The 72,089-nt window shown below is 37.3% G+C and overlaps 1 protein-coding gene and 1 pseudogene across 2 annotated transcripts; one reads left to right on the top strand and one right to left on the bottom strand.

Moving 5' to 3' along the window:
* Positions 1 to 3,784: 3,784 nt before the first annotated feature.
* LOC126607359 (histone-lysine N-methyltransferase ASHR3) lies at positions 3,785 to 11,943 on the bottom strand. 2 transcript variants are annotated; one of them, XM_050274912.1, is made up of 11 exons: positions 11,370 to 11,943; positions 10,348 to 10,491; positions 9,527 to 9,691; positions 8,551 to 8,577; positions 7,723 to 7,837; positions 7,401 to 7,491; positions 6,780 to 6,873; positions 6,553 to 6,631; positions 5,903 to 6,074; positions 5,176 to 5,256; positions 3,785 to 4,158 (listed from the first exon to the last, which is right to left on the bottom strand). In XM_050274912.1, exons 1-11 carry the CDS (start codon positions 11,715 to 11,717, stop codon positions 4,002 to 4,004), a joined length of 1,473 nt encoding a protein of 490 aa, XP_050130869.1. In that variant the 5' UTR covers positions 11,718 to 11,943; the 3' UTR covers positions 3,785 to 4,001. The 2 variants fall into 2 exon arrangements, with proteins under 2 accessions (XP_050130869.1, XP_050130870.1); XM_050274913.1 differs by lacking the exon at positions 8,551 to 8,577.
* A 29,150-nt stretch (positions 11,944 to 41,093) lies between these two features.
* On the top strand, positions 41,094 to 55,360 carry LOC126609268 (beta-amyrin 28-monooxygenase-like; annotated as a pseudogene).
* The last annotated feature ends 16,729 nt before the right edge of the window (positions 55,361 to 72,089 follow it).

The following is a 72,089-nucleotide window of genomic DNA, read 5'->3' as shown; positions in this document are numbered from 1 at the left end:
AATCAACTAAGTTAGGTTTCCGCCTGGTTGATTCATTAGTTATGTTGGCTTTAGCCTCATTCCCCTCGATGATCAACTTACTCTCTAATCTAACCTTGAATAATTGGATCCACTTCTAACCTTGACTTAATGTTGTACACAATCCATCATATGAAATTATATTTCATATGAGAGTAGTTGTTTTCCAATGTTAAGTCCTCGAAACATAGGTTAGGACTTATTCAATAATTTGCTAACACTTGGAAATAGATTTCCCCCACTTTTAAGGTATTTGTAAGAAGGTCTCTAACCTTGCCATACCTTAAACAATTACTCATTACAAGAGATGACATCTTGAATGTTGTTCAATTAGCAAATTACTTTTAACCAAACCCCACAATTCTTTCATAATTGTGGTTGCTTTTAATGGTATCACTCAATTGATCATTTTTCATACTTTAAGAAGTAGGAGGCAATGAAGACTATATCTTCATACAATTAGGGCCTTAATGCCTTACTAGCCGTTTTTGGAAAAAGCACTAATTGGCCTTCATCCTTTAACTTATAAGCTGTCAAAATTGTCACGAGTCTCAAACCCCCCCCATACAAGAATGTTATCTCCCTTTTTGCCTCGGTCCCCCACAATTCAATCGTCATCTTTCCAAGACAATGTTAATTAATTCATCTCAAATGAATTCTGGATTTCTCAAGTAATTTATACTCTTGACTTATGGCACTCGGTTTGTAGTTGCCATGACATAACTTGTCTTGAAAGAAGCATAGGCTACAGTCATTCTTGGCACTACAAAGTTACATCTTTGTGATCTATGGCACCAAGTTCTATAGTGCCTTCTTAGTCAAATCATGCCAAGTGGTGCATCCTTTTAACAACCTCAAACACCATTTGGTAATTGTGAGAAACTATATCATTAGGTTCTTCAACCCCAATGTCCAAATAGATTACATTTTGCCTCTTTACGATCATTAGGTTTCCTCAATAAAAACTGATCATGAAACCTTCTTAGTGCAAAATCACAAAAATTAATTTTACTGCAAAAAACACATTGTTTACAGTATAAACAACCTTTCCACCAACTGGTATGAGAATACACTAGATAATTCATCATGAACTGTTTGTGGTTTTTGAATTCCTCAATGAGTGAAGATGTCTCACATATTTTCCAGGAATTCTTAAGATTGAAGAACAGATGTCATTCCTTTCTGCGAAAGGAACTTTATGCATGGACTGGTTATGAGAGTAGAAGTTTACATACCAGCCCATGAACACATATGAAAATGTCAATGACTAGTTGAAAGGTCATACCCTTTCACTGTCAAAAGTAGCACTTCAAATGGCATGCTTTTTCTTTGAATCTCACATGGGAGATTCCAGTTGTCTGTTCCACCACATTATGAAACCATTGATTTGTCAAATAGTTGCATCCTTTCGCAACTTAACCGCCACACGGCTCTAAATGATCCAAGGTTAACCTCCACATGGTTCTATATGATCCAAGATCCTTAACTCAAATGGATATCAAACCGTCAAGCAAGGAAGTCGCAGTCTCACCATTGCTCTTTTTTTGAAATTTCCAATTGGGCAGATGTTACGGGATGTATACTACATGTATTTTAAAGAACAACCAATGAATCCAATCCCAGGGCTCTTCACACATGAATGCAACAACCAAATCAAGGCATGCATCGTCCATGTCAATCTAAATATGAGTCTAGCAACTATTAACGTCAGTTAACAAAACATTCATATAATTAAATAAATAACATGGCAGTAAGTATTTTAGTAAAGTAACCGAATGCACCGCTTCAGGCATGCTTTCAGAAATAAGAACGATCACATCAATGTTCGCAAAAGACACATTACATTTTGCATTAGACATGACAAATTACAATTATAACAACCTAATGCCATGTTAAATATATATATAATATATATATATATATATATATATATATTTATATATAGACACACAAATGGACAGCATAATCATTCATCAAGAATGTGCAGTATAAGGCAGCGGTACTGCACTTTCAATATCAAATTTATACATGTCAACTGTCAAGTAATTCGACTTTTCCCAAATCTGTCACATAAATTGCGCACACACATTCATATTTCTAATTGTTCCATAGAGGTCAAAAAAAAATTATATCTTTAAATTGTTGGAGCAATATTAGAAAATATGAAAAATAACAATATAATTTCAATGATAATAATCATAAAGAAATTCACAACATCAATTATATATGAGATTAATATTAACAACTAGAGATAAAGTTAGAAAAACTGACAAACTTAGAGATTGAGGCTTGCATAAATGCAATGTCCTAAAGATAGAATTTCGTCCCTACTATTGTGCTTGTAGTTCGATAGGCGTCCATCTCCCAGGATTCAACAATCTATAATCCGAAGTCAAAGCACTTCAATCTTCGGACTCTGGCGAACTTTATACATTCCGTATTCTCAAGACACGACTCGGAATTTAACACACGAATCATTTGAGAAACAAAGTGGGGAAACCCTATTGCTCAAAAGTAAAATTTAACTCTAATTTTCTATTCTTAATGATAATGGTTTTGTGGGTTTATATAGAACCCAAGTACTTTTTGTTAAAGAGGTATAACTTTTCATCTATTTATGTATATATCATTTGACAAGGGAATGCACCTAAATAACATAACCTTTCTAAGAAATATGGTTAACACTATTTTTCATTCAATTATTAAAATTATATATTACAATATTTTATACTATAATATATAATTTCCAACACTGCTGCCCTTTACAGATTGATGTGGATGCCGTTAACGGGGTGGATTTTCTGGCAGGTTGGAAGAAGATTGAAGCACGGTTTAAGGATGAAGCGGTAAGAGACGAGCTGCTACAGGAAGTTTTTGGCCTTTGGAGAATATGGAAATGTTGGAATGAATTGGCTTTTGAAGGTAAGTATAAAACTCCAAAGGATGCAATCGATTTATCACGACGCCATATTCAAGAGTTTAGAGATGCCCAGCCGGAAAAGACAAGGGCGAAAAAGTGCTGCGGGAAACCTTCAACGTCGATTTTTGTTGGGCAAAAAGTTCGATGGCAACATCCTAGTTTTGGGACTTCGAAGATTAATTATGATGGGGCATGGCGGGGGATATCGATGTTAGGTGGCTATGGGTGGGTGGTGAGAGATTTTGCAGTTCTTTTGAAGTTGGCTGGTGGGGTGGGAGGCGAGTTTTTCAATGATGCAACTGCGGTGGAAGCGGCCGCAATTCGTGCAACTTTGGAGATGTGTAGGGACACGCATTATGAGATGGTAGAGATAGAGTCTGATGCTCTATCTATTATCAACATGATAGATAGGGAATGCTCAATTGATGCAACCTTGGAATGTTTCATTTTTTATATTAAGAATTTGGTGTCTCAGATTAGGGATGGTGAAGTTTATGTATGTTCAGTGTAGTGGCAACCTCGCTGCCCATGTAGTGGCTTCCTATGCTATCTCGTGTGGTGGTTTGTATTGATGGGATGCTTATGTTCCTGAATTTCCTTTTAATATTCTTAAAAGATGCGAACGTCTTTATTAGAATTTAATAAAATTTACTTTTTTTTTGGGTAAAACAATACCAATATCGAATTTGATATATGATTTTAGGGTTTAAGTTTGGTAATTGAACCGAACCTAGCCCTAACAAAAGCAATCCTAAACCAGATTTTGGCTTTTTTTGACATGTATTATACACTGGATAGTACTAATCTTCTATACCATACAAAGCAATAAATTTCCATAATCAGTGATTAAGTTTGGCGTGTGGAACAAACACGTCAACTCTCTTATTGTGGTCAAATGAAAGTACACATCCCAACAAGGGCAAAATTCAATTAGATGCAATCATACAGCAAATAAAAGTGCTGCTGCTGCTGCACAGGATTTTCTGTAATTTTTTCTCTATTTTGTTTTTCTTTTTGCCTTCTGCATTTCTATTAGCCCACATTTCTCTTAGTTTGATACTAATCATCCGGTAATGATAGCTATGCAGGCTGTTGATGTTCTCTTGCGTTTTGAACCCCAGCAAAGTTCCACCTTACCCATCTTTCTCTTGGTCCCAAGGAAGCGTTGACAATTTGGAGCACCGCAACGGCACTCCACCTCAGGTCCAAATTGCACAAATCTACAAAAGTCATTCAAATACAAAATATGAGGAACTAGTGTTCTACGTTATACTCAGTTAGATCATAATCTGCATCCATATATAAGTTTTTCCCCTTCCCCCATTTTTCAAAAAACTCAAAGCTTCAACGTCAAATGGAAAGACACCCAAAAAGAAGTCAAGTGATTTGAAAAATGAGTTAAACAGGAACTCAACCAAGTTTACAAGTAGCAGAATTATCGTTTTATGGAGCAATAGAAAATAAAAATTTCTCTTACAACAGTTGTACCCTTGCAAAGTGTTCAGCAGAAGGTTCCCAATAAAAGCTCAGACATTCTTTTAAGTTCATATATGACGACCAATCAATGACACAATAAATATTGGGGTACTTATCAAGACGAGAAGTTACCAAACGTGACCTAGTTTCTGGATTCCTGGAGGGATTTTTTGTTTAGTTAAGCAATCAGTAGGTTGATATGCGGATGATTATAAAGATACCCATACATAATTACACCCAAGAAACATTTGACGTACCTTAATAATGAAGAAATTGAGATTAAATAAAACTGTCTTGAAAAATAAAGACAACCGAAGGTGTTTTAGCACTTTATCAGTTAATTTGGTGAAAGCGAATATTACAACTAACATATAAGTTTTTTTTTTTTTTTATCATTATATAATAACCGACCATTTTTGGCACGCACACCTGTGTAGACAACAGACTTCCACGTACACTTCTTTTACTGCAAAAGTAAGCATTTCTATAGAAAACAAACCAGCAACCTAGCCTAGCTGATTTTGGATCAAGAGTTTTCATTTGCAACCCCTTTCATATTTTGACATGAGCTACCACTTCTGGTTCTAAGGTCACCCAGCCCCAACATAAAAATTTCCAATCTAATAAACATGGAAAAATAAAATATTGAGGTGTCATGTGGAATAGAGATTTCCAATCTAATAAACATGGAAAACAAAAATATTATGTCATGTGGAACATTAATTAAACTATAACTTGCTACAAGTTAGATTAGGAGGTACCTATAATCATATGTTAATGGCTCTCCAACTTGTATTGATCGTGCAGCAAACACCCCCACACGCGTTTCACCCTCAACTTGCCTGCAAAAGAACAACTTAAAATATTGATGGGAGCGGTTGAAAGGTATTCCTAATGAGAAGACAAGGAATTCAATTGTAATGCCAATAAATTCTATAACTGATAGAGACCGCTCTAACAACTAAAGAATTGCTCAACTGGATCATTTTTAATTCTTGAGTGCCCAGATAGCTAATATGTCTGCCACCCATAAATCAAGAACCACAAATTTGAACCCTATAGGCTATAATTGACAACTGAACACAAAAAATCTTATCAAAATCAACTAATAAAGCAACTCTTTACCAACAACTGTGCTACATAAAACACGTTGGCTCTTTTTCAAGTCCATAAATCTTGTTCAATGCATGTACAAGAATCTTATAGGACCCCTGTATATATATATTTGTGTAAAATTACCATGAGAGCTGGCTAATAACACAGTACTTTTGATGTATCCATATAAAATCACCAGATCCCAGGCTAAACAAGAGCCCTGTATCCCAAAAGCCAGGAAAGCATATAGGAAACGTAGTGAGTGTTTAACATGCAAAAGAATATTCAAAGAGAAACTGAACCATAATCCTAACAGAATGCACAAGTGAACTATGTCGGAAAACTCCAGAGCAATACAAATTTCAGAGCTAGTAATGTAAAACACATACTAACCACTTTTCAAGGACACAGTTGGGATCACAGCTGTGGTTTAAAAATCGTGATGGATTTCCTTTGAAGGTTGCATCAATTGTGAAGTCTTTTCGAATTTCACACATATAGAAATTGTTCACCTCTTTATACTTCATATCCCAAAGCCTTTTTTCACACAAAGCATCATCAATAACTGAAACAGAGAACAGTTTTTTATTTTGATGGCTTGTAGGACAAGGGGAAAACATCATTGAATTACCCAACTAGAGCCATTGAAATTTTAATTTAGAGCAAAATCAAGAGACACATTTTTTTTATATTATTTTTTATGTCCATATAATAGTCAATTAAGCTCGAGTACAGTAATATTTTAAAAAAATACAGTTTACTAGATTTTACTAGGGCCCAAAACTGGATATTTTAACTGCACATGGATACCATCGATTTCTCCTTCTTTGGTGGACTAGTGCCCTAATGAGGGAAAACAGAAAATTCCGTAGCTGCAAAACTACAGAAAACTCCGTTGTTGATTTCGTTCATTTATATTTTTTTATTTCCTAAAAATAGCATAGGAAACTTGAAAATCAAAGAAAAGAGAAAATGAACACAATCCAGGCTTCAAAGTTATTGTTACAATATAAGCTAAGATAATGTAAAGAGATGAGAACTACCTTCCCCAACATACTCAATTATAAAATCCCCTTTCTTAACAGATTCTGCTGCCTCTGCTCCCCAACCGCAGTGTTCAGTCTGAGACAAAATTAAGCATTACATTTGCAAAGAGCATTACAAAGGAAACAATCTGCTTAAACACAAGATTAAACCACAAATAAATAATAAACTCTACTTAAAGAAAATAGGGGGTTGAAATCATGCTCTTTTAAACTACTTTTATCACCTTGACGATTTTAATCCTCTTCTCCTTGCGAAATGGTCGGTTTGTACAATTTTCTGAGCAATGGCAATCCTTTGAGCAGCTTATGCATTGACCCCTATTAGATTATTCATAATGTCACAAATAGGGCTGAGGTATCCATGAAAATCTCAGTTTAAATGCATAGAATTTTCAAATGAACAGTGAACATTAACTGTGCAATACTCGATAGTACGACTCGATGAGGGACTTCCATTGACTTTAATTGGACTCAGTTGTTGAAAATGCACCTTATAGAGACTAGCGGTGAACTACACTCGCACTAGCTACTAATCAAGTACTAAAATGCACTACCAAAACACTAAACATAAGACTTTCAAATGACATATTTCCCTCAAATGTATTGCGTCAAGTCATTTGCATGTTCCGCTTTTTATTTTTGTAGTGCATTCCTAAGTTCAGATTCCTCATCCAAACACAGCATGGGTGAAATATCAGGTACTCCATTTCGAATATGCCAAAGGTTATGATGAATACTTTAAAAAAAGAGTACAATGTTGACAAATCATACACCAAACAGTTGTACCACGTCACAACTCAAAAGTCAACTTCATCAGTCACAATATGTAAGACAATTCATAATACCTGCAAACACAATCCTGAGAGCAGCTGGAAATGCATGTGCATCCAACATCATCACCAACATTATCGCGCTTTTTCTTGACTAGGTAAATATCTAACTACAGTCAAGAGAGGTGTCATGCTAGTTGTGATATAAATTGACAAGTAGTTTTAAATAAACAAAATTACAAGCCAAAACATAAAAACAGATGTTTCTCATCAAGAAACAAATACCCACTATTCATCATTTTTCCTTAGAAAATTGCATGTATATGTGTAAATGTGAAACTTTAACAACCTCAAGTAATTGACTAATGTAACAAAGAGTATTTATAACATAGGATACTACGCCTGATGTGCAAATATGGAGGTGGCTCTATTTTAATATCTGTGTCTTTCCAAGCTAAGTCAATCTTGAACTCCTCAGCAGTGTAAGGCAGAGGCAAGCGACAGAATACCTCCTATATTTTCAAGAGAAAGTCAATCAGTGGTGTATATCATGTTAGTAATCAAAATTATAGCAGTGGAACTGGCTAAGACCCTTTTTTGAGTTTCACTTAAACTTTATTCTAAGATGTAGATATAATTGCAAAGGGAGCTTTATAGTAAGGTTTACACAAGCTAGAACTACAGAAATTTCAGTTAATCCAATCAACAAAAACAAATTGTACAAGTAGGAAACACTTACGGAACTTTCTGAAGAACTGAATTTTTAAGATCTTATTCAGTCCCCAAGGATGACACTTAGATGGCTGAATCCCCCTTACCCACAGGCGTGGCCAGGGTCTTTTGAAAGCTTTAAAAGCCAAAAATAAAATAAAATGAAGATCCTTTGAAGGGGAAAAAGTTGATGGACCAAAACAATCTGAAAGCATTAAGTTGCAATTGGGTTCATGGGGTTGCTGATGGGCACTAGGTATTAGATTTAACCTCTACAGACAAAAAACAAAAAACAAAGAAAACAAGCTGTTTCAAGGTGACCCAACAATTTCTATCTGCTGTACTGATGCAACAACATATGTTAACCATTTTTTGTCACCAACCATGCTGGACATATTGCATAGAATAACTGCTGCAACGTAATGACTGACATGAGTACTTCACATATTTGTTCATGTGGATGTTACTTAACATGATATACAATAAAAATTAACAAGTTCTTCATAAGACTGACCTCTATACTGCTTATCGAAGCCGCATGCTGCTCATCAACAAACAGATTAGTCCTGTCAACCAGCCTAATCAATGAAAAATACAAATGACGAACTAAAGCCTCAACAAAAATATAAGATATTCTATGCTGGTCTAATAAACTCAAAACTGTATTAGCCAGCCCCAAAAACATTTGATTCCCTCTGAAAAACTGCACAATCACATACTAAATAAGAACAAAATCGGGCCGCATGTTCAAATTCAAGGAATCAATTAAGACAAGAAGTTCATACACCAAAATAAGGACGTGGTACAACAGCCAACTTCACAAGAATAAGGCTTACGTACAACTGCAAACTTAGAGGGTATACCATGTGCAACTGACATAGCTGACTTGTACTGTTCCTAGAGGGGGAGGAAGAGTTTTAGATGTTAAATTGAAAACTTAAGGAACTTCAGCGACACCTTAAGTACAACGGAAACATAATTCTTTCTTTTTCATTATTTTCCTTTTTATACTGGATGGCTACAATTGATGTAGCCTTAGTGCCTTCCATTACTGTAATTTCCTGTGTACGGGCACAAAGTTTAGCGAATACTTTAAAGAAAGATCAAGTCACCAGCATACGTTAAAATCTTCCCGTAATTGCTTACTTTAATCACACAATATCTGCATTTCATGGGAAACACCAGTGTCCATCACAATTATCGCTATTTCAGGTCCAGTTTTTCTTCAAATATACTTCACTGGCAACTCTTAATATGAAAGTGACAACTCATTTTAAACAAACAAGCAAACATGAAGCATGACCTCTGAACCTCTGACTGAGTTGCATTATGATACAAGTCATGAATAAAATCCTCATGTGGACCCCATAGATTTTGCAAGACATAAGAATCAAAAGATAAACTGTATGTCAGGTATGGTGAAGAACCCATCTACTTATCCAAGGGTAAACAAGAATAGAAATTACTGATGAAGGAAAGAAGAAATTGACCTTCCTATCCTCCCGCCAATCTGTAGGATGCCTCCAACAAACAGCTTTCCCTGGCCGGTCTTTCAAGTAAATCACTTCATCTGGCCATGCTGCACATTTATCATGTGAGGCAATACTGCATCGCACACACCTCCAATCTACCCTCTGTTTGCAAATGAAGCATGCCTGCTCCTTTGCAACTCATGTAAGAGATTGTGCAAGTTCAATTCAAAAGATATAGAGCATATTATGACATTTTTGTTTTATAAAAGTCCAACAGGATTTAGAAAGTTATGAAGAAGGATATAAGAAATAGACACAATCAGAATTTATTACAACTCCTTAAATTCTGCTTGAATAGTGCAAAAGTTAATCCATTATAAGCATAATTCCTAAAATGTTTTTATGCGATCACTACTAAATTCCAGCGTAACCTACAGCAAATTTAAATTTTAATGCGATCACTACTAATATTAACATTTACATATGAATGTAACTTGCGCTGATCCAACCAACAAAGAGAAAGATGATTTCCACTGACTGGAGGACTAATATAATGATCTCTCAGTCCCAGTTACTAGTACAAGATGGATAGACTCTACAAGTCAATAGCCTAGGCCAGCACCCTAGTAATCAGTATAGCCATTGTAATGATTGCATCATAATCAATGAAGCACAGGATGTCCACAGTTCTCTCTCGGAATAAAATAAGAAGCTGTTTTGCCAATTGTTGACATAATATGGTTTATTGTAGAATTTCCTTTTCCATTTTCAACATTTTGAAATTAAAATAGCATGGCACGGAAAAAACGATATTATGATTGTTCTTATAAAGATCTTACATGTTGCTGACACTTGAATTTTTTCAAAGAGATCCCAAACCTATCCTTCACACATTTCCTGTGATAGACTCCTTGACAACCACGAACAGAGCATGAGACCACTTCCCCGGGGTAGGCAAATTTATGGCAAACAAGACATTCAACCTGGAATAAATCCAAAAGCAAGAGCGCAAGAAAAAAAAACTAAGTACACTTTGTGAGTGAAACATAAAGAAGCAAAAATACAAGAAACGCAACATATCAGAATCTCTACTTAGAAGTCTATGAAAATCATCTAGACGACACTGTTGGAGCAAATATCTCTTGAAACAAATTTATTTTTCTTTCATGTTACAAACACATAAGCTTCCGCCTTGAAAGAATAAGTCAACGAGCAATCAATACTTTCAGTTATTAAGGCTTTCCATACATCTATTAAAGGAAAACTTGTTCACTAACTAACATTGTATAAAGAAACTCAACATTTTGTAAACCACTATACTCAACTTAGATATCCACTCCAACCGCACCCACCTAAAGCAAATGAAAGCAGACTTAAACATACGGAAAGAGGCATAATTTAACTAAAGAGTTTCCTTATGTTCCAACTCTTCAACTGACCAAAAATCCTGACTCCTTTTATAAAATTAGCATCTCTCACTTAAAACAGCTTTGGAAGACCATCACCGCCATCTTTCTGTCCTATGAATCAACAATTGTTCTTGAGCCAATAAGCCAAAAATCGAAATCCAAAATTTCCGAATGACATTTAAAGAGAAAAGGATATTCAATTTTAGAATTCAAAATGTCATACTCAACTATCAATCTTTTTAACTGCCGCACAAATTGAAATTAATTGCAGCAAACAATCTTGATCAGAAAAAAAAGATTCACTATGCAAAGTAATCCCTTATCAACCTAACTGATCCAAAAGATCAGAATTTCTCAGAAAGCAAAAAGATTGGAAATCATGATTTTATTACTTGTCTTCCCCCATTTTCTCAGCAACAAAACGGAAACGCAAAAGCACAAGAAAAACGTACCAATTTCTTTGCGCCGTAAAGAAACGGCAACGAGCACCGGGATTCAGGAATGCCCAATTCCACTCTTGTGCTAACCCAGTCCCTTACATGATCCTCTAAACTCTTGCCGTTGGAGGCCTTCTTGGACGGGCCCGCCAAGGGGCGGCTCCGCCGGAAAACCCTGATTGCAGGACCATTGCTGACCTCGCCATTGTGCAAAGTCGGGAGCCTGAGCCCCCGGTCCCAATCGCAGTCAACGCCTAGGGTTTTGACCGAGCCCTGATCCGGTGGGTCAGTGAGCGATTTGAAGTTAGGGCAGGTAGTGAGGGTTAGAGAAGCTGAGAGAGAAACGATTCCGAGGTCCGGCATTGTTTCTAGAGAAAAGAAGAATCTTTTAACAAAGGAAGAAGAATTGTATGCATTGAGATTTGACGAGAAAGAGAGAGAAAAAGAGAGGGAAGTGCTTGTTGTTGTTGTAGACAGAAAAATGAGGGAAAAACAAAAGTTAGAGAGGGAAAGAGAGCGGGGATTTAGGCGGGAAAAGCTGAAATTTGGGAAAATAGTTCGCGCTTTCGTTGAAGTACTCTTGTGTCGGGTGTTGCAGTGGCCACTACACTACTAACACAAACTTTCACCGTACTCGTACATCATAATTGTAGTGCTCGTTCCAATTATACAAATGAATTATTATTGTGGTGTTTGCATCAATAACACGGACATGGATCCTCTCCGGATCCAGTTGTCCTAATTCATCTAGTCAAATCATACAGGTTATTGAAATTTGATCTAACGGCTATAAACAAGGACTTATTATAAAATTTATAATAATTTTAGCCTTTAGATCAAATTTCATTAACCCGGATGATTTGACTAGGTGGATTAGGACAACTAAATCCAAAGATGATCCATGTCCCAATAACACAACATGATAAGTGTAACTTTCTCATTGTATGGCATTTACATAATTGTCACGAAGCAACACGATAACGATATACTTTGTCATACAAGTTATAATTTATCTAGTTAGTATAAGTTGGTTAACGTTAGTTAAAAGCTTATCTTTGCAATAACCCATGTAACTCGATTTTCATTTCATTTTATCTAGATTATGTCTATTTGGTCAAATTTGCTGACGTGGTGTTCATAGGGCACAAATGATAATGACTCAAGACCAATCACTCTCTTGGGAGAGAAGACATAGCATGTATTGATCCATCCAGATCGTTAATGCCTAATTGGAAGCCTTATGATTAGGAATGTTTAGGATATGTGTATGAAAGAGAAAGGTCTCCTGAATATAACTTATTTAGACCATATTCTCCTAATTATATATTTCTTGGACTTATCGTTTAATCGTATAACATTTAATGAGATGACTTAAATAATAATATTTGGCCTTACATTAAACTAGATTAGTTTAATATATGAAACGTTCATAAAATATCATCTTATGATTAGCTTTATGGCACATTTCCAACAGGTATGATAAGGGTTGTGATTGAATCTGAATTTGATTGCCTACATATATTGGGAAAGAGAATCAAACCATTGGTGTGTTCTAATAAAAGATGATACAATGTATGTTTTACATCGGGGGTCATATTTGACAAAAAGGTGCCTTGACTTAGGCAGACTCTAGAGATGTTTCTCCCAACGTACGCGTAGACGGGAGACGTTGAAATTAATTGTGGTTGAATCCTCAATGGATGGCTTACATATATTCTCATGTCATCAAAGAATCAAACCACGTGTAGTCGTTAGGGGATATTTAGTGATATCGGTGATGTTTGAGGATGTTACACCTTAGGGTGACTGAGTTCCCCTCCTATGTGTTGGCTTCAAGCTCTTTTGTCTTCATGTGTCTCATGTCCTCTACAGATGCAATTAATGATGAGGGTATGCATCTTTGCCAGGCACCAATATTCCTCTTCATTGTGAGCTCATGTCGGTCGAACTTACCTTGATTCTTTTTTTTTTTAAGCAAGATCCTCTTTCCTAGCTTTGCTTTTGAAGAACTCCTAGCAATGCCCCTGATTGAGTAACTCCTCAATAATGGTCCATGAATGTGCAATAGTTCCCTGTAGAGTGACCAGTGCATTGGTGGAAGGAACAATACTCATTTGGCTTTTTCTTGGCCAAATGGTCAGGAAGAGGTTTAGGCATTTTGAGGAAAGGTTTGTGTTTGATGCTATGAAGGACAATGTTGATAGTAGTGTTCAGGGCTGTGTATTGATTTGGCTTGGGTGGAGCTTGCCTATCCTTGAGTCATGTCATTCCAACAAGGAGATGAAAGCAGGGTGTCTTAGACATCTCATCTTCGGTCAGATCTCTTGTTGTGATCCAAATTAGAGCTCTTCTTTCGGGTTTTATACCCAATCGGTGAAGTTAGCAGTGTGATCAAAGAACTCCGCCAGGGTGGTGTAGTCATATTTCCTTTTGTTCAGATTTTAGGAGAGATGCGAGTGGCCATAGAGTCCCTGCTTAAAGCCTATTGTAGCGAGCATGTTATCCTGCTTTTTGACCTTAGCTAATTTCACACGGAATCGCTTTAAGTATGCTTTAAGGCTCTCATTCTTAGGTTTAACGATAATGCTGAAAATGGCATCGTGGCGCTTGCGAACATCACAATAGACCAAGTAGGTATTCATGAAGATGTTAGCTAGGCTTTTGAAGCAATCGATGGAGCAAGTCGGTAATTCCAAGAACCATTTCATGACAGGTCCCTCCAAGGTGGATAGGAACATCTTGCACATTGATGCATCGTTGTGGCCATACAGAACCATATCACTCTTATAGTGCATGATGTGGGTAGGAGTCTCTGCATAAGTATTTGAACTTTGGTTGAGAGAACTTCTCTGAAGGAGGTGCCAATTCAATTATTGAAAAAAAAAAAGGCTTTTGATTTTAGCAACCTTGCTTGGGTGGCGATTCTGAATGTCTCTCAGTGCATCTCTAAGGTCGTCACAATTTAACGGTTGGTGTCACTCTTGTTATCTTAATGACTATGGATTGTCAAAGTTCAAATGTCGAGGTTTCATGCAGAGTGCTCACACAATGTCCAAAAGACCGAAGTCGCATCACACTCGAACCCTGCCTACAGAAGCACGATTGACGATTTGGCGGTTACATTGTTCCACACTCGTGTTCAGATCATCAATTTCTACTAGACTCAGAACGGATGTCAATGCAATTGGCTGTTCTTATAGAGTTATGGTGCTTAAATTCTTATAGCTGAAGACGGAAACCTGGGTTTTTGGTGTTGTCCCACTGATTTCTTCAAGGCTTTCATCCATCTATTGATGCCCATAAAGTTTGCATGGTTTTTCGCTCGAGAAGCCATATAAGTCTTCTACAACTCGTCAACAGAGGCGTTAATCTTTTGTAAGGTCTCATATATATGATCCATGGTAGAGGTTGTTCAAGCAGCGGGAGCATCGTTGTTCCCTAGGACGGCTAAGGCGTTTGGCGTCAGGCTGCTCATGCTTGGGGTAACAGAGGCATCAAAAATGGATTGTTTTTCTTTAAGCTGTTAACGTTGGTGTTAACTGAGCTTTCTTCGGCATACATGATTGTGATAGAGTGACTTGATTGGGGGAATATGAGTTCACTCTTAATGAAATCACCAATTGTTTGAACCAAATTCGCCAACCACCGTGTGAAGAGGAGATACACAAGTTTGACTACATGTAAAATAATAAAAAATCATAAGAAAACCTTGGCACTAGTAGATTGTTGGCCAAAGGTTCTTCGATGGTCAAGTTAGTAAGCAGTTTGTGGGACTCAATTAGCTGGTAAGAGAATAGTATGCGATAATTGTGTTACCAGAGACGAACCCTAAAAAAGTGTATTTATACTAGTCAACAGAGAGACCTTGTAAGATATAGAATCCGTATAAACTGGGAGAATCTCAGAGGATATCTAGGAGTAGATATTTCATCATCTTAGGCTGATTCCATACTGGATCAGGTTTCCGTATCTTACGGAACAAGAATGATCAATCTCAGTGAAGTCGACAAACATCGCCCACTATCCTGAATAGGATGATGGTGGCATCACTAATGAGCCTGTGCAGCACGATAAGTCCAGAGTTGTTGAGTTTCGGGGGCATTTCAAAAATTAAGCCGATAATATCAATACATATTATGTCTTCCCTCTTTAAAAGTGTTTATCTTGAGTTAGTGAATGAAATCACCAAGAAAAGTATGTAGGTGCTCAACAGAGAATGAGTTCACTGAATACAATCAAATAAAAGGTTTCATATTCATGTCATATGAGAACCCGATAGTTTGGGCTAATATAAAGTAATCTTTTGACCAAAGACACCACATTTATTTTGTGGATGCGTCTTTGTATATGAGTATGGATTAATTTAATATGATTAAACAAAATCCAATGTTCCGCTAACCATGCATGTTAATATGGTTATTTATGCTTTACGTCACCCACCACACTTAGGCACAACCCAACACTTTGATCATTTGACAATGCAATAAGACCCCACTCCACCTAAGGCATATTCCTAGTATTGTTAGGATCATTGACTCGTCCACAAAGGTATGTGAGTGTACAACAAAGGATCTCTAACTTTCAAGGCAAGAGTATTTATCCAGAGCACACAAATATGATTTAGGAAGTAACATCCCAAATTACATTCACGAGAATCATATAGATAAGAGAAGTATATATACTGTCAACCAAACAATCGATCAAGAGTATTGCTTTAGAGAAAGATCGTATTGCATTGTAATTCCAACTAAATAGGTTCTCCGTTTCTTCTGGTTAGCTTTTATAGCTATGACACTGTTAGGTGTCAATGATGGCTTGTGAAAGTTTTGAGGATCTGCAATCACTAATCTTCATTAAAAGGAAAATTAGAAGATGGTTTCGATTCACAATCAATTACTAAGAGTTCTAATTGCTCACCGTCTTGCAAGATAAAACCTAATGGATCATACATGGAGTAAGGTAGAGATTGAGAAATACAGTGGATATGAGTAACTCAATTATATGGTTTAATTGTTTATGGCTAGGATTAATTAAAAAGTTAATTAATCAAACGAATAAGTTTGAATTGAACCTTAAGTTAGTTTCAGGCTTCGTAGCCCAAAAGACATTGATCCATCAAGCTGAACAACTTAAATGGTTGAACAACTTAAAATTAAAAGGCATAAAGACTACTAACTATAGTGAGGTCAGCTACATAGAGAGAAAGAGAGAGGTCTAGGGTTTATATTTTAGCTTCAACCTTGGACTATATAAAGGACATTATAGCCTATAGTCTTCAATAAGGGGCTTGAAGGAAATATTTGTGAAAACTAGTTCATTTGAGCAACATCTATGCATGCAATTAACAATTAAAAAGCATAATCATGCTTGTATGCACTCAAAAAATAAAACTTTACACATGAAATTCAAGGCCTAGTAATTGGGGTGAACCAAGACTCAACTCAAATCTTAAAGAAAAGAGTTGAGAAACTTTTATACCTTTGAAGCACCTCTTTGCTTAGCAAAGGATATTCACCCATGTGAGGGCCTTCTTTCCGTAGTCTCCTTGCTCCTTGATTCCATGGATATGGATGGAGGAACTTTGCTTCTTGGCTCTATGACTTCTTGGATGGATGAAGGAATGGAGTCTCTAAGTTCCCAAAATACGGAATCTCTAAGTCTCCACACCAAGGAAAGCATTGAGGAAGAGAATGAGTGACCTAGATGAAGAAAGATTGCTAGCTATGTTCCTCTAGGGTGGCCTACCTTCATTAGAGAAGAGAGAGCTTTGTGTTCTCTTATCTTCCTTAAAAAACCCCTTAGGATGAAATGGCTATAAAGTTGCCTTTATACCACCTCACAATGAAGTGGCAAACTTGCAATTAACACAAGTTTGCCTACCCTTCACCCTATGGCCGGCCTTGATGGGTTTATTGGGCTTTGAGGTCCTTTGTGTTTTCAAGTTGTCATACAACTTGAGTTAATGGGCTTTGTTGAGCAAAAATTGTACACAATATGTAAACAAATAATTCACTTGACACAATTTCACCCTCGTTCATTCTTTTGAGGAGGGTTTTATTAATTCGAGTTCGACCCATTCTAGGCTACGCGTCTATTAATTACAACATTTCTTTTACGAAAGGAACACCCTTTGATTCTAATATGAATAAATCATAACTTGAGGATTTGGGTGTTTATTTGATTTTGTGACTACATCTAGGTAGAATCCTAGATTGCCTACGTACCCTCGTTGAGGGATCAAGTCACTCGTAGTTTCTTGTATGTTTTGTTGAGGTTTGATGCCTTGTGCAGTTTCAGCTCGTACAGGCAAGGAGCAACTGATGCCTTGTGCAGTTTTAGCTCATGCAGGTGAGGACTTTGAGCCATTGGAGCGATTGATACCTTGTGCAATTTCAGCTCATGCGGGCGAGGAGCAACTGATGCCTTGTGCAGTTTTAGCTCATGCAGGCGAGGACTTTAAGCCGTTGGAGCATTTAATGCCTTGTGCAGTTTTAGCTCATGCGGGCGAGGAGCAAAAATGTGGCTTTGTGCCATTTAAGTCTTGTTACGGCTTCGTGCCCTTTTGATACTTGATACGACTTCGTGCCATCGAGATTTGTTGCGGCTTCGTGCCTTTTGATACTTGATATGGTCTTCGTGCCATTTGTATCTTGTAAACTTAATGGGAATATTTTGTGATGAACCCACTATTACTTTGGTATTTGACTTTGTCTCGGTGCCGTGCATCTCAGACTTCTTGAATAAATTAAACTTTAATGGATGCCATATTCATAAAACCCATATGAGTAATATGGAAGAGCTACTCTTTTTTTCTTTCTGGGTTCATGGATAGCCTTCCCATTTTAATTTGAGGGAATTGTATGTAGCAAGCTTCTTATTTTTTTTCTTGTACACTTTGATTTTTCCAAGTCCAGATGGGATATCACATGGCGTCAAAGTCTTAGCACAAAAAGGCTTTTGATGGAATTCTTTAAGAAGTAGCTTCCCCCTTTTTTTATAATTTCTTTTTGAATCTTCAAACCCATTTGTCATGGGATTTTGAACCTATTTGCCCAAGACCCAAGTTTTTCTTTTAATCTGACAGCAGGCTTGTTTTCTCTTATTTTTTATGCGATTTTAAGGCTTCAAGTTCCAATAGGATTTCCAATTTCAACAACCTCTATTCTTCTCCACATGAGGTGCAAGCCTTCCATTTTTTTTTTCTTTGTAGACTTGGATTTCTAGGTCCAAGCAGGACTTCACGTGGTATCAGGAAACAAGACCAAGTCATACTTAGCTTTATAAAGGTATCTGGAACACTTTTCTTCCTTTAGAGTTTTTAAACTCATTGTATATACTTTTCCTTCCTTGTGCAGAGAAACATACTTGAAATTGGAATAAAAGCAGTTGCCCATCTTGCTTTTTTCTTCACATTTCTCAAGCAGAAGACTTCTTCGATTTTTCAAAAGCAGAGCTCTTAAATGACTTGGGCTGCTTGGGTTTTGCTGCTATACATCTCTCTCTCTAAGAGGTAGAAGTAGGTGGAATAAGAAAGAAGAACTATTAAAGATGCGAAGCCGGCACTTCAAAGTGCTATAGTATCGTTGCCTCAAGTGCTGCATAAAATTTTTCTTGATGAAAACTTACTTATTTCCTTTACTTTTGACTTGGAGCTTCTATCAATCCATTTCCATCTCATCTTTTCTTTGTGTTTGTGTCAAATTTCCCAGCAACTTTGAAGACAACTTCCTTTTTTTTATCCCATGCCGTAGCTTTCTTTTTGCAGACTTTACAATCTCCATTTTTCATTCTCTTTCGAATTCTTAGCTGAAAAGACTTTGGTGGAACTCTTGAACAATACGTTCTCTTTCTTTTCCCTTTTGTCTTACAGCATTTGTCAATCTTTACTCACTTTTCCTTTGCAAACCATCTTTTCCTTTGTAAAACTTCTAGATGCTTGAGCAGCCCTTTGTGTTCTTTCCTCCGTTAGTGACCTGAGAGCAATCTTTATTCCCGTTGGTGCTTGAAGTTGGCGTCGTTCTGGCACCTATTTTAACGTAGGAAGACTTCGGCTGATTTCATCACCACTAGTCCATGCTTCTTATTGCTTTTCCGTGTTTGTGCTTGTTGCTGCCGTGTTCGACATCTTCAACTTTGAGAAGACAGAATGTGGCGTCGGGACTCTTATGGAGCTTTCAGGTTTGATTGGAACTTCACGGGGTGGTTTAAACCACCCCGAAGAAATTCATGGGACTAACTGTAGCGGCACAAACTGCTCCTTTTTTTCTTCTTGGTGTGGATGAACTTGCTGGGTAGAGATCACGGCATGGCCGCTGCTAGTGTGTCCATCTTCGCACTGTTGGCGAGCCTCAGAACCATCATTGGGCGCGCTGGGTTGACAACAAAAGAACCGGTTTTGAAACCTCTTTGGGCACCCAAGCAATTGTTTCTTTTTTTTTAGTTGCAGATCTCCAAAGGCCTACGACTTTCGGAACCGCCGGAGAAGAATAAACTGGTAGTCAGCGACTCGGCACTGCTCGGCCGAGAGAGAGAGAAGGTGTCACGGGGAACTTGAAATGAGGGTGATGACTGGGTTTTTTTTCCAAGCAACGCCCCTATTAAAAGGAGTGGATTGCTTTACCTGTTGTCGGCAAGATTGAGGGGGAAGGAGAAGAAATTATGTTCTTCTCTTATCTTTTGGCTGCCATGGGGAAATTTGCCCATCCATCTTTCTGGCTTTGGTGAAAGAAGAAAAGCCGAGTTCCTTTTTCATTCATCCTGCAAAAAGCTGCACCCAATACACAAAACCAAGAACAAATTAAAGATGAAGATTGATACCTTTGGGTATTTTAATGTTCTTGTTATGTGCACACTTTGATGTTCTTTGCCGTGTGTACACCTTCCTCCTTTTTTGGTTTTTTTGTTTTCTGCTATTGTGTACTTTTCCCCTTACTTTCTTGCGTTGTTCTTCTTTGTCGTCCGTTCTTCACCGTCGTCTCTCAATTTCTGTAGAGTCTCTCTTCTTCTTTTTCTGTTCCCCCCTCTTGTATTGCAACTAGTATTTATTTATAGGCATGGTTGGAAGGCTCTGGAGTTTTTACGTGGGGGAGTAGAGGCCTCCACTTTCCCTTAACTTCTCCCACTATCTATGCAGCAATCTTCCATGACTGCAACCTTCCCACGTTTTGCAGAAAATGAGGAGTTTTTTGCTCCACGTTTCTTCCTCTTTTGTAGGGAGATATATGTGTTTTTCTTTATATATATTTATTATTATTTTTGCTCCCGTCTTTGTCGACTTCGGTTTTCCAAGTCTGAAACATGCTACCTTTCCTTTGTCTTTTGAGAAGTTTGTTTGTTTGCAAACTTCTCTTTAATTTTTTTTATTATTTTTTTTTGTTCAACAGGCTTGACATTCAAATCTCATTGGGCCTTACGGCCCAAAACTAACCCGAGGTCTATAACGAACTCATTCATTTGATTAATTAACATATTAAATAATCCTAGCCATAAATAATTAAACCATTTAATTATCCTTACTCATCTCCGTTGTTTCTTCAATCACTACCTTACTCGGTGTACAATCCATTAGCTTCATTTTAGGAAGGCAGTGGGTGATTAGAACTCTTCAAATCGATTGTGAATTGAAACATACTTTCAATTCTCCCTTTAGTGATTATACATCTTTAGGGCTTCCACAAACCATGAGTGACACCTAGCAGTATATCATGGTTACCCAAGCTAATTAGAAAAGGTGGAGAACCTATTTAGTTTAGGAGTACAATGCATTACGGTCTTTCTCTAATACAATACTAAATCGCATTCATACTCTTGCCAAAGATTCTTAATCATATCATAGAGTATTCTCCCTTAAACGGTTTGAAGGTTAGAGATCATTTGTTGTGCATTCACTTGCCTCCATGGCTAAGTGGCTTAAACCCAACTATGCCGTGGACACCCTTTGACAGAGTGACTTTGACATAGTCATAGATCAAGGACCTAACCACAAGACAACTATGATGCCCTTACGTCAAATGACCACTTTGCATTATCACAACCATGAGTTCTCATGTGACATGAGTATAAGAAGTCCTTGTTGATTGCGTTCAATGGACTCATTCTCTATTGAGCACCTACATGCTTGTCTTGGTGTCAGTCACACCAACGACTCAAGACCAGTCACTTTCTCTAAGACAAGACATAGCACATACTGATCTTAATGAATTGTCAATGCCCAATTGGCAATCCTATGATCAAGAACGTTTAGGATATGTATACGAAAGAGAATGGTCTCATGAATCTAACTTCTTTAGATCACGTTCTCCAAATTACATATTCCTTAGACTTATCGTTGAAGCATATAACATTTATATGAGACGGCTTTAAACAATAATCTTTGCCCTTTATATTAAACTAGATTAGTTTAACATGTGAAATGTCCGTAAAGTATCATCATATGATTGGCTTTAGGGCACATTTCCAATAATCTCCCACTTGCACTAGAGCCAATCAGCTTGGTCATCAGTGATGATACCTCTTCTGAATTCATTTAAAAAATGGCTGAGTAGTAGGCCTAGACAATGGATATCTATATGTTATCCGACGTCACCATTATACATGATTCTTAATCATGTGGTTCAATCTCTCATTTGAGTTTGGATCTTGATGAGACCTTGATTCCCTGGCTTGAGCTATTGCCCCATTAGCGTCGTAGTGTGGGTACACTAAAGACACTTTATGGTTGGAACTGAATGGAGAGTTCATAAATGAACTTTCCCATCCAAACAACATTGTTGTAAGCTACTATATGGCGATATATTTTTCATGCACGATGGAACACACTAAAGTCATTACTTATAACGTTTCCACCCAAATATCTCTTTAATCATAATAAAGAGATATCCAATTATCTCTTCATTCATAATGAAAAGATATCCAATGATGGAATTAGATTCATAATGTAATACATTTAAGCTTCCATTGCGTTACTCTAATTCTTCCTCATTATTGAGGAATCTATCCTTTAGTATTTCTTAAATACTTAAGGACTCACTTGACAATTGTCATGGTTCTGATCATGGGCTTGCACTGATATCGTCTTGTACTGATCTTGGCACAACTCATATCAATGTTTTTCATACAATATCAAATATGTAAAACACCTTTCTGCGTATGCATAAAGGATTCTATTTACACTTTATGCTTCTTTGGGAGTCAAAAGGGTATATTCCCTTTTAGAAAAGCAACTCCCAGTCAGACTGGAATTGTCCTTTCATTTGAAGTTTATCATTCGAGAAACTTCCTACATCTATTGTCTATCAATAAAGATTGAGATAATCTAATTATAACTTGAAATCTATCATTATAGATTTCCATCCTATGTATATAGACTATGTCTCCCATATACATTCTATCGTTATAAAATGTTTAAAGTCATAACTTTAACGATGAAGAATTCCTTTCACTTCCAAAATTAATATATCATATATATTTTCAAATTTAGGAATATGATTAACTCCTACTAATCTTTTGTAAACCTAGTAAACAAAAGATTCATTTACATCTTTATGAGAAATCAAACGATTGGATCTTTCTCTCATAAGACGCTTATAGCTCCCACTAGCTTGCTAAGATTCATGATGGATGGATCTCTAGAACTTGCACTTCTTGTGATTCCTAGTCTTAGACATATATTATGAAGACTATCTTGATAATGGTTTCGGAAACCCATATTATGTCCAAACATTGAATCACCGTTTAGGTGTAGCTAGCAATCTTTGAATTAGTAGAAACCAAGACTAGGTCAAAGATGGTTTCTTCCAAGTCAACCAATCTCGTTGATTGTAGTCACCCTAAGCTACCAATTAGCTATGAAGGTTTCACTATTTCGGGTCAAGCAGTATTAAGACGGTTTATAGATCCTTCTTGACTACCTTGAAGCTAGTGGTGTAGGAACTAGGTTGTTATATTTGTTGATTGTCATCTTGTCTCTCATAGAACCCATTCTTTGAGTTCTATCTCTGGTTCATTTGATCTATCATAGGCAAATCCTATTGTAGGATTACAATGAACTACCCAACAAATAACATTTGTTAGTTGGTTTATAGAAGTGATATCCAAAAGTTAATTGAAGGATATCCCACAAGATTGTTCTCAAACAAATATTGCTTATTAGCACACAACCCCAAATCTTAACACGATTAAGATTTGTCTTTCTTTCCAACTACATCCTATGGAGTCATGAAAATTTTGGATGATCTTCTAATTGACAATCATATTGTCTTAGAAGTATATATCCTATATATGGGTATTTGATGCTACTTTCCTTGATATCTTTCAAGGAAACTCTTCTAAAGTGTTATTTTCCTTGGATCAAATCTAAGGAGGTTAATACTTTAGATGTCTTACTCATCAACTTATATTTTTGAATTCTTTGAAACCTTTTGCAAAAGTATTTGGACATGTGTTTATTCAAGATAAATGATAGTCCAACTGAGAGCGATCTTCGGTGAATGTCATACAACATGAGTACTATTATGTTGTGGAAAAGTGCCACTAACTGTGACAACCCGTCCCTAATTTTACATTTTTATTAATTTTAAAAGTGTGAATTTACGAAAATGCTCTAGAGGCAAGGACTTTGACTTCTGTTGACCATCGTCTAGAGGAACGTATGACTTATTCTTTAGTGTATCCTCGTAGAACTTGTTGGTATGAACGCATAGGCGAAAGCCGTTTGTGAGTTTGGATTATAACGGTGTAGTTACAAACGTTTGAAATTGGTTATTCAAAGTTTAGTTTTAAATTAAATTAAACTCCCACCTTGTGGGAAGGCTGACCAATCATATTATTTCTTTTGAGGACCAATCAGAAAAGTGGAAAAATAGAAGGAGCCAATCAAGAAGAGGGAGAGTCCCAACTTCTCCTTCCCGTCGACCCATACCCCAGCGAGCTCCCATTTTCCAATGCCGATTTCGACCAACTCCGATGGAGTTTTTCGATGCCACCACCACCATCTTGAAGCCCTCATTTCCCTCTACAAAACTTACCCAAGAACCACCTTGATTAACCATGGAATGTGGCGGTTTGAGGCCATGAAAGTCGATGAAAATCAATAGTGCTCCGGCCACTCTTTTCAAATTTTTAGAGAATTGGCAAAGTGATGGCTGATGCCACCATTTGGGCTTTGTAACTCATCATCCCAAGAGAAAATCCCAACGCCGTTGGACCACCGTAGACGACAAATCGATGTTGGGAAGCTTTAAGCACCTGCCGTCTTTGTGGGAAAATTGACCATCTTCCGCCCACTTTTGGACCTTGTGGCAGGTATGAAAGTTGTTCCTCTCTTTGAGATCTTCATTTCTATGAAATTTGAGAATTTTTAGAAATAGTGAAATTTTCCGACGAACTATGGTCGCGCGTGGGCCGAGACCCCACATGACCATCTTAGGCTAATTTTGAAGCTTCGATTTCATATTTGACATCCGTTTTGTGATAGTACGATGTTTTAATGTAGTCTTGTAGTTGACCACCTAGTTAGCCGTCACGGGGTCCTTGCATGAATTGACGATCTGACCATTGGATCGTCACCAAACCTTATTACCTTAGAGCACATAATATTTGAGGACCATAGAAATTTACAGATCAAAAATCCGAGGTACGGATCTTTTGAATCGAATTACGTAGGGTTGTGGACCTTATCGTCAACCTTTGACCGACGATTGACTTTTGGTCAATGGGTTTCAAATCATTCTAGAACGTCCTTAAGGATGTGTTTTACATGAGTTGCATGTTCTATCGATAAGAATCTTGAGTTGTGATTTGATAATTGTTCTAGGCGACGATCATTCGTGTCACATTAATAGTTGTAGCGCGAACTCCAGGTGAGTGGGCAATTTATTTTTTGTACCTATACATATTTATAGTTTCCCTAAATGCATAGTTACTTCACTTTTACGCTTATATTGCCAAGCATTCGTTAGTGGGATATTAATTATGATAAATGCTACTATATGGTTGGGATATTACTGTCATGACATTCATACATATTTGTACATGCTCATCTTGCTGCACCGGTGTTAGTACTCGCCCCAGGGCCAGGGCCAGTGCTTCACGTGTATGTTCACATCTCATCGTTCACTCGCCTTGGATCCAAGTTAGGTGCCAGTCCTTTCGGGCATATTGCATTAGGCAATCCGACTTATATATGACCATGCTTCTGCACCAGCCTTCACGTGATCGTAGTACTAGAGCATATTGATTACACCCAGTCATGTTCATGTCAGAAATTATCTGTTCGAACTCGTGTGCCAGGTTAGATGGATGAGCACTTAGCTATACTTGATTATCACATGATTTTATTATTGTGGCATTGATATATCATGACATGGCATATTTTTGGTTATAATGCTGTTGTATTATTGTTTACATACTTACGTAGTATGTTTTAAGGAAACTATACTTGTTTTACGACGAGGGGTTAGTATATTCGAAAATAAAGGTTTTTACAAAACGTTGTTTTTCGTCCCTCCAGGTTTAGTAGCTGTGCTTACGTATAAACGAGGATTCAGGCAAATCTCAGTAGATGGGTATCTTTAGTGGTATAACCCTCACCTTAATTACTGTACTGTTCTTATGCTCTACCATCACGTGTGAAATGGGTGCAATCCCGGTCACCCACGCACTTTTTTGTTTAGGCACTTTTAGGTTTAAATTTATTCACATTCTTTTTCCACTACACTACACTTTATGGCTTCGTCACCCTCCAGGTGTCGGCTAGCATAACTCGATTAGGAGTCTAAGTGGACTTTCTGGGTCGGGGTGTGTCACTAACATATAAGTGAATTAACCTTAACAACTTTGTGATTCTTTCTTCTTTTCAAAAGAATAAAGATTCGAACATTTCGCTTCTATACAATTTTAACAAGAAGGCATTAGATCTTAATTTAACGATCCAAAGAATCCATCTATGACCAACTTGTAATTTATGTTTTAGAGGTGACATAACTCAGTGGGATTAGTCACTACCTTGTAACCTTTTGGGTTTTAAGCATCATTATATTCTAAACAGTTAACACTACCACATCATATATACTATAGAAACAATCAATCAGATTACAATAATCTAATCATTCATTAATAAAGAACAATCTTTTGTCAAACAAAACATTCAACCATCTATTATAGTGACGGAATGAAGTTCCTTATTCAAATTGGAATGTAAAGACAATCTTTGTTTTTCCAATTTCTTTGGTAGTTCATATGAGGAAGTAAGTGCTATTTGCTTTTGCAGAGATCTATTTTATTCACTTTCCGAATGTGAAGTACTTTCTCTTCCCTCATTAATCTTCTACTTCTTATTAGCCACACTTTTACAACGAGTGTAAAACATAGTTACTAATATGGAATCAAGCATTCAAGTAGAAGAACCAACTGTTTTTAACCTTTCAAGAACAATTTACAACACCTTCGAAAGGTGTGTTCTTGACACTTGCAAGACATTTCTTGCAAATACCCCTTCCAATGTCCATCTTTTCATAAAGAAAGTTTGTTCGCTTGGAGTTATTTCGCCTTCTTCATTTGACTTCTCCTTTGACTACAATAGTCATGGTCCCTAAACTCCCACTATCTCTCTTGAAACTTATTTCAATTGTGTTATACACATCAAACGATTTGGAGAGCGTGCGGTTATTGTTCACTATATAGTTTACAATAAACTTAGTGAACCATTTGGATAGGGACTCAAAGATGAAGTCCTTGCCTAGTTTCTGTCTCTTGAAGTGGTTTAACACTTCAACACTCAATGATTTAAAATCATCATAAGTCCATGTTGATGGACTATTTTTGTCAATCAACCATTATGTTCTAAACATGATTACAAACTTTCAACAATTGTTCAATCCAACTCTCATTTCTTCATACAACAATTTGTAAGTGAAGAATCATGGCACATAAAGTGTCCATGCCCTTGTGTTTACTTCTCAAGTTCCTTGTTCATGTAACAAAGAAACAAGCATTAGTGTTTGCGTTAACTAAGAGTTGTTCAAAGCAACTCTTATTTCTTCATACAACGATTTATAATGGAAGAATTATGACACTAGAAGTGTCCATGTCTTTGTGCTAATCTTCTCAAGTTCCTTTGTTCATACAACAAAGGAATAAGCACTAATTGTTTGTGTTGTCCTCTTTATGATAGACTTATCTAACATGTTCTTCCATTGATACATTATCAATAGGAAGATTGTGAGGATGAGACTACTTAGGTACATATACAATCCATTCAAGACAATCTATGGGATTGTGGTACTAAGTCCGGAAACTAAAGCCTTCGGCTTTTTCATTGTCAAGTTTTGGATAGCGTTTGCAAATATATCGATAAATAAATACATAACGAATATAAATTGATTGATTTTAAGCTATTTGATCTGAGTCTTTAAATCAAATAGCACCAACCACTATTTTTGGCAAATTCCATATCCCTCATCGGAATTCGAAAGTTTTGGAGGAAACTCTTAGTAGGGTATGGGAGGCTCACTATTACCAAGCCCACCTCACAATGATATAATGTTGGCTAGCATCAATAATAATGAGAGAGCACGCTTACTCATTTACATCTCATGTAAGTACCCATCGCATTTGGCCTATAGAGAATGATACCTCACAATGATATGATGTTTGCTCCATTGCACTTAGTTAATTCATTCCCACCATGCACGTTCGGGTAGGGGTTCAAGAACAACCTCACAATGATATGATGTTGATCATTCTTGTTGCTTACCTTCACAACATCATGTATGCATATAGAACTCCTCCTGAGTGTAAGCACATACTTTGTACTCCCCCATGATAGGGTGAAGTTGGTGTATAAGTCACAAACGATTCGAGCCTACCATGGTGGAAGGCCACGAAAGAGTGTTCAAAGCACTCTCACGCTTGTCAACCTAATAACGGTTTGGTTGAGGGTTTTTAGGTCTCATCACATATAAGCATGCATTTTAATCTTATTAAAACAATTTGGTCCTATTACAACTATTGGTCCATGTGATTGATTTAGTAGTATATGATACTCCCACTATGCTTGTAAAACGGTTTTTAAAGCAAGAGTATATGGTACTACTAACATAAGCTTGGCATTCATTGATGGACTATATAGTTGCCTTAGGGCCTTAGGATGACTATGAACCTTTGATTATATCCAACACGAGCCTAGTGTTGGATCTCAGTCTAGGGATGGTGATTGATTTTAGTTACGTGTTTAATCACATTAAGGCGTGTTTTCTTATTGGGCATTGGACCCTACTACTCTAATTTCATGCACATCAAATAAGACAAGAAAATGAGTACTTCAAAGTAAAGAAGAGCTTATGCTCTTTTACAACACTTCATCAAATCCAAAGTTTCAACTCAATGAACTTGATGAGATACGGCATGAGGCGTACGAGAATGCTAGCATTTACAAGGAGAAGACCAAAGCTTTCCATGACAAGATGATTCGAGGCAAAACATTCTCCATAGGCCAGAAAGTGCTCTTGTTCAACTCCCGTTTACGGTTGTTTCCCGGTAAGTTACGTTCTAAGTGGATTGGACCGTTTGTTATTATTAATGTTTTCGTTCATGGTGCAGTCCAAATTCGAAGCTCGAAAACGGGACATGAATTCAAGGTGAATGGGCACTGATTGAAGCCCTATTATGAGCACTTTGAGGAGCATGCCGTGGAGGACATCTCCCTGCATGCCGTGGGCTCCAATGAGGAGTGAATGAGTTCTTCGTCCAGCTGCAAGACGTTAAAGCAAGCGCTACTTGGGAGGCAACCCATGTATTCAAATGAGGAAGATTTTTGAATCACTCTACAAGCAGTTTTGCGTTTCGAAAAACCTTCCTTTTTCTGCATTTTCATTTTGCCTGATTGTCAATTTTTTATTTATTTATGTGGTTGTTGCTTATTTAATTATTTTTGGGTTTTGATTTCTTTTTTTTGAAACATTGATAGATATGCAAGGTATTTTTACATTCATAAAAAAAAAGGAACATTAAGCAGAAAAATACAAGAGGAAGCCTTCACAAAGGCTGTTTGGGAGAAGTCTCAGTAGTCGGCGGAGCCTCAGCAGTCGGCGAGGCCACAGAAGGAGGAGGTATTGGAGGTTGATCATTTAGAGCTTCACTATGCGGTATAGCCCCAGAAGACGAAGGCAAATGCTGTTGGAACAAACCCACAAACCTCCGATGATCAAGTAAAATCTGACCATCAGTTTCCTGCATCTAGTCAATTTTCCTCTTCATGTTTGTGGCATAGTTGTGTGCGAGCTTGTGCAACTGTTTATTCTCATGCTTGAGCCCTTTAATCTCCTGTTTGAGATTCATCACTTCAGCCGCCAACGATTCAACTTGACGGGTTCGAGCAAATAGGCGTTGGGCCATGTTGGACACAGAACCCGCACACTGCACACTAAGAGCCAGAGACTCCTTAACAGCCAACTCATCAGACCGTCTGGAAAGCAGTCTGTTATCTTTAGGAATGACAAGGTTCCGGGCCACCACTGCAGCGGTCATGTCATTCTTCATCACCGAATCCCCAACGGTAAGAGGACCAGTAGGGGATATGAAGGATGGGCGCCATATGTTGTCTGGAGAAGGCGGGACTGCCTCTTCACCAAGGTTCAAGTCAAAACGACGGTCGGAGGAGCCAGACGTTTTCAGAGGTGTTAAAGAAATAAGAGGTCGGACAAGTCAAGATCGTAGAAGTGCAAGAAGGGAGTTTCTACAAGCAGAAATTCAAGTGTGCTTTGAACGTCCTGCGTACCTCTATAAAAATCAGCACTCGATGGGATTTTAAAGATCGAAGAGGTGAGCTCAGAAATCGAAGAGGCCAACTCAAAAATCAAAGAGGCGCTAGCTTTCTCAAAAGCTGGGCTTGCTTAGAAACCACGGCCAATCTTCTTTTCCAGATTTGTCTGCACTTGTCACATGCAACCTTTGCACTCGGCGGGATTTCAGAGATCGAAGAGGTAATTCCAGATATCGGAGAGGCATCTGCTTTTCCAGACATGTCAACATCTGTCACATGCAAAGTAAGCTTTGCGAAAATCACGGGCAGTTTGTCGAAGCGCCGATTCCAGATATCGAAGAGGCACTCGCTTTTCCAGACGTGTCAGCGCCAACCACATGCACACTCAGCGTTGCGGAAATTATGGGCAATCTGTCGAAGATCTTTTGTGAAGTAGAAAGCACGTGAAGTTTACTATTAAATCATCCAACGGTTGCTGACAGGAGTGAAAGAATAGTACCGGTTATTAATTCCTATAAATGTCACCCTTCACCTTCCATTGCAAGGCAGACATACATAACCCTCATTCTTCTCCGAGAATGCCTTTCCAACAAACCCTCTCGAGTCACTCAGTGTTCCTTATTCCTTGGGGTACCTCTGCAAACAACTCATCCAAAGCAAAAGTATTTCATATCATGAAGGTTGAAAGCAAGAGTATCTCATATCATGCTTTCTCCCTGTCCTTCTCCTTGTTGTTGTTTTGGGACAAGGAGAATGAGAGCAATCAGCCAGCACTTGGTATCAATCTTCCGATCTGGAACCAACTACCTGGAACCCCTTCCTGATTGCTTACCTAGCCTTGCTCTCGAGTACTCATCTTCATCATCTTATGCTTCCTCTTCGTCTACCACATCTACCTGGGGAACAGATAAGGGAAGTGAAAATGATACCTCGAAGCATGTGGAGACAACGTGCTGATTCATCCTCAACTAGGGACAAGGAGAAAGAAAACAAGAGGTGGGCACTTAGAAAGATTGAAGAAAGAAACAGACCACCACCTTTACCTCGTGACTACCTACCATGCAGAAGAAACAAGCAGAGAAGAAGGCAGACTGTGCAACTCTCGCTCAGAATTCCAAACCAATTCGAGATCAAAGCTGTGGAAAGTCAACAAGATCATCTATCTCCAAAACCAGATTTGCGTTCTTAAACTCTACTCTGTCTGGTTTTTACTTTGTCATATTTGTCATGTTTATTCGTTAATTGTTTGTTTGCTTATTTTTGTGTGAGTTTATATGCTTAAAACATTGAGGACAATGTTTGATTTAAGTATGGGGGGTAACCAAGTTGTTTTGCATAAAATTCGTAGGAATTTATCATCCATTACTTCTAGTGTTGTTCCTTACTGTTTTTAAGTGTTTTTAAGCTGTTTTGGAGTGTTTTAGTGTGTTTTGACATAAAAATCCGAAAATCTCATAAAAATTTGAAAAATTGTTTTGAAAAAAAAAAAAAAAAAAAAAACCCAAAAAGAGTTGTTTTTGTGTGTTTATTTGTGTCTTAGGGTACTTTCCAACACAATGATGAGGATTTGGTTTTTAATTACATGACTGTTAAAGAGATTTATAAACATGGATGAAAATTTGATTTACTTTTTGGTGTATGCTTGGTTGTGGTTGTAATTTATGAATTCACATGCAATCATAAAGGAAAAATCATTTTTGTAACATGCTTGAAAGAAGGAACTCAAATGTTCTCTACAACCTTGTGAGACTTGAGCGTAAACGTTTATTTGGAGAGTTAATAAACTGTGCATCATTGTTTTCTAAAGTCGTTGCATGATCTCATTATTCTTTGCTTGGTTGCTACTTAGAAGGCGTTTCATCATTTAGTTCCAAATGCTAGAACTCATGCCTATTTCATTCAAAGCATGTTATTGATTTGCATAACACATATTCAAGATGAAGTTGTTTAGTGATCCAAGAGCCAAAAAGCCTATCCCATTCATTATATGTTTAAGTTTAACCCCGTTGAGCCTTGTTTAGCCTACGTTCTTTGTTAACCCCCACTATCCTCACCTAGCCTAGATTAGGACCATCCATACCCTTGTTCTTGAAGCATAGTAAAGTATGACTCAAAATGAATTCCTTTTGATTAATGTATTGCAGAAAACAAGTGTGGGGGAAGTGATTCTTGTGTGTGTGTGCCAAAGTCCTTAATAAGGCACGGGTCGAAAAAAAAAAAAAAGTTGTGAAAATGTAAGAAAAAGAATTCTAAAGTGTTGTTTGTTGAAGAAAGGGTCCAAAACATTGAATTCGGCCCTAAGTGTTGCTTAAATCTTCCATTTGTGTTAAAAGTTGATTTCTGCCTTCTAAAGTGAATTCTAAGTTTCAATTTCATTACTTTGCTTGCTATTGCTTTAAGAACGTTTGGTATCCCTATCTTTCCTTTGTTAACCATTACCCCAAGCCCCGTTACAACCCTTGACTTTTATCTTGAGTGTTATGTGTTTCAATTTGTGGAGTTTGAATTTGGTATGAGCATATGGTGTCACTGGTTCTCGCATCTAAGTAGTAGCATTCCATTCATGAGATCATATCTAAACATGCTTAATAACTCCAGAAATTGCTTTCTTTGTAACACATATATGTGAGTGTTCATTTTCATGTTTACATCAATCTTCTCACATATAACTAGTGTAGGGTGTGTAGTCAGAAAATGTGTGAAAATAGAGAGTATCTTGTAAGGAATTGAGCAAATTCTCTAAGGCATGTTACTACATTCAAAACATCATTTTAATTGGTTAAATGTGAACTAGTAAGTGGTGACTGTGATTAAGTATGTGCTCAAGTGTGAAGATAACTAAAATCTGTGGGAATAATGTTTTTTAACATGTCATGTGCATTGGAAATCCCTGAGGCAAATGTTGGAAGGATTAGAATGTGTTTTGTTTACTTTGTTTTGTTTGTTTGTTTCGTTTTGCTCGAGGACCAGCAACAGCTAAGTGTGGGGGAATTTGATAGGAGCATATTTATGCGACTTAGTTAACATGTTTTCTTGCATTTACTTAGTTAGTTATTGCTTATAAGAGTGTTTTAAGCTATTTTTGTGTGTTTGTAGGTCCTAATAACTAAGTTGGAAAGAAAGTGCATTTTGGTGCAATTTGGAGCAATTTTGGGCCAAAATGGATTGCATGCATATAGAGCAAGTGGGATGGACGTTTTTGGTGTTTTAAAAAGGGTTTCAACACATGCAAAAGTCTGAATAATGAAGTTGAAGTGTGGAAGTGTGCAGATACATACACTTAAGGAACAATTTGAAAGGAAAAGAAGTGAAAGATGCCATTTGTTGGATTGCTTTACAAGATGTATTCACATTTTCAGCAACTACAAACATAATTGCAAGCTGAAATGATGCATAGCATGTGTGTAGAGATGTAAAGTGGCCGAAAGTTGATGTTTGCAAGATGAAATGATGCAAAACATGTGTGTGAAAGTTGTCTAACAGCTAGTACATGTGGAAAAGGGATGGAATACAAGGCAAATGCATCAGAAATTGAAGAATGAAGGCACATGGACATCTACAAAGGAGTTGAATTAGCAAAAGAGGAATGATTGCCTTTTGTTAAAGGCAAGACACAATGATAAAAGAGCATGTAAACTAGCTGTTTTTGCATCATTTTGGTCTTTATTTGTATTGTTTATTGAAGCCACTTGAGTGATTCTTTGCTTTGGAGCTTCTATAAATAGGGAGTGAAGGGAAGAACACTGGAGATTACACTACGTCAAAAACACATCAACCACCCCTCCATATTCAGAATTTTCGCCAGAAATCATTCCCTCTCTTTGCCGCAGCCTTCCTTCACCATTCTTCCATATTTTTCTGATTCTTTTTACCCTAGCCGTACCCCCCATCAATCCTAAGCCCTTCCATACCATTCCCTACCCATTCTCCCATACAAATACCACCCTAGAACCTGACTTTAGACCAAGTGCCGCAGCAAGGAGGAAAGAAGACTTGTGGATGCACCTGCTGTCCAAGTTGGATCATCTAGGTGTTTTCTTTCTTTGGATTTTAATGTCTAAATTTATGTATCTTTGCTTTGTGAGTATGAGGAACTAAACCCCCCTTGGCTAGGGGGAATTCGAAACCATGTTTATGCTTGCTATATGATTTGATTACTTTCAATTGCGTTTCATAAGTTGTGAATTCAATTTACTTATCTACATGAATTAAAACTGATTTGTGTGTGTTGGTTGAGAGTGCACGCTTAATTTTCATGCATAAGTTTGATGCTAGGATATAAGGGAATTTCACCTAATCGTTATGAACTTATATTCAAAAGTAGTAAAGGTTGTTGATCACAATCGTGTTTAGTAAATTCTTAGCAGAAGTTTCATGCAATTCATAGTAACGAGTGCCTAGCCAATGCTTATGATTTTCATAGAACTTAATGATCTTTGCTTGTATCTTTGTTATGCAATTCATGCAGGGAACTTGTGAGGAATGCTTTGGGTTGTCGTATGCAATTCATCCAATTCAATAACTTTAGGAAAATCTGAGGGTTAATTAGTGCAATTCACGGTTAATTTAGGGCGTTGGGAATTCATGGTTTATTGAGAAGCAATTGGAAATCGTTTTGTATGCTAGTGTGACATGTGTGGAGAAGAACCCCTTAGCTAGCTTTCCATCCATTCACTTTTATCAAATTCGTTTTAGAATCTGTTCAATTTACAAAGTTTGTTCTTGTTTTCAATTTTCATCAAAACTCAATCCCCATTTATTTTGAAGTGTTAGATTAGTTAGAAATCAATTCAGTTTGTGTTTTTAAGTGTCTTGAGTCAAGTCATAAACCAATTTCGTCCAATTTAGTGTTAGGTGTTCAAAACTGTCCAGAAAGTGTTTTTAAGGCAGTTTTGAGTGTTTATTTGTTGTTTTGAGTCTTTCGGTTTGTTTTGGTGTTTTATAGTTTAGTTTTGCATTCTTTGAATCTAGTTTAGTGTTTTAAACTTTGTTTTTACGTTTTGAGTCAGTTTCCAGTGATTTGGCAATCCCTCCTAATCCCCGGCGTAGAACGATCCCTACTTACATACTTTGCTACAATTGATAAAAAGAGGGTTTAATTTGTGTGCTTATATATTTCGCATCAAGCATTAGTAAGCAAAGTAATGAAATCAACTTAGAATTCACTCTTGAATGCAGCAAATAACTCGAAACACTAAGGGGATTTCGTACATACTTAGGGTCATATTCAAACTTTTTGGACCCTTTCTTCAACAACCAATACTTGTGAGTTCTTTCTCACTTATTTCACAACTTTTTTTCTTTCCTTTTCTTCATCAAAAGGAATTCTCTCTAAGTCATTCTCCACTATACTTTAAGAACAAGGGTATGGATAGTCCTATTCTAGGCTAGGTCGGGGTAATGTAGCTAACAATGAAAATAGGCTAAATAAGGCTCAAAGAGGCTAAACCTTCAAAACAAATGCATGGGATGAAGGCTTTTTGGCTCTGGTGGTAACTACTAAACAACTTCATCTTGTTATATGTTATGCATTCAATTATAAGCTTTGAATGAAACGGGCATGAGTTCTAATATTTGGAACTAAAGTGATAAAACGTATTCTAAGTAGCAACCAAGCAAAGAATGATGAGATCATGCAACGACTTTAGAAAACAAGAAATCATAGATTAATAACTCTCCAAATAATGTTTAGGCTTAAGTCTCTCAGGGTTGTAGCGTTGGTTTAAGTTCCTTCCTTCAAGCATGTTACAAAAACTGATTTTTTTCCTTTGTGATTACTTGTGAATTCGTTAATGACAACTACAACCAAGTATAAACCAAAGAGCATATCAAACTTTCACCCATGTTTGCAACTTTCTTTAACAGTCATGCAATTAAAAACCAAATCCTCATCATTGTGTTGGAAGGTACCTTAAGACACAAACACACAAAAACGACTCTAAAACGACTCTTTTTGGGTTTTTCAAAACTTTTTCTATTTTGTTTTTCAAATTTTTGTATTTTTCTTTCAAAACACACTAAAACACTTCAAAACACACTAAAAACACTTAAAACAGTGAGAAACAACTCTAGTGGTGCTAGGTGATAAAAAAACCCACGAATTTTCAATAAAAACACTTGTTTACCCCCCCCCCACACTTAAACCAAACATTGTCCTTAATGCTTCAATCATAGACTCACACATAAACAAGCAAACGACACAACGAACAAACATGACAAAAATGGCAAAGTAAAGCAAGAAAGAGTAGAGTTTAAGAACGCAAATCTGGTTACGATGTCGGAGCTTCCTAGTTCTTCTTTATTCGCATGGGTTGCTTCCCAAGAAACGCTTCCTTTAACGTCTTCTAGCTGGATGATACATTCTTTTAAGCTTCATTAGGGCTCACGACATGGAGAGGTACATCCTCTACGATATGCTCTTCAAAACTTCCATGCATTGGATCTATGAACGGAAGGGGATAGTGATCCTTCCTGATTGTGGCGTTGAGCTTCCTAAAGTCAATGTAAACGCTCCCACCATCTTGGATTCGATTGGATACCTGCACCAAAGAAGGTAACAACCTATTATTTGAAATGGGAATGGGAATTGGAATAGGTGGCTCACCAATGTGCTAGGATGAAGTGGCAGCATAGTCAATAGATGCACAAAGGGTGCTCTCGGCCAAATTTGATTTTTTGAGGGTTGGGGCGTGTTCCTTGTGCTTTACTCCAATTCCCTCTTCGTTAGTGGTTCTAGGTACATCCTTCTTGATTAGTGCTGCTGAACGTTCTTGCCCTAAATTTTTAATCACATCTATAGCAAAGCAAGAACGAACATCATTAGGATTCGTAGCAGATTCAGAAACTTTAAAGTTAATCATATCGCCACCAAACTCCATAGTTAAGGCTCCCTTGGCCACGTCAATCTTGGTGTGGGATGTTTTCATGAAAGGTCGTCCAAGTAAGATTTGTAATGGTGAAGAGTGGCCTGAGTCCTCCATGTCAAGCACGTAGAAATCTATAGAAAAAATCAAGTGGTCGACCTGCACCAAAACATCTTCCAAAACTCCTTTTGGGTATACATTAGATTGATCGGCTAATTGAATAATAACACCATCATTTGTAAGCTCTCCTAGATTCATAGATGCATAAATAGAATATGGCATGACATTAATGGAAGCACCTAAATCTAGCATAGCATGTTCAAACCTTGTATTACCAATTACACAAGGGATAATGAAACTACCTGGATCTTTGCATTTAGGTGGTAGCTTTCTTTGCAACATTGCAGAGACATTCTCACTTACATGTACCACATCTTTCTCCCGAATCCGTTTCCTTGTTGTACAAAGCTTCTTAAAAAACTTAGCGTACTTCGGGATTTGCTTTATAGCATCAAGAAGCGGGATATTGACGTGCACCTTCCTAAACGTCTCCAGAATGCCTTTTTCATCCTCTTCGCTCCTGGCTTGCATAAACCTGCTAGGAAAGGGCACATTTAGTGGAATAGAACTAGAAAAATTAGAATTTGTACTTACCTTGCTTGTTTTAGACAACATGGAGGGCTTAGGAAGCTGCGGCAAGGGTTGTTCTACCCTTGCCGTGGGTTTGTCCAATGTTTCATCTTGTTGCTGCAACTTTTCATCCTCCTCTTGGCTAGATTTTTTGGGCTAGTTCCAACCTCCTTGCCACTTCTCAATGTGATAGCGTTGGTGGTTTCAAATCCTCCATTTGGATTCACAACGGTTAAACTAGGAAGTTTTCCTTGTTCTCTAAACTGCCCATGGAACTCTAAAATCTGCTCTATTTGCTTCTTCATGTCACTCATCTCCTTGGCTTGATTTTGTTGGCCCTGGGTTAATGAAGTTAATAATTGAAGAAGTGTATCATTATCTAATGACGAACATGAGTTTGTTTGGGCATATTGTATATAAGGTTGTGGTGGCTGCGCAAGACTTGAATATAACTCCTCATATGGCTGCCAATATCCTTCGTGTTGAACTTGTTGAGATTCGCACCACATAGAGTTTGAATGATCACTCCAATCTGAATTGTATGTGTTGGAAAACAAATTGTTCCCTGATTGATTATGATCTTGATAACCCCAGGTATTGACATTCTCCCAACCTCTTTATGGACGTTGATTTGCTTGATATTCTTGCCTATAAAACGCACCAAATGTAGGAACACTTTGCCTTGTGGTCCTTTCGATATATTGCGTTAACTGAGAAGTAAGATTCGTTATTTGAGTTTGAAGATTAGCAATTGCCATGTCTTACTTCTCTAGTACCTAAAATCAAAGAAAGAAAACTAAATCAAATATCAAAAGTAAAATAAACAAAACAGGGTGATTAGCAATTTTGCTAATACCCGGCAACGGCGCCAAAATTTGATGTGAAAATTAACTCGACACACAAATTAAACCCTATTGATGAAAATTGTAGTAAAGATGTAAGTAGGGATCGTTCCAAACCGAGGATTAACTAAGGCTACTAATATACACAAATATGACTCAAAAATACCAAACTAGACTTAGAAACACTCAACTAGACTCAAAAACACAAAACTAGACACTTAAGACTTAAAACTGACTCAAACTACTCAAAACAACAAAACTAAGTTAAAAAGACTCAAAACAGACTTTAGGGAGTTATTTGGACGTATTTAAGACTAGTAAGACTCAAAACACTAAATTGGACAGATTTAAACACTTTTCTAACTAATCTAAGACACTTAAATAAAAGGGGGATTTATTTTGACGAAATTTAACTAAACTAAACAGATTACAAAACAAAGTAAATTAGGTGATTTGAATGGCGAAAACTTAGCCAGAGGATCCTTCTCCACACATGACATATGCATATAAACCAATTTCCAGTATTGTTCCCTTAGACTATGAATGACAACACCCCAAGTTAACCGTGACAACACAAATTAACTATCAGATTTTCCTTAACTCATTGAATTGGACGGGATACACATCACAACCAAATTATCCTTCTCAAGTTCCCTAACTATGAAAAGCATGATAGAAAACATATCAAAGGTCATTAAGTTCTTTGAAAACCATAAGCATTGACGAGACATTCGTAACTATGAAAAGCATGATACTCCTGCCAAGGATTTACATAACACAATCATGACTAGTGACTTCCACTAAGTTCATAACGATTATGTGAAACTCCCTTATACTCTAGCATCAAGTTTATGCATGCAAACTAAGTATGCATCCTCAATCAACATACATAAACAAGTTTTAATAACTCAGATAAGCAAATCACATTCAAGACTCAAGAAACAATAATTGGATGTAATCACTTCATAGAAAGCATATAATCATGGCTTTGAATTCACCTCTAACTAAAAAGAAATTAGTTCCACATGTCTTTAGAAACTGAAATAAACATCAAAACCAAAATTGAAATAAATCTAAAGATAGAAACAACCAGGAACATCCCAGCAACTCCAATGGCAGATTCGAATCCTTATTGGATTGCAAGCCACGGCACAAAGCTCATTCTTCCTTCCTTGCTGCGTTACTTAATGAATCTCTGGGAAATTGGCGTGAATTGTGGTGTAGAATGAATATAAGGGTGGTGCTTTGATTTGTGCAACATAATGATGTATTTATAGTCTATAACTCACGGCAAAAAGGTAGCATAGGAGAACGATTGTGTAACCAAAACCCAAGTGGAATGGGTTAAAACAATCAGAAACCAAGGGGAATTAGGCTAGAAAGGTGCGGCAGGTTTTAAAGCTTCTAGAAGGGATGTTTCAGCACATATTTTTGAACCTAAAGGGACAAGGGTACACGGCATGGGTTCAGAGAAGGATTACAAGTCCTAAATCACCAAGGAGAAGGCATATATGCGGCCTATAAGGGATAAGGGTTCTAGAATCTGAAATATGTAATTTAAATGCATAATTATCCCTTATAAATGGCTCGAATTAAGGCATAAACTGATTTGGATAAGATAAGATAGGATAAGGCTAGATTAGGAAAGGATAAGATAAGATAATGTTTGTTTGGATAAGATAAGGTTGGATAAGGTTTTGGATAATGTTCATTCTTTTGAGCTGATTACTTATCTTCTTTGTCTTGGATTTATTTCTTCAACTCTTTAGCACATTCCTTGACATCTTTGGTCTTCAAATTCATCCATCCATCTTGCTCCACTCATAAGCTATCCATTTGATGCCCAAAACTGCTTCAAAATGCTCCTAATTGCACTTTCTTGCCAACTTTGTCATTTGGACCTACAAACACACGAAAATAACTTAAAACACTATAATAAACACAAACTAACTATGAAAATACAAGAAAACAAGCTAACTAAGGTGCATAAATATGCTCTTATCAGTTTGTTATATCAAAACAAAATTGATAGAATAAAGGATAAAACGTATTGACATATTAACTTAGGAATTTTTTTTTTGGTTCAAAAATTAGGAACATTATACACACGCATATAGGTGTGCAATTGAGACTAGACTGTTTTTGTTCCAGTTGGCACATAACAAAATAAAATAATAATAATAATAATTGGAAGACTAACTTCACATTCATCATCATGCCCAATACGCCTTTTAGCTAGCTCACCAAATTCATAAATTTTTCAGTGTATTTGAAACACAGAATGATGCATCATGTGTTACTATACAAGTGAGGAAATACTTGTATTAAAAAATTAACAACTTAGAAAATAAAACTTTGCTCACTTATGTATCGACATACAGTGTATTATCCGTATTCCCGACATAATGAAATTTTTTTACACCAAAACATGATTCAATATGTAAGAGCCAGCTTAATTTGACTTTGATATAGCCACTCCCATACACACACGCACGCACACACACACACTCTCCCTTTCTCTCTCTTTCTCCACCCAATTCCCACATTACAAGAAATCTGCCTTTATAAACGGGCCACAACACATCCAACTCCATCAAACAAAACAAACTCAAGGTAGGTTCCTCACTTCTTAAACAATAACAAAATGGAGCACCTCTATCTGAACTTCCTCTTGGCGTTTGTCTCATGTTTCACTCTTTCTCTCTCCATGCTCTTTTACTCGCACAAAGCGCAATTCGTCGGCACCAACCTATCGCCTGGCAAAGTTGGCTACTCAGTGATCGACGAGACCTACTAGTTCCTAGCCACAGGATGGAAAGGTCACCCGAGGAAGTTCATCTTCGACATCATGACCAAATACTCTTCCGAAGTGTTCAAGACCTCATTTATCGGCTAGAAAGCCGTCATCTTCTGTGGTGCAGCCTGCAACAAGTTTTTGTTCTCCAATGAGAACAAGCTCGTCGCTGGATGGTGGCCTAGCTTCGTGAACAAGCTCTTCCCTTCTTTTACGGAGACTTCCGCCGAGGAAGAGGCCAAGAAGATGAGAAAAGAAGAAGGAAGTTGAAGTTTTGCCCAAGCTCTCCAGCGATGCATCAGCATCATGGATACCGTCGCCCAACGCCACATTGCTGACGGCTGGGAAAAGAAGAAGGAAGTTGAAGTTTTACCCTCGCCAAGAGTTAAGTTCCCGTCTACTATTTTATTATTAGAAAAGCGACTTATGTTAACATACGTAATGTACCACTATATATAAATTTCTGATCACATATGGATATGTTATATCTATATGTTTGAACAAACAGCTAGACCTTTTGGCTTGTTCCACGGTTATTTGTGCGCCTGGAGGACTCGGTTGAGATCACCAAGCTAGGCGATCCGTTCACAGTTTTGGCCTCGGGAATCATATCGATGCCTCTAGATTTCCCGGGGACTCTGTTTCACAAAGCAAACAAGGGGTCCAACTTCATTAGGGAGGAGCTGACAAAGATGATGTTAGAGGATGATAGACTTGGCGGAGGGCAAATCGTTGCCGACGCAAGACATATTGTCTCACATGTTGATATTGTGCGACGAGCACATTAGTCACTTGAAGGAACACAATATCGCCAATAAGATTTTGGGGCAGCTGATCGGTGGCCATGACACCGCCAACACTACTTGCACTTTTGTTGTCAAGTATCTTACCGACCTTCCTCACGAGAAATTTTTCCAAGTTCTGGGCTCATTAGCTAACTGGAGTTCCACCAAACCTTGAATTGACACATATACACATTTTAAAACCAACCCATTGTTTAAGGATATAAAAAAATTAAATAAATAAAAAAAAAGATATTGGTGTTTGGACCCACTCCTTCCTATTTCCCTTGTTCGGGAAACTAATAGGCTTTTTATGAATTGAACAATGGCTAGCCTTCTCTCTTCCTCTCCCTTTGCCGTCTCCATGCATCCTGGCAACCAAGCAATCTCTGACGAAACCATTCTAGATTTTTGCATTTACATTATTCAAAATTATAAATCAACAATTAATTTCAAAAATTATGCTAACTTTTTTAAAATCATCTTTCAGTTGGGAAAGACTATAGAAGAAGAAGATGGTATCAAATTCATATCTTAGTTCAGTGGTAAAGACTGTAGTTTTATGTGGGTGTTCATAGTGGTGGGCATGATGTGGCTGTTGGGTGGAAAGCATCAACATCGAGTGGGTGACCTTGGTGATGGCAGCAGCGGTCGTTCGGATGCAGGTGGTGATGACGCTTGATGCGTAAAATAACTAAATACACAAATTAAACCCTCTTTTTATCAATTGTAGTAAAGTATGTAAGTAGGGATCGTTCTGGACCGGGGATTAGGAGGGATTGCTAAACACTTGAAAACTGTCTTAGAAACGTAAAAACAAAGTTTAAAACACTAAACTAGACTCAAAGAATGTAAAACTCAATTTTGAAACACTAAAACAAACCAAAAGACTCAAAACAGCAAACAAACACTCAAAACTGCCTTAAAAACACTTTCTGGGCAGTTTTGAACACAAACATAGATTTCGACGAAATTGGGTTACAACTTGAATCAAAACACTTAAAAACACACAAACTAAATGGATTTCTAACTAATCTAACACTTTAAAATAAAGGGGGATTTGGTTTTGACGAAATTGAAAACTAGACAAAACTTTGTAATTAAAACAGATTGTAGAACGAATTTGAATGAAACTTATGGATGGAAGGCTAGCTAGGAGGTTCTTCTCCACACATGTCACACTTGCATACAAGACGATTTCCAGTTGCTTTTCGATAAGCTATGAATACTCAACACCCCAGATTAACCGTGAATTGCACTAATTAACCCTCAGTTTTTCCACAAGTTATTGAGTTGGATGATTGCATACGACAACCCAAAACATTCCCTACAAGTTCCCTACATGAATTGCATAATAAAGATACAAGCAAGAATCATTAAGTTCTATGAAAAACATAAGCATTGACGAGGCACTCGTTACTATGAATTGCATGAAACTTATGCCAAGAATTTACTTAAAGCGATTGTGACTAGCAACCTTCACTACTTGTGAATATAAGTTCATAACGATTAGGTGAAACTCCTTTATATTCTAGCGTCAAATTCATGCATGAAAATTAAGCGTGCACTCTCAACCAACATACACAAATCAGTTTTTATACGAACGGATAAGTAAATTGAATTCACAACTTATGAATCACAACTGGATGTAATCAAATCATATTGCAAGTAAGTACATGGTTTCGAATCACCCCCTAACTAAGAGGGGTTTAGTTCCTCATACTCACAATACAAAGATTATTGAATTGAAACATTGAAAACAAAAGAAAGATCACACCTAAAACGTTCCAACAATCCTCAATCGAATGACAAGCACATCCAAGGCCTTTCTTCCTTCCTCTTTGCTGCGGCACAAGGGTTGGTGGTGAGTTTTGGGGGTTATGGATGGTGTAGAAGGGTGGAATGGTGTTTAGGATGGATGTATGGTGCGGCTAGGAGTGTTTGGGGTCAGAAACTATGGAGAATGGTGAAGGATGGGTGCGGCAAGGATAGGTCAATGATTTCTGGCGTGAATGGGAGTGAATGAATGAATTGTGGCTGCAAAAAGGAAGTATATTTAAAGGGATTCAGGAAATAAAACCCTAGGTTAAATAGGTAAACAGAAATTAAGTCTAAAGCTTCTAGAATTAGGAAATCAAATCAGAAATTTAAAGGAAAAAAGCTAAAAGGTGCGGCTAGGGATTAAAACATAAAAGGAATGTGTTTAAATGCAAGGAATCAGGAAACAACCCTCTCCCTTGCACGGCAAGGAAGAGGAATGGGCAAGGTGTGTGCGGCAAGGGTCCCTAAGGGTTCTAGGGCCTTTGTTTTGTGTCCTCAAATGCATATGAATTCTTCAAAGTGGCTGGACATAAGGACTTTTAGAATTAGGAAAGGTCAAACCAAAATAGGAAACCTTGGCTTAACTTTCCTACTTCAAGTAGGAATCCTTGTTGGAGTTGGAATCCTTCGTTAATTAGGAATCCTCATGTGATTAGGAATCCATCTTCAATTAGGAATCCTTCGTTAATTAGGAATCCTCATGTGATTAGGAATCCATCTTCAATTAGGAATCCTTCGTTAATTAGGAATCTTTCGTTGATTAGGAATCCTTCATTGATTAGGAAACCTAATTTCTTCAAGTCTTCAATTCATCCATTCCTTTTGCTCCAAAAGGCTCCAAATTACATCATTTTACACACTTTGGCCTTAGAATCTGAAAACACACAAAAGTGACTTTAAACACTTAAATAACTAAAGAAACACAACGTAAAAACACGAGAACAAGCCAATTAAGTCGCATAAATTTGCTCCTATCAACGCTTTGGTCAGAGATTGCTTGGTTGCCGATGTGCATAGAGAAGGCGATGGAGAGGGAAGAGAGAAGGCCGATGCTGTAGTGATGAAAAGGCCTTTCTCGAATAAAGGAGAGAGGAAGAAGAGACTAGTGGGGCCCAAACCCCAATATGTTTTATTTTTTAATTCTTAAACGGCATGTTCTGTAAAAATGTTTACAGGTGGCAAGTCATTATGGGTGGAACTCTAGATCAGCTAATGAACCTGGACCATGAAAAAAATTCTCCTTCCTCACATTTATGATGAAGTCTAAAAAGGTAATTATTAATTAACCCCCTAACCCTATCTAATTAGGTATTTTTTTTCTTTCTTTCTGGGGTAATGAAGATATTTTTTACCTAATAAATTAATAATTATTAAGGCATGCCGGTTAAAATTGAGATTTAGCGGAAAAAACCCTACACTAAATATTGTACATTCACAATGACCAGCCTTTGTGTTATATATTTTCTGATACAGTATTTTGTTGTTAGCACTGTTAAGGATACTGATGTGAAAATTAACTAGCACACAAATTAAACCCTCTTATTGACAATTGTAGTATATATGCAAGTAGGGATTGTTCTAGGCCGGGGATTAGGAGTGATTGCTAATCTACTCTAAACTGACTTAACAACACAAAACTAGGCTAAAAACACTTTAGACTCAAAGAACTCAAAACAAACTGTAAAACTCAAAACTAACTAGAATGACTCAAAACAGACTCTAGGGAGTTATTTGGACGAATTTTACTTTAATTTGACTCAAAACAATAAAAGACACAAAGTTGGACAGATTCTAACTAGTTTAACACTCTAAAGTAAAGGGGATTGGGTTTTGGACGAAATTAAAGTGAAAACAAGTGAATTAAAGACTTAAACAAAGTTGGACGAATTTGGTGAATTAAATGGATGATGGGCTAGCTAAAGGTTCCTTCTCCACACATGACACACTTGCATACAAATCGATCTCCAGTTGCACTTTTTGATAAACCATGAATGACAATGCCCCAGATTAACCTTGCCATTACTAATTAACCCTCAGATTTTCCTTAAATCATTGAATTGGATGGGATACGCATCATCAACCCAAATTATTCTTCAATAGTCCCCTACATGCACATCATAATAGAAATAAAATCAAAGATCATTAAGCTCTATGAAAATCATAAGCATTGACAAAGCATTCGTAACTATGACATCATGATACTCATGCTAGGAATTTAACTTAACGCGATCATGACCAGCGACCTTCACTACTTGTGAATATAAGTTTGTAACGATTATGTGAAACTCCTTTATATTCTAGCATCAGATTCAAGCATGCAAACTAAGTAGGCCTCCTTAATCAACATACAAGAATAAGTTTTGAATAAAACAGTTAAGCAAATTGCATTCACACTTTATGAAATCACAACTGGAATTAGTCAATTCATAATGCAAATATGTTCATGGTTTCGAAATTCCCCCTAGGTAAAAGGAGTTTAGCTCCTCATGTTCACAAAACAAAGATAAACAAACTTAAACATTGAAATCAAAAGATAGATTACACCTATGAATGATCCAGCAATCCAAACTTGAATAGCAAGCACTCCAAGGGTTCTCCTTCTTCTCATTGTTGCGGCACAAAGGTTGGGTGAAGGTTTGAGTGGTGATTTGTATGGAAGAATGGTTGAAAGTGTGAATGGTAGTGAATGGATGATTGGAAGGCTACGGTAGAGGGTAATATATATAGCAGAGTATGTAAAAACCCTAGGGAATAAAGGCTTAGGTGCGGCAGAAATAAAGAAAAAAGGCTAAGTAAGTTTTTATTATTGTTTTAGGATTTATAACTCTAAATCCACAAAGAAAAGGGCTAAGTCAAAACATAATCCAAGAGAAAAGGGAAAGGGAGGTGCGGCAAACCCTAGAGAGAAAGGGAGAAGAGACTACACGGCAAGGGAAGAAAGGAAAGGGAAAGGGAATGTCCTTCCTTGTGCGGCAAGGAAAGAAAAATTAAGGGATAGGTGCGGCACCCTTTGTGGCAAGGACTAGGTCTTCTAGAAACATGTAATTAAGTGTCCTAAAGTATTTAGGACACCCCTTTGCAGCTGGAACATAAGCGAATTAGGATTAGGAAAGTTTAGGACAAAATAAGGTAACTTGGCTAACATTCCTTCTTTCTTGCTTGCATCCTTTACTTCCTTTTCTTGAATTAATTTCTTCATAACTTCAGCATAATCCTAGCCTCTTTTGATCTTCAAATTCGTCCATCCACCTTGCTCCATGCATGTGATATTCATTCCAAGCCTAAAACTGCTCCAAAAAGCTCCAAAATGTACTTTCTTGCTACTTTAGCCCTTTGGACCTACAAACACATGAAAATAGCTTAAAATACTAAAATAACTATGAACTAACAACATAAATGCAAGAAAACAAGCTAACTAAGTCGCATAAATATGCTCCTATCAAATTCCCCCACACTTAGCTTTTGCTAGTCCTCGAGCAAAACAAAACAAACAAAACATAACCTAGACCTTCCAACATTTGCCTCAAGGATTTCCAATGAAACATGACATGCCAAAGATCACCACTCATATAGATTTTAGCAATCCTTACCCTCAAGTACAAACTTAATCATAGTCACCACTTACTAGCTCTCATTTAATCAATTAAAATGACATTTTGAATGTAGTAACATGCCTTAGAGAATTCCCTCAATTCCTCACCGGATATACACTCTATTTTCACACAGAATTTTTGAATACACCCCTATACTAGGTATATGTGAGAAGATTAATGTAAACATGTAGACTAGTACTCACATATGTTTTAAACAAAGAAGGCAATTTCTGGAATTATTAATGCATGTATGTATATATGATCTCATGAACGGAATGCTACTACTTAGAAGCGAGAACCAGGGATTCTATATGCTCATACCAATTTCAAACTACACAGATTGAAACACATAACACCCAAGATACAAGTCAAAGGGTTGTAACGGGGCTAAGGGTATTGGCTAACAAAGAAAGGTTAAGGATAAACAAAAGGTTCTTAAAGCAATAGTAAGCAAAGTAATGAAATTAACACTTAGAATAACTTATGACTGCAAAATCCACTTTAAACACAAAGGGAAGATTCACAAAACACTTAGGGCCGAATTCAAACTTTTGGTCCCTTTCTTCAATAATCAACACTTGTGAGTTAATTCTCACTTATTTTCAACTCTTTTCTTTCTTTTCTACACATTTTTTTTCTTTTTCCACGTTTTTTTACATATATTATTTTTTTCTTCTTCTTTCAAACTTGTGCCTTTTCACTTTGGTACACAAAACACACTTTGAAAACCCTTCCCCCACACTTGTTTTTTTGCATAATGTTCATCAAAAGGAATTCCTTCTAAGTTATGCTCCAACTACACTTTAAGAACAAGGGTATGGATAGTCTTATTCTAGGCTAGGTAGGGATAATGTGGCTAACAAAGAAAATAGGCTAAACCAAAGGGGTTAAACCTACAAAACAAATGCATGGGATGAAGGCTTTTTGGCACTGGTGGTAACTACTAAACAACTTCATCTTGTTATATGTTATGCACTCAATTTTAAGCTTTGAATGAAACAGGTATGAGTTCTAGTATTTGAAACTTAAAATGATGAAAAACGCATTCTAAGTAGCAACCAAGCCAAGAAGTAATGAGATCATGCAACGACTTTAGAAAACAAAAACATCACAGATTTATAACTCTCCAAACAAAGTTTAGGCTCAAGTCTCTCAGGGTTGTAGCATTAGTTTGAGTTTCTTCCTTCAAGCATGTTACAAAAACTAATTTTTTTTCCTTTGTGATTACATGTGAATTCATAAACGTCAACTACAACCAAGTATTAACCAAGAGCAAATCAAAACTTCCATCCATGTTTGTAACTCTCTTTAACAGTCATGCAATTAAAAACCAAATCCTCATTTTTATGTTGAAAGGTACCCTAAGACACAAACACACACAAACGACTCTTTTTTGTTTGTTTTTCAAAACTTTTTTATTTATTTTTCAAATTTTCGTATTTTTCTTTCAAAACACACTAAAACAGTTCAAAATACACTAAAAACACTTAAAACAGTAAGAAACAACATTAGAAGTGATAGGTGGTAAAATCCCACGAAAATCATGTAAAAACAACTTGTTTACCCCCCCCCCACACTTAAACCAAACATTGTCCTCAATGTTTCAAACAAAGACTCACACATAAGCAAACAAACAACAAACATACATGGCAAAATAAATGCAGTAAAGAGAAGGGTTTAGGAACCCAAATTTGGTTTTGGAGTGAAAATTCCAACGTTCCCTAGTGGAATGCATGGGTTGCCACCCAAGAAGCGCTTGCTTTAACGTCTTCCAGCCAGACGAAAGCTCATCTTAAGCTGGATTGGACCCCACGGCATGGAGGGGTATTTCCTCCCCCACGTGCTCCTCGAAATTCCCCTGATTTGGCTCTATGAATGGAAGGGGATAGTGATCCTTCCTGATTGTGGCATTTAGCTTTCTAAAGTCAATGTAAATGCTCCCACCATCGTGGATTCGATTGGGGACCTGCACCAAAGAAGGTAACAACATATTATTTGATATGGGAATTGGAATTGGACTAGATGGCTCACCAATATGCTGCAATGAAGTGGCAACACTGTCAACAGATGCACAAATGGTGCTCTCGGCTAGATTGTGCAATTTGAGGGTTGTGGCGTTTTCTTTATGCTCCATTCCAATTCCCTCTTCGTTGGTGGTTCTTGATACATCATTCTCGATTGGTGTTGAACTTTCATGTCCCATATTTTCAATTACATCAATGGAAAAACAAGAACGAACATCATTAGGATTCTCAATAGATTAAGGAATTTTAAAGTTAATCATATCACCACCAAACGTCATTGTTAACGCTCATTTGGCCACATCAATCTTGGTTTAGGCTGTTTTTATGAACGGTCATCCAAATAAGATAGACGATGGTGAAGAGTGGGCTGAATCCTCCATGTCAAGCACATAGAAATCTGCAGGAAAAATCAAGTGGTCTACCTGCACCAAAACATCTTCCAAAACTTCTTTCGGGTATGCATTAGATCGATTAGCTAATTGAATAATAACACCATCATTTTAAGCTCTCCTAGATTCATAGATGCATAAACAGAATATGGCATGACATTAATTGATGCACCTAAATCTAGCATAGCATGTTCAAACCTTATATTACCAATTACACAAGGGATAGTGAAACTACTTGGATCTTTGCATTTAGCTGGCATCTTTCTTTGCAGCATTGCAGAGACATTCTCATACACATGTACCACCTCTTTCTCCCGAATCTGTTTCCTTGTTGTACAAAGCTTTTTCAAAAACTTAGCGTACTTCGGGATTTGTTTGATTGCATCCAAGAGCGGGATATTGACTTGTACCTTCCTAAATGTCTCAAGAATGTCCTTCCTCGTCTTCCTCTACACTTTTTCATGCCTATACAGCTCAACAAGGTTCTTCTGGTTCAAACACCTATAAAGGTAATAATCGTGGTAGTTTTCATAATCGGACTTGGTTCAATCAAACTTGGAACTTTGGAGGTAATCGTAACAACTATAACAACTCAGGAGGTATTCTTGGTCCTGTTCCTGCTTCTAGATCAACATTTTCTAGTCATAACTCCGCCAATTACAGCTCTGGTAAATCCCTTCGGTGCCAATTGTGTCTCAAATATGGCCATGAAGCTCTCTATTGTGAGAAACTTTCTTAATTTGCCTCTCAAAGATCCAATGTTAGCCTTCCCATTAGTATGACAGCTACTACCTCCCGTCTACCGAGCTATTGGTTAACTGACAGTGGTGCATCTCACCATGTGACACCTAATCCATCTTCTCTCAATTCTGCCATCTCATACACTGGCAGTGATCAACTCTTTGTCGGTAATGGTAAAGGATTATGCATTTCTCATACTGGGTCTGCTTTAATTCGTACTACAAATGCTACATTTACGCTTAATGATATGCTATTAGTTCCCAAAGCATCACATAACCTGGTATCGGTTTACAAGTTTGTCTATGATAATTGGGAATCTCTGATATGTGATCCATTTGGGTTCTATATTAAGGATCTAAGAACTGGGAGGATGCTCTTCCAGGGCCCCTGTGAAGATGGTTTATACCCTTTCCATTGGGATGCATCCAATGGCACATCTGAAGTTGCACTTTCTCCTCGGGCATTGATGATCAATAAAACAGATATTCATCTATGGCATCAAAGACTAGGACACCCATCGAGTCTAGTCTTACATATTATTGTGAATAAAAACCAGCTACCTGTCATTGGTCCTGTAACTCAAGGATATGTTTGTACTGAATGTAAATTGGGGAAGGTTTCTAAGCTACCTTTTTCTGTTTTGCCTTGTAACTCCATTAGGCCTTTTCATTTACTGCACACTGATGTTTGGGGCCCTTCTGCCATTGCTTCTTATACTGGCTACAAATACTACCTCATTTTGGTAGATGACTATACAAAATACAGCTGGTTATATCCTATGGCTTATAAATATGATGTCTACTTAGTTTTCAAGACTTTTGCTCTTAAAGTTCAAACATTTTTTGCTTGTAAGATACAATGCCTACGGTCAGATTCAGGGGGTGAGTTTTTAAGCAAGAACTTTCAGAATTTTCTTAATGAACAAGGCATTACACATCAACTAAGTTGTCCTCATACGCCTAAACAAAATGGGTGTGCCGAGAGGAAGCATAGACATGTTTTTGAAATGGGTCGAACTCTTCTTTCTCATAGTAGATTGGCAACCAAATTTTAGGTTAAGGCTTTGCAAATGGCTATTTATCTTATCAATCAACTACCCTTTCATTCCTCTTCTATTAGTCATTGGGAACAACTTTTCCAAGCTTCTCATGGTATCATACTCTTAAATCTTTTGGATGTGCTTGTTATCCATGGTTGCAACCTTATTCAGCTAATAAGCTTGAAGCAAATAGCAAGTTGTGTGTTTTTCTGGGCTACAGTCTTAATCATTGTGGGTACAGTCATCCTATAACTAATAAAGTGTATATTTCATGGCGTGTTAGTTTTGATGAGTAGTTGTTTCCTTTCAAGCATTGCATATTTTCCAGATCTCACTCACCTTTAGCTACCTCATCTACAAGCTCTTATCCTATTACTGTGACTATTCCAGTTCCTGCTAATCGAGTATCTTCTACACCTTGCACCTCTCTATTCACCAATCATTGCAATTTCTCCCCGGATCATGTCACTACAACACATGCACTTACTGTGCCTCCATCTTCATCATCTGATTCTGCAAGTATTCCACATGCTTTTGTGCCTACATCTTCTACAGTCTCTACTAATTCTCACCCAATGATTACTCAAGCTAAGGCTATAATTCACAAGCCAAAAGTCTTCACAGCCACAAAACATTCTCTTCCAGTTTATGTTGATTCACTTACTTGCCTTCCTTCAACACCTACAACATTTCTGCAAGCTTCAAAGAATCCAAATTGGATGGTTGCCATGAAGGACGAGTTTCAAGCCTTACAGTCAACTGGCATTTGGGATTTAGTTCTGTTCCATCCAAGCTTAAATTTAGTCGGTTGCAAATGGGTGTTTAAAGTCAAACATTAGCCTAATGGCTCCATTGAACGGTACAAGGCCCATCTAATGGCAAAAGGATTCCATCAGCAAGAGGGAATTGATTTCTCTGAGACTTTCAGTCCGGTTGCTAAGCCTACAACTATACATATTTTGTTATCAATTGTTGTTTCATATGACTGGTTTATACATCAGCTTGATGTAAGTAATGTTTTCCTGCATGGTACCCTCAAGGAGGATGTGTATATAATCCAGCCACAGGGATTTGTTGATCCAACCAAATCACGCCATGTCTGCAAGCTCAATAAGTATCTTTATGGTTTAAAACAGTCTTCTCAGGCTTGGTATGAAACATTCTCACGGCGATTCTGTCATTGGGGTTCTCATCTTCATATTCTGACACCAGTTTGTTTATAAAAAAAGATTCTTCCATCACCTTCATTTTAGTATATGTTGATGATATAATCATTACTAGTAGTTCATGCTCAGTCTGTCAACCTATTATTGCTCAGTTACAAACTATGTTTCCTGTGAAGGATTTGGGCGATATTCACTACTTTCTGGGTATTGAAGTACGCAGATATGCTAAAGGGTTGTTTCTCAACCAATCCAAATATGCTCTTGATCTATTAAAGAAAACTGATATGATTGGTGTCAAGCCTTGCTCCACTCCTGTTGGTTCTGCAAAATTAGATCACTCAGGCACTCTTCTACATGATCCCACATTTTATAGATCAACTGTTGGGGCCTTACAATACCTCACCTAGACGCAGCCTGATTTGGCCTTTGCTGTGAATCAAGTATGTCAGTACATGCACTCCCCTCGCACCATTCACTTGCAGGCCGTCAAACGGATACTTTGATATTTGAAAGGGACTCTTGATGATGGTCTATGGTTTACACAAGGTTCTCAATGCCTCACTGCATGGTCTGATGCAGATTGGGCCGGTTGTCCCGTTGATAGACGATCAACGAGTGGTTATTATGTTTTTCTTGGTCCCAATCTCATATCATGGAGTGCAAAGAAACAATGCATTGTTGCACGGTCTTCAACTGAGGCTGAGTATCGGTCTCTAGCCAATACAACTGCTGAACTTATGGCTGGTTTGGTATTGTTGTGCTTTGAAAAAAAGCTGCTGTGAGAATAAGCGACTGTGCTGTGAGAATAAGCGGCTGTGAAATAAATCAGCAGAGTGTTTGGTAAATTTTTTTGTAAAAGTTCTTTTGGAAAAAAAAAAGTAGTCTGATAGTGGGTCTTTTCATTAAAGGAGCACTATAGCTCTGTGTGCTTTGAAAAAAAAAACCAGTTTTCCGAAGCTGCAAATAGCAGCTTCAGCTTTTTCCTTTCATTTCAGCTTATTCTCACAGCAGCTTCCAAAGTAAGCCTTTTTTTTAGTTTACCAAACACCTAAAACCCTCACAGCTTTTTTTCATGGGTGCTTTTTTTTTAAGCACCTCACTCCCAAACCACCCCTTAGTTGGGTTTGTAAAATCCTAAGGATATTTCCTTCCCCATTCTTCAAACTCCTGCAATCTTCTGTGACAACAAAAGTGCAATTGCACTAGCCTTTAATCCTATATTCCATGCTCAGGCCAAACACGTGGAAATTGATTATCTCTATATCCGAGAAAAGGTTCATGGTTGGCAAAGTCAGTTTGCATCATGTTGCTTCTCCTCTTCAACTGGCCGACTTTTTACTAAATCTTTGCCATCTGCTCGTTTTGCCGAGTTAACTTGCAAGCTTTCAGTTAGAGCTCCTAACTTTAACTTGAAGGGGTGTGTTAAGGATACAATAGGAGTACTAGCTAATAATGTACCTAATTAGAACCTTACTTAGCTGTTAAGTTATGATTGTTAGAATCTGTTATAATTAGAGTATGTTAAGCTATTTATACTAGATGTACACACAGTTTGTTACAATTGAATAGAATCATTTTTTTTCTGCAACAACTTCTCTCTCTACATTTCTTTCACAACAATTCTCTCTCTTTCTACAAGCACATGGGGATCTATAATTGACTAAGCATACTTTAATAGATTAACCTATACACTCTAAATAGATTAACCAATATATTACGTAATTAATCTATCATTACCACATATCAAAAATGTTATCTAGATCTATTGGTATCTAAGAAATGTATGATCATTAATTATTAAATTGGTTTATTTCTTAAAAGGTGAAAATTTAATAGTCGCCTCATGTAATTACCTATTTACCCTTGTTAGTTTCAATAACTACTAATATTAGTGTTTTCGTTGGAATTTATCTGCCACTGATTACTAACGATGATAATATCAATTAATTAATATAATGAACAAAGCAAATGGAGATCCTAAGCACAAAAGCCCCAGGGGAGTTGCTGAACTGGGATGACCTACATAAGATGAAATACTCATGGAACGTAGCTCAAGAAGTTCTCAGATTGGCTCCACCTCTTCAATGACTTTCAGGGAAGCCCTGTCTGACTTTGTCTTCAATGGTTTCACCATTCCAAAGGGCTGGAAGTTATGCATGTATAATATTTTTTTTAATTTTCTTATCAACAAGTGTCATCCGTGAGATTTGAACTGAAATTTAATATTTAATTTTGTATGGTGTATTGCAGTTATATTGGAGCACAAACTCGACAAACAAGAACGCAGCTTACTTCCCAGAACCATTCAAATTCTAACCTACAAGGTTCAAAGGAAATAGCCCTGCACCATACACGTTTGTGCCCTTTGGAGGAGGTCCTAGGATGTGCCCCGACAAAGAGTACGCCCAATTGGAAATCCTAGTGTTCATGCACAACTTGGTGAAGAGGTTCAAATGGGAGAAAGTTCTTCCCAACGAGCAGATTGTAGTTGACCCAATGCCCATTCCCGCCAAGGAACTTCCCGTTTGCCTTTTTCCTCATCCTAAGACCGCCGCACCTTAATTTTCTTGCTACGCTTATACTTAAAACTAAAAAAACCATCAAATAAGGCTTAATTTGTACTTTTTGTTTTTTAATAAACGATTTTGTCTACACTAAGGGGGAGAGTGAATGGGCTAAGATTCTGGTCTAGCCATAATAATGTGGTTCAAATTTACTTTTGATGAGAATCGAATCTAAGACCTCGCACTTACAAGTGAAGAGGAGTACCACTATACCATAATACTAAGTGGCTGATAGGAGCATATTTATACGACTTAGTTAGCTTGTTTTCTTGCTTTTAATTAGCTAAACTATGATAATTATAGTGTTTAAAGTTATTTTCGTGCAATTTCAGGTTTTAGTGTCAAAGTATGCAAAAAGAAGCAATTTGGAACATTCTAGAGCATTTTTTGGGCCAAGATTGGATAGTGCAAGCATGGAGGCATGAGGATGGATGAATTTGAAGACAAAAGAGGCTATGAACATGCTAAAAATCTGGTGAAACAAATACAAGTTGCAAGAAGGGATAAATTTCTAGAAGGATTGACCAAAACTTCACTCAAAACCAAGAGATTCTTCAATGCCGTGGGCATTGATTCACTTTCACCAGAAATTTGAGTGGATGATGCAATGCTTAAATCACCATGACATGTGAGTGGATGATGCAATGCTTAACTCACCATGACATGTGAATGGATGACTCAATACCTAACCCACCAACAATTCCCACTCTTTGCCATGCTGACCTACTCAATTCCACCAGAATTTTGTGTTAAACAAGTCCATCCTCTTCCTATAAATACCATGGCAACAACCTCATTCAATTCATCCAGAAATTAACCATTCTCCAAGCCTTCCCTTGCCTCTCCCTACATATCTAAACCTTCCCCATCCATTCCTCCATATAACCAACCATTCAACCACCATAACCACCTTGTGCCGCCACCATTGAAGGAGGGGAGAGACGCGGGGAGAGGAAGGAGAGCACGTACTGACTGGACATAAGAGAAACCTCGGGGAGGAGAAAAACAGAAGCAGCAAGCTACCTTCTCTCTTTCGGTTAAATCTTTCCAAACTTATATTTTATTTCTGTTTTAATAATGTATAACTAAATTTATTTTGGCTAGAGGTTAATTCAAAGCCATGAATATATTTGTAATATGAATTGATTACCTTCAGTTGTGATTTCTGAGTTGTGATTTAATTTGCTTAACTGCTTGATTGATAACTTATTTTTGTATGTCGATTAAGAATGCATACTTAATTTACATGCATGAATTTGATGCTAGAATATAAGTGAATTTCACCTAATCGTTATGAACTTATATTCACAAGTAGTGAAGGTTGTTATCCACAATCGTGTTAAGTGAATTCTAGGCTGGATTAACATGCGTATTCCATAGTTATGAATGCCTAGTCAATGTTTATGATTTCCGTTGAACTTAATGATCTTTGTTGAATGTCTCTATCATGCGTATTCCATAGTTAGGGACTTTGATGAGGAATAATTTGGTTGTAATGCGTATTCCATTCAATCCAATGAATCTAGGGAAATCTAAGAGTTAATTTAAGCGGACCTAATTAACTTGGAACATTGTCATTCACAATTTATTGAAAGAACAACTTAAAATCAATTTAGGTTGCATATGTGTCATGTGTGGAGAAGAACCCTCTAGCTAGTCCGTCACCTATCCTTTCACCTTAATTTCATGCTTTTGTCAATTCTGTAATTTATTTAAGTTTAATTTACTTCTCGTCAAAACCAAACCCCCTCATTATTAAATTATATTATTTAGTTAGTTTTCATTGTTGTTAGTCTTTTAATTCAATTTCCGTCCATTTCAGTTCCTAGTGCCTAAATTGATTGTTTTCATTATGTTGAGTCATTCTAAGTGTGTTTCGAGTTATTAGAGTTTTTAGCCTAGTTTTGTGTCCTTGAGTCTTGTTTAATATTTTTAAATTAATTTATAATAGATTAGCAATCCCTCCTAATCCTCGGCCTAGAACGATACCCTACTTACATCTATACTACAATTGTCAAAAAGAGGGTTTAATTTGTGTGTCAAGTAATTTTCGCATCAAATTTTGGCGCCGTTGCCGGGGATTAGCAACTTTGCTAATCCCTTTATTTTTGTTTTTGTTTATGTTTATATTGGTGTTTGTGTATTTTACTTTTGATATTTGATTTATTTTTCTTTCTTTGATTTTAGGTACAAATGGAGGGAGACATGGCACTTGCGACCATTCAAGCTCAATTGGCACAGCTCACTGCTCAATTGACTCATAATGCCGAACGGACCACAATGCCTAGTGTCCCTACACCTGATGTGCCCTATGGGCAAGGATATCAAAGTCCTCAATTTTCTGCCAATGAAGATGTTTGGGGATATCAAGGCTATAACCAATCAAGGGGCAACATGTTTTCCAACACTTGCAATTCAGATTGGAGAGGTAATTCAGATTATATGTGGGATGAACCTCAACAATTTCAACAAGGTGGATATTGGCAGCAAGACGAGTTCTATTCAAGACCTATGCAGCCACCACAGCATCCCCCACAACAATTCCAATCAAATCAAAGTATGCCCATGAATTATAATGAAATTCTTGAAGGACTAATTTCTGTGGCGCAGGGTTTACAAAAAGAAGAACAATTGCCGCCATCGGAAGAGTTCTATCAGTGGCCATATGAACCGTCACAGCCACCACAACAATCAACCCAATTCAATTTAGGTACGTCCTTGGATAATGATACACTTAATAAGTTACTCACCTCTTTGAATCAGGGAGTAGAAAATCAAAACCAGGAGATGCAAGACCGAGTCAAAAGAGTGGACGAATTGGAGATGCAAGTTGGGCAGATTGTGGAATTCATGGCACAGATTTGAGATCAAAGTGAACTTTCCAACTCAAACATTGCAAATTCAAAGGCAGAAAGTGAAATCGATGAAGCCATCACTTTGGAAGGTGACATGAAGGATGAAGCTGTCCCAGAACCATCCAAACACAGCCCGAACATCGATGAATTGCTGCTGCAAGCAGAAGAAGAGGAGGACGACCTGGGCAGTTTAGAAGAATTCTTGCTGCAAGCTCCTCAAATCCCTATGTCATCCAACTCAGGTGAGGAAGTTCTAAATTCACTTCATTCTAACATTATTCCACCGAATGTCCTTTGTCCTTGCAGGTTTTTTATTCCAAATATCAAAGAGAGTGAAAAAGACATTGTGGAAGCTCTTCCAAAGGTGCAAAGTGATATCCCAATTCTTGGTGCACCAAAACAAGTTCCCGATGGTATTGAAACGTTCAAAGAACCTTGCACACCAAGAAAAGGGATTCAAGAGAATGAAGTGATTGAAGCATATCAAGAATACATCCAAGAGGCTGTGCATGAGACAATCAAGCCCAAAGCAGTTGAGTTTGATGACACGGGACAAGCCACAACCATCATAGTAAACCTGGCCAAGTTCAAAGTCCCAGAAATGTTCACAGATGTGGTGTTTGTCATTGAGTTTGTGTCAGAAAAAGAAAGTAAGCCATCTTCTCCAATTTTAATTTTAATTTATACTAACATGTTTCTGATTTTGATGATTCAGGCACCCATTCTTGAATTTAAACCATTGCCGAATCATTTCAAGTATCACCTCCCATTAAAAGATAAATTCCATGCTTTGGAGCCGAGGGGAGTTTAAAGGAAAGATTCGTCCGGCTAAAGACGTTAAATCAAGCGCTTCTTGGGAGGCAACCCAAGAATTCAACGAAGGGAGACTTTGGAATCGCTAACCAAATCAGATTTGCATTCTTACACCCTTATCTTTACTATTTTCATTTTGTTTTGTTTAAGTTAGTTGTGTTATTTGGTTGATTTATGTGAGTTTGTGTTATTTAGTTTAAGTGTAGGGGAAGGTTAAACAAAGTCTTTTTACATTAATTTACATAAAAAAAATTAAAAAATAAAAAAAAATAAAAAAAAACATAAAAGTAAAAATATTTTACAATGATGTGTAAGCTAATAACATTCATTGGTCAGGTGGTGCTTCAGTAGTTGGCGCAGCTTCAGCAGTCGGCGGGGCCACAGAAGGAGGAGGTATCGGAGGTTGATCAGTTGGAGCTTCACTACGCGGTGCCGCCCCTGAAGACGAAGGCAGATGCGGTTGGAACAAACCCACAAACCTCCGATGATCAAGTTAAATCTGACCATCATTTTCCTGCAGCTGGTCAATTTTCCTCTTCATGTTTGTGGCATAACTATGTGCAAGCTTGTGCAATTGTTTATTTTCATGCTTGAGTCCTCTAATCTCCTCTTTGAGACTCTGTATTTCAGCCACCAACGATTCAACGTGACGGGTTCGAGCATATAGGCGTTGGGCCATGTTGGACACAGAACCTGCACACTGCACGCTAAGAGCCAGAGACTCCTTAACCGCCAATTCATCAGACCGTCTAGCGAGCAGTCTGTTATCTCTGGGGGTGACAAGGTTCCGGGCCACCACCGCAGCAGTCATGTCATTTTTCATCACCGAATCCCCCACAGTAAGAGGACCAGTAGGGGATATGAAAGATGGGCGCCATATGTTGTCTGGTGAAGGCGGGGCTGCCTCTTCACCACGGTTCAAGTCAAAACGACGATCGGAAGGGCCAGACATTTTCTGAAGGTGTTGAGAAAGAAGAGATCGGACAGATTAAGATTTCGGAAGTGCAAGAAGGGAATGTTTACAGGAGGGAGCTCAAGTGTGTTGTGGAACAAAATTAACGCCTCTATAAAAAAAAAGAAATCAAAGAGGTGCTCCTCAGAAATTGAAGAGGCGTCCTCTCGCAAATCGAAGAGTCGGGGCTCCTTTCTCAAACGCTTGATTCTTTTCTCAAAAGAGGAGTTTCCTTTCTCAAAAGCCGGATTCTTTTCTCAAAAGAGGCGTTTCATTTCTAAAAAAATGGGCTTGCTCAGAAACCACGAGCCGAACCCCGGATTTCAAAAGATCAATTTGTCCAGACGTGTTGTCACTCGTCACATGCAACTGGCAGCTTTGCGGAAATTACGGGCAGCTTTGTCAGAAAGCGCGTAATTTGTACTATTCATCCATCCACCGGCTGCCGACAATGAGTGAGAGAATAGTTCCGGTTGTGAAGAAAAGTCCTATAAGTGTCTACCTTCGCCTTCCACAGCAAAGGCACACCCTCTCAGCGCTTCTTCATCTCAGAGAATGTATTCGCAAAGAAACCTTTCGAGTTACTCTGTATTCCTTATTCCTTGGGGTACCTCTGCAAACAACCCATCCAAAGCAAAAGTATTTCATATCATGAAGGTTGAAAGCAAGAGTATCTCATATCATGCTTTCTCCATGTCCTTTCTCCAGCCAGCACCTGCTCTCGAGTACTCATCATCTTGTGCTTCCGCTTCCTCTCTCACGTATAAGGGAAGTGAAGATGATACCTCGAAGCATGTGGAGACAACGTGCCGATTCATCCTCAACTAGGGACAAGGAGAAAGAAAGCAAAAGGTGGGCACTTGGAAAGATTGAAGAAAGAAACAGACCAACACCTCTACCTCGTTCCTGCCCGCCGTGCTGAAGAAACAAGCAGAGAAGAATGCAGACTGTGCAATTCTCGCTCAGAATTCCAAACCAGTTCGAGATCAAAGCTGTGGAAAGTCAACAAGCACGACCAATGATCACTTATTAGTTCTATTCATTGTCTTTTATCGTGATTTTCAATTTTTCGTTTGCAATTTTTTTATATTTTCTTGTGTTACTTAACTGAATTATTTCTTTTCTTTGCAGGAACTTTTGGTTATTTCCACCCTTGAAGTTGATTGCAGAATTTTAGCTTGGGGGTCATCGCTTGATTTTACTGCAAATTAGGGAAGTTTTCAGTCCAATTGTTTTATTTTGTTTCTTATTATTTATTTATTTTATTTTTATTTGCATTATAGTGTTTTCTGACATTGGGGACAATGTCCAGTTTAAGTTTGGGGGTAAAGAGTATAAAAAATGACCAAATTAAAATTTTTTGTACCTTCGACTACGAACTGGTTTCATTTGTTTCTGTGTTGTTGCTTTTTGTTTTCTTAATTAGTTTTGTTTTCTTTAAAAATTAAAAATTAAAAAAAAATTAAAATTTTTTTTTTAAAAAAATCGGAAAATTTAAAAATCCAAAAATATTGTCTTGTTTCCCTTATTGTTTTGAATTAGATTTTTGTTAGTTTCCCGACCCAATGATATAATTGGATCAAATTTGAACCATGATCATCAAGAACTTAGTTAACATGTGTTTTGTGAAATTCCTAATTCTCTTGTTAGTTTTGTACATGTTTGATCATCTTTGAAAAACCAAATGCACATAGCCTTGTTGATGTGAAACTAAAGCATGACTTAAAGCTTCATATGTGAATTTAGTGACCATATATATTCTATGTGAGTTTTTGAGCCTATTGAAAGTGTGTGCATTTTTCATACACTCCTATTCTTTCATGTATGATGAACTTATGTGAGATACATCTCTAGAACTTGCGTAACGATCTTTCGAAATGTTTGTCATTGATTGCATGAATTTGGAAATGATAGAGGCATTAGGTTTACCACTATGGCCCAAATAACCATGTTTCCCAAAGAAAAATGATATCATTAGATTGCCAATTTGAGCCGTGTATGTTGAGCCTTTTATTTCTTATCACCAGATATGTCTACCCGTATACCTGAAACATTTTTTCCTTACCCTTTCCAAGCAAGCTAGTGAGCAATGTGAGATTGTCTTATGAGAAATGTTTGTGAAGTACTTTGAAGGTGTTTGGCAAAAGAATAAGTGTGGGGGTATTTCATGTTTGTATTTAAAAAATAAAAAATAAAAAATAAAAAAAAAGAGAAGAAAAAAAAAAAAAAAAAGATTGTATACAAAGAAAATAAAAAGTTTTTCAAGTTTCAGTTAAGGGTGTGGTTGGAGGTGCTAGAAGAATCGCTGGAAAGATTGAGTTCTTATAAATCTAAACAAAAGAATTGCTTGCAATGTAGCTTGGAACTTGTGTTTACCTATTCTTTCATTTCAATAACCCTCTCCCTAAACCTCATTACATCCAATAAAAGTCCTCTTGATTTAAGTTTTGCAATTATGACCGTGGAGAAGTGATCTTTATGCAAGCTTATGATAGAACTTTCACATTTGATTCTTTCAGCGAAACACATTAAAACTAAACACATGTGTGATTGAGTGCATATTCTGTGAGAAGGTTGCTAGTTTGCATATGATGATTTTAAAAAAAAATATAAAAATTTTGAAATTGCATTAGCATGGCTATCTTACACACTACACTTCAAGGATGATTCAAAGATTACTGCTAATATTTGAATAAGGAAGATGAACTTGGATTAGTTCCTTGATGCTAGCTATGGTTCTTGATCATTTGTTTTCTTGAATGAAATTCTATGAGGGACACATAGAGGGAAGCTAATGTTTTTCATGTTATTACTTTTTCATGTTTTCTTTGTTTTGCTCAAGGACTAGCAAAAGCTAAGTGTGGGGGAAATTGATAGGAGCATATTTATACGACTTAGTTAGCTTGTTTTCTTGCTTTTAATTAGCTAAACTATGATAATTATAGTGTTTAAAGTTATTTTCGTGCAATTTCAGGTTTTAGTGTCAAAGTATGCAAAAAGAAGCAATTTGGAACATTCTAGAGCATTTTTTGGGCCAAGATTGGATAGTGCAAGCATGGAGGCATGAGGATGGACAAATTTGAAGACAAAAGAGGCTATGAACATGCTAAAAATCTGGTGAAACAAATACAAGTTGCAAGAAGGGATAAATTTCTAGAAGGATTGACCAAAACTTCACTCAAAACCAAGAGATTCTTCAATGCCGTGGGCATTGATTCACTTTCACCAGAAATTTGAGTGGATGATGCAATGCTTAAATCACCATGACATGTGAGTGGATGATGCAATGCTTAACTCACCATGACATGTGAATGGATGACTCAATACCTAACCCACCAACAATTCCCACTCTTTGCCATGCTGACCTACTCAATTCCACCAGAATTTTGTGTTAAACAAGTTCATCCTCTTCCTATAAATACCATGGCAACAACCTCATTCAATTCATCCAGAAATTAACCATTCTCCAAGCCTTCCCTTGCCTCTCCCTACATATCTAAACCTTCCCCATCCATTCCTCCATATAACCAACCATTCAACCACCATAACCACCTTGTGCCGCCACCATTGAAGGAGGGGAGAGACGCGGGGAGAGGAAGGAGAGCACGTACTGACTGGACAGAAGAGAAACCTCGGGGAGGAGAAAAACAGAAGCAGCAAGCTACCTTCTCTCTTTCGGTTAAATCTTTCCAAACTTATATTTTATTTCTGTTTTAATAATGTGTAACTAAATTTATTTTGGCTAGAGGTTAATTCAAAGCCATGAATATATTTGTAATATGAATTGATTACCTTCAGTTGTGATTTCTGAGTTGTGATTTAATTTGCTTAACTGCTTGATTGATAACTTATTTTTGTATGTCGATTAAGAATGCATACTTAATTTACATGCATGAATTTGATGCTAGAATATAAGTGAATTTCACCTAATCGTTATGAACTTATATTCACAAGTAGTGAAGGTTGTTATCCACAATCATGTTAAGTGAATTCTAGGCTGGATTAACATGTGTATTCCATAGTTATGAATGCCTAGTCAATGTTTATGGTTTCCGTTGAACTTAATGATCTTTGTTGAATGTCTCTATCATGCGTATTCCATAGTTAGGGACTTTGATGAGGAATAATTTGGTTGTAATGCGTATTCCATTCAATCCAATGAATCTAGGGAAATCTAAGAGTTAATTTAAGCGGACCTAATTAACTTGGAACATTGTCATTCACAATTTATTGAAAGAACAACTGAAAATCAATTTAGGTTGCATATGTGTCATGCGTGGAGAAGAACCCTCTAGCTAGTCCGTCACCTATCCTTTCACCTTAATTTTATGCTTTTGTCAATTCTGTAATTTATTTAAGTTTAATTTACTTCTCGTCAAAACCAAACCCCCTCATTATTAAATTATATTATTTAGTTAGTTTTCATTGTTGTTAGTCTTTTAATTCAATTTCCGTCCATTTCAGTTCCTAGTGTCTAAATTGATTGTTTTCATTATGTTGAGTCATTCTAAGTGTGTTTCGAGTTATTAGAGTTTTTAGCCTAGTTTTGTGTCCTTGAGTCTTGTTTAATATTTTTAAATTAATTTAGAATAGATTAGCAATCCCTCCTAATCCTCGGCCTAGAACGATACCCTACTTACATCTATACTACAATTGTCAAAAAGAGGGTTTAATTTGTGTGTCAAGTAATTTTCGCATCAGTGGCCACTGTTTTTTCTTTATTATTTATGGGTTATTGTATTTGATCTTCGTGTTCACTATACGCCCTTATTTTTTCAATGCAATCACTTCTTTTGTAACCAAATCTAGACGTGTACGTGGCCACATGAAGATCTTGTCTTGAAGCATGAGCAAATGCACCACGTGTTATAATTTAAATGAATATATATATAAGGAAAACTTAAAGATAGGAATTAGTTATTAATCTTATCTCTAATTCTCTTATCTTATCTACATGCCATGGCCAGGGGAGCTTGGAGAAATCATAGTCAGCATCGAAGGTTTCAAGAAGGTTGAACTACATATGGAATTTAAGAAGGGCATTCTTGTTAGTTGTAGATGAAAGTCCACGTATCAGCTCTAAGATTTTCCGAATGATTTTTTGTTCCACAATTTCGTCTTAGCACATGCATGAGCAAAAAATCAATAATCAGATTCAACACTAGAGTAAACAACTGTTGCATGCTTTTAGAACACAAGAATATAAGGTTTGTGCCAAGGTGTTTTATTATGTCCTAAAAGCTAGTCACATGATGTAATATTTTAGAATTATTCATTATGTTAAACTTTTATTTAGTTTAATCGAATGACAAAGTTTATTGTTATTCACTATTAGTTTGATTATGTGAAAAAACAGTAATAGAATCAAAAGAATATAATCAGCCTAAGAGATAAGAGGAAATGTCTAAACCGATGACACAATGAGTTGAAAAGAATAATTATAAGCACCAGGGGCCATTGACAAAAGTATAGACTCCTTAATTTCCATATGCAACTAGCTTGAAGGCCACTGACCACCGAATTACCGTTGAGGGCATGTTTTAAGAATTCAAGCAAAAATCATTCTTGTAGAAAAATTAGCCAAATTCTCTAGGATAACAAAAGAACACATGAGGGGAGGTTAAACAGTCGGTTTCTTGAAACGCAAACTTCTATGTATTATATTCTATGGGCCAAAATATAATTATATAAAATATTTATACCATATCATATCTAAATATGCATTTGTAGCCCACCATATTTGTGACATCCCATCCCAAATTTAATATTATTTTACTCCTTAACCTCAGAAAATTACAAAAATACCCCTAACGGGTGGAAATCCTTCATGGACACTTGTATCCATGTCATTCTCTGTTTCTTTTCACATTTTTCTAGGTAATACATGTCTTTACGGTCACATGAGCGCGAACAAGGCATAAATCAAAAGATTTATACACGTTTTGCAATGATGGGCACAAGCAGAATCGAATTCGGAGTTATAATGAAGATTTTACGAAGCACAGAACGCTGACGGTAATTTAGTAATTTCACATCGCAAGAGATATTTTTGTATTTTTATTTTCTTTTATGGCTTTGGGCTATGTGCCATGTGGGGCCCACACCCCATTCCACCTTTCCCTCTTGTCTCTCCTGTGTCTCCTAATCTCTCGGGCCCCCTTTCGCCTGCTGCCATCTCACTCCTTTCTTCCTTATTTCACTCTCTCATTCCTCTAACTTTTCCCTTTCTCTTTGTGTGTCTCAAACTTTATCTTTCCTTTCCACCCCTCATCTCCACATCTTTCTCCTCCTATGTAAGATCACCACTGCTAGCCACATCTCAACATGGCCACTTCGTCAAGTCTTCTAACCACCATCAACCTTAAGATGTGTCACCCCCATGAACATGGACCTAGGTCAAGGACCTCACGCCCTGTAGTGGCTTATGCCACTATTCACCATCGTCCCCAAATGAAATCTGGCGAGTTCTTTACTTTTCCAACTAGGGTAAGCCTCGGGAACCCACTATCTCTTATGTTTTCATTGCATGTGAAGGATCTTAAGGTTTTATACTTGTTTTGGTAGGGTTTGGAGGCAGAAAAGACGCGGGGGAAGAAATTCCTGGCAACAAAAGATATGGCTATTAGTGTAACATCCCACATTGCCTAGGGGAGTGAATCATGTAAGCCTTATATGTATATTCTCATCTCTACCTAGCACGAGGCCTTTTGGGAGCTCACTGGCTTCGGGTTCCGTAAGAACTCCAAAGTTAAGCGAGATCGCAGCGAGAGCAATCCTAAGATGGGTGACCCATTGGGAAGTTCTCGTGTGAGTTCCCAGAAATCAAATCGTGAAGGTGTGGTCATGCCCAAAACAGACAATATCGTGCTACGTTGGAGTCGAGCCCAGGATGTGGTGGGGGCCCGAGCTGAGATGTGATAATTTGGTATCAGGGCCAATCCTTGGTCGAATGGAAGACCCACTGGGAAGTTCTCGTGTGAGTTCCCATAAATAAAACCGTGAGGGTGTGGTCGGGGCCCAAAGCAGATAATATCGTGCTACGATAGAGTCAAGCCCAGGATATGGTGGGGGCCCGGGCCGAGATGTGACAGTTAGGCCATTTTCAGGCCTTTTCTTTTTTTCTTTTTTTTTTCCATTTTTTTTTCGGGCCAATGGCGACCACGGCTCAACCTTACCTTGGTATTGATTTGTTCCTCTTGTGCCAAGCTTTCCATATAAATTATGTTGATTTTGGAGGAGAATCAAGCTAGAAATGAGCTTTGAAAGTTGGAGGAAAAACACGAAAAAATTTGGAAAACTTGCGAAGAAGGCGCGTGGGTGTTGGCACGTGTATCGCGTGACAGTTTGGACAACCACCTTGTGGTGATGCATGGCGGCAATGCATGGAGGAACCCGAGGTCTTTCCTTAGGTCACTCGACATGGTGAATCTAAATGCGCTCTCCATTTTTTGAAATTTGGCCGTTTGAAAATAGTTTCTATATTAACCATACTTTGTACGAAAACACGTATGTACATTAGTACGTTATATATTTACGTAAATGGTTTCATTTTTAAGTGAAACTCATTGCAAGGATCTCCGATGCCCGAGTGGCGGGTTCGACCCGACGACTTGATTTGTGAGAAGATCTTTGCTTTTAAATATTATATATTTATTTAGTTTATATATATATATATATTTAAGAAATAATCTTTTACGTTATACCATGATTAGACTAACGTCTATAAGAATTAACGTATTGACATAATTTATGAATTATCATAAATCCTATGGGAGGCATAGGTATGCGTACTATTATGGGATGCCTTTATTATATTTATGGCCATGAATATTATTTTATTGACTAGAATTATCGAATTACCATGGCATAATCATATTTATGTTAACTGCTTATTGGCAGCTATGATGTTTGTTAGTTGTAGGTCACATACTTGCACACACATATGCTGAATTCTAATCTTCCCAAAACGTCCATCCTCATGTCTCCAAGTGCATGCAATCCATTTCAGCCCAAAATTGCTCCAAAATGCACTTTTCTTGTCAGCTTTATTATTAGGACCTACAAACATACGAAAATGATTTAAAACACTCTTATAAGCAATAACTAACTAAGTAAGTGCAAGAAAACATGTTAACTAAGTCGCATAAATATGCTCCTATCATATTCCCCCACACTTAGCTTTTGCTAGTCCTCGAGCAAAATAAAGAAAACAAAACACAACCTAAACCTTCCAATGTCTGCCTCAGGGATTTCCAACGCACATGACATGTTAAAAATCATTATTCCCACAAATTTTAGTTATCTTCACACTTGAGCACATACTTAATCACAGCCACTAACTAATTCACAATTAACCAATTAAAACAATGTTTTGAATGTAGTAACATGTCTTAGAGAATTTGCTCAATTCCTTGCAAGATACTCTCTATTTTCACACACATTTTCTGACTGCACACCCTACACTAGTTATATGTGAGAAGATTGATGTAAACATGAAAGACTAGTACTCACATATGTTACAACAAGAAAGCAATTTTCTGGAGTTAATAAGCATGTTTAAATATGATCTCATGAATGGGATGCTACTACTTAGATGCGAGAACCAGTGACACCATATGCTCATACCAATTTCAAACTCCACAAATTGAAACGCACAACACTCAAGATTGAAGTCAAGGGTTGTAATAGGGTTTGGGGGTAATGGCTAACAAAGAAAGGATAGGGGTAACAAACGTTCTTAAAGCGATAGTAAGCAAAGCAATGAAATCGACACTTGGAATTCACTTTAGAATGCAGAATCAACTTTTAAATACAAAGGGAAGATTCATGCAACACTTAGGGCCGAATTCAATGCTTTTGGACCCTTTCTTCAACAAACAACACTTTAAAGCTCTTTTTCACAACTTTTCTTCTTTTCATTCTATTTTCCACGAATTTTTCTTTTTCTTTTTCTTTGCTACCCGTGCCTTATTAAGGATTTTGGCACACACACACAACAAGAATCATTTCCCCCACACTTGTTTTCTGCAATACATTAATAAAAAGGAATTCATTTTGAGTCATGCTTTACTATGCTTCAAGAACAAGGGTATGGATAGTTCAAATCTAGGCTAGGTGAGGACAGTGTGGGTTAACAAAGAACATAGGCTACACAAGGCTCAACCGGGTTAAACTTAAACATATAATGAAGTAGGATACATGGCAATTTGGCTTTGGTGGTGGTCACTACACAACTTCATCTTGAATATGTGTTATGCAAATCAATAGCCTGTTTTGAATGAAATGGGCATGAGTTCTAGCATTTGGAACTAAATGATGAAACGCCTTCTAAGTAGTAACCAAGCAAAGAATAATGAGATCATGCAACGACTTTAGAAAACAAGAATGCATAGATTATTAACTCTCCAAATAAACGTTTTAGGCTCAAATCTCACAAGGTTGTAGTGTTCATTTGAGTTCCTTCCTTCAAGCATGTTACAAAACTGATTTTTCTTTTATGAATGCATGTGAATGATAGGAGCATATTTATGCGCCTTAGTTTAGCTTGTTCTTGTGCATTTATAGTGTTTTTCCTTAGTTAAAGTAGTCTTTTAAGCTAGTTTATGTGTTTTCAGGTTTTAAGGGCATATTACATTAAAATGATGCAATTTGGTGCCTTTTGGAGCAAAATGGAGCCAAGGGAATGGACGAGAATGAAGATTTGAAGATTTGAGGATTCCTAATAGAAGAAGGAGTCCTAATCTACGAAGGAGTTCAAATTGAAGAAGGACTCCTAATCAGTGGAGGAGTCCTAGTTAAAGATGGATTCCTAGAAGAATGAGGATTCCTACTCAAACAAGGTTTCCTACTTGGAGTAGGAAAGTTAAATCCAAATGGCATCAAGTTTCAGCAACAAAGAAGTTTTCCAAGTCCAAGAAGGAAAAGGTTTCCAAGATGAAGAAGGAGAAGAATTCCAAGTCAAGGGAGGATTGAGACATGTTTTCCTAATGCTAGAAGGACTCCTAAGTGTTGTAGGACACAAATGAGAAGTTTCTAGAGAGTTCTCTTCCTTGCCGTGAGTTCCTACATTTCCTATCAGTTTTGGGGCTTTCTAGAAGCCCTATCCCTAATCCCTACATTGGTGCCGCACCCTAGCTTCTAGATACCCTAGTTCCTTGCCTTGCAAGGCTTTCTAGAAGCCTTATCACCTTATCCCTTACTTGCCGCACCTAGGAGGCCTCTTTCCATTCAATTTCTGATTGTTTTAAGCCTTTTCCTGATGGGATTTAATTATACAAGTCCTAATCTGATTTGCTAGGGTTTTTGGGGCCTATATATACTTGTTTTTCACCTTTTGGCCGAACCACCACTCATCACAATTCACAATTCACATCAGAAAGTCATCTTTGCTTTCTGCCACATCCACAACACCCTTCTCCCTAGTTTTAAGTTCTTGCCGCACCATCCCCTTCCCCTAAACACTACTACATCCTTCCATAACCATTCATCCATACACCTAAGGCCCTAAACTTGTCCCTAGACCCTTTGCCGCACCAAGGAGGAGGAGAGGAAGCTTGGAAGTTCATGCAATTCAAGTTCGCGCCGCTAGAATTTCTAGGTGTTTCTTTTCCTTTGATTTCAATGTTTAAATTCAATTCTCTTTGTTTTGTGTGTATGAGGAACTAAACCCCCCCTTGGCTAGGGGGGGATTCAAAATACATGTTTATGCTTGCGATCTGATTTGATTACTTCTAATTGCGTTTCATAAGTTGTGAATTCAATTTACTTATCTATGTGAATTACATTAATTTGTGTGTGTTGGTTGAGAGTGCACGCTTAATTATCATGCATAAATTGAATGCTAGGATATAAGGAAATTTCACCTAATCGTTATGGACTTATATTCACAAGTAGTAAAGGTTGATGATCTCAATCGCGTTAAGGAAATTCTTGGCATAAGTTTCATGCAATCATAGTAACAAGTGCTTCGTCAATGCTTATGGTTTTCATAGAACTTAATGATTCTTGCTTGTATCTCTATTATGCAATCATGTAGGGGACTTGTGGGGAATGCTTTGGGTTGTCGTATGCAATCATCCAATTCAATAACGTTAGGAAAATCTGAAGGTTAATTTAAGCGGACCTAATTAACTTGGGGCGTTGAGAATTCATGGGTTATTGAAAAGCAATTGGAAATCATTTTGAATGCAAGTATAACATGTGTGGAGATGAACCCCTTAGCTAGCCTTCCATCCATTCATTTAAACCAAATTCATTTTAAAATCGGTTCGTTTTACAAAGTTTTGTTTTGTTTTCAAATTCGTCCAAAATCAATCCCCTTTTTCTTTGATGAGTCATATTAGTTAGGAGTCAAGTTAGTTTGTGTTTTTAAGTGTCTTAAGTCAAGTTAAAACCAATTTCGTCCAAGTTTGTGTCTAGTGTTCAAAACTGCCCAGATTGTGGTTTTAAGGCAGTTTTGAGTGTTTCTGGGCTGTTTTGAGTCTTTTGGTTTGTTTTGGTGTTTTAAAGTTTAGTTTTGCATTCTTTGAGTCTAGTTTAGTGTTTTAACTTTGTTTTTACGTATTTGAGTAAGTATTCAAGTGATTTTGCAATCCCTCATAATCCCCGGCCTAGAACGATCCCTACTTACATACTACAATGGTTACCCCCCCACACTTAGATGAAACATTGTCCTCAATGTTTCAAGCATAAACTCACACAAAAACAAGCAACCAAACAAACAACGAATAAACATGACAAGTATAGCAAAGTAAAAACCAGACAGAGTAAAGTTTTAAGAACGTAAATCTGGTTTTAGAGATAGGTGATCTTGTTGTCTTTCCACAGCTTTGATCTCAAACTGGTTCGGAATTCTGAGCGAGAGTTCCTTGGTTTCAAATCAGACTCTTTCTGCTGGTTTGATTTGATTGTGCAATCTGCATTCTTCTCTGTTTGTTTCTTCTGCACGGCAAGTAGGCACGAGGTAGAGGTGATGGTCTGTTTCTTTCTTCAATCTTCCCAAGTGCCCACCTCTTGCTTTCTTTCTCCTTGTCCCTAGCTGAGGATGAATTAGCATAATGTCTCCACATGCTTCGAGGTATCATTTTCACTTCCCTTATCTGTTCCCC

The sequence above is a fragment of the Malus sylvestris genome, chromosome 16, assembly GCF_916048215.2.
Source record: "Malus sylvestris chromosome 16, drMalSylv7.2, whole genome shotgun sequence".
Taxonomy (NCBI): Eukaryota; Viridiplantae; Streptophyta; class Magnoliopsida; order Rosales; family Rosaceae; genus Malus; species Malus sylvestris.
This window is presented reverse-complemented; position numbering and strand designations above follow the sequence as displayed.

Coding starts and splice junctions, on each gene's coding strand:
- LOC126607359 (XM_050274912.1), bottom strand. CDS start 11,717: ATGCCGGACCTCGGAATCGTTTCTCTCTCAGCTTCTCTAACCCTCACT. Junction 6,632..6,779: donor AGAGGATTAAAATCGTCAAG/GTGATAAAAGTA, acceptor ATTTTGTCTCAG/ACTGAACACTGCGGTTGGGG. Junction 5,257..5,902: donor AACTGTGTCCTTGAAAAGTG/GTTAGTATGTGT, acceptor GTTCTTTTGCAG/GCAAGTTGAGGGTGAAACGC.